The sequence below is a fragment of the Moschus berezovskii genome, chromosome 21 (assembly GCF_049115385.1).
Source record: "Moschus berezovskii isolate FMDL1 chromosome 21, NW_MosBer_1.0, whole genome shotgun sequence".
In the NCBI taxonomy this organism is placed as follows: domain Eukaryota; kingdom Metazoa; phylum Chordata; class Mammalia; order Artiodactyla; family Moschidae; genus Moschus; species Moschus berezovskii.
In genome coordinates, this window is record NC_142480.1 from 32,125,260 (window position 1) to 32,197,348 (window position 72,089).

Genomic DNA, 72,089 nt, shown 5'->3' on the forward strand with positions numbered 1-72,089 from the left:
CCATTTCATCCTCTGCTGCCTCCTTCTCCTTCTGGCTTCAGTCTTTCTGAGCATCAGGGTCTTTTCTATTGAACTGACTCTTCACATCAAGTGGCCAAAGTATTAGAGTTTCAGCTTCAGCATCAGTCTTTCCAATGAATCTTCAGGGTTGATTTCCTTTAGGATTGACTGGTTTGATCTCCTTGCAGTCCAAGAGACTCTCAAGAAGGTTCTCCAACACTACATTTGAAAAGCATCAATTCTTTGGTGCTCAGCCTTCTTATTGGTTCAATTCTCAAATCCACACAAGACTAATGGAAAAACCATAGCTTTGGCTATATGGACTTCTGTTGGCAAGGTGATGTCTCTGCTTTTTAACACTGTCAAGGTTTGTCACAATTTTCCTTCTAAGGAGCAGCATCTTTTAATATCATGGCTGCAGTCACTATCAGCAGTGATTTTGGAGCTCAAGAAAATGAAGTCTGTTATTGCTTCAATGCTTCCCCTTCTATTTGCCATGAAGTGATTGGTCTGGATGTCATGATTTTACTTTTTTGAATGATGAGTTTCCTGCCAGGTTTTTTATTCTCCTGTTTCACCCTCATCAAGAAACTTTAATTCCTCTTCACTTTCTACCATTAGAGTGTTACCATCTGCATATCTGAGGTTGTTGAGATTTCTCCCAGCAATCTTGATCCCAGCTAGTGATTCATCCAGTTCATCAATTCACATGATGTACTCTGCATAACAGTTAAATAAGCAGGGTGACAACATATAGCATTGTCGTTTTCCTTTCCGAATTTAGAACCAGTCCATTGTTCCATGCCCAGTTCTAACTGTTGCTTCTTCACCTTCATACAGGTTTCTTAGGAGACAGGTAAGGTTATCTGGTATTTCCATCTCTTTAAGAAATTTCCCGTTTGTTTTGATCCACACAGTCAAAGGCTCTAGCATAGTCAATGAAGCAGAAATAGATGTTTTTCTAGAACTCCTTTGCTTTCTCCATCATTCAACAAATGATCTCTGCTTCCTCTGCCTCTTTGAAATCCAGTTTGTACATCTGGAAGTTCTTAGTTCACATACTGCTGAAGCCTAACTTAATGGTTTTTTAGTATAATCTTACTAGCACATGAAATAAGCACACTTACATGGTAGTTTGAATATTCTTAGGCATTGCCTTCTTGGGATTGAAATGGAAAATTTTCCAATCCTGTGGTCACTGCTGAGTTTTCCAAATTTGCTGGCATATTAAGTGTAGCACTTTAACAAGATCATCTTTTAGAATTTGCAATAGCTCAGCTGGAATTCCATCACCTCCACTAGCTTTATTCGTAGTATGCTTCCTAAAGCCCCCTTGACTTCACAATCCAGGATGTCTGGCTCTAGTTGAGCAACTATGTCATCATGGTTATTTGGGTCATTAAAACCTTTTTAGTATAGTTCTTCTGTGTAACTTGCTACCTCTTCTTAATCTCCTCTGCTTCTGTTAGGTCCTAGCCATTTCTGTTTTTTATGGAACCCATCATTGCATGAAATGTTCCCTTGAATCTACAATTTTCTTCAAGAGACCTTTCTCAGTCTATTATTTCCCCATACTTCTTTGCATTGTTCATTTAAGAAGGTTTTCTGATATCTCCTTGCTATGTTCTGGAACTCTGATTTCAGTTGGTTGTATTTTTCCCTTTCTCCTTGTCTTTTGCTTCTCTGCTTTTCTCAGCTATTCGTAAAGCCTCCTAAGACACCCACTTTGTCTTCATGCATTTCTTTTTCTTTGGGATGGTTTTGTTCACTGCCTCCTGCGTAGTGTTGTGAATCTCCATCCATAATTCTTCAAGCATTCTATCTGCCAGATCTAATCTCTTGAATCTATTTGTCACCTCCACTGTATAATCGTAAGGGATTTGATTTAGGTCATACCTGAATGGCCTAGTGGTTTTCTCTGTGTTCTTCAATTTAAGCCTGAATTTTGCAACAAGGAGCTCATGATCTGAGCCACAGTCAGCTCTAGGTTTTGTTTGTGCTGACTCTATAGAGCTTCTCCATCTTTGGCTCCATAGACTATAACCAATCTGATTTCAGTACTGGCCATCTCTTGGATTGCTGGAAAAGGGTGTTTGCTATGACCAGCATGTTCTCCTGACAAAACTACTTGCCTTTGCTCTATTTCATTTTATACTCCAAAGTCAAACCTGCCTGTTATTCTGGGTATCTCTTGACTTCCTACTTTTGCATTTCAATCCCCTGTGATGAAAATGACATCTATTTTTGGTGTTAGTTCTAGAAGGTCTAGTAGGTCTTCAGAGAACCAGTAAAATTCAGCTTCTTTAGCAGCAGTGGTTGGGCTTAGACTTGGATTTACTGTGATGTTGAATGGCTTGGAAATGAACTGAGATCATTCTGTTGTTTTTGAGACTGTGCTAAATACTGCATTTCGGACTCTTTTGTTGACTATGAGGGCTCCTCTATTCTAAGGGATTCTTGCCCACAGTGGTAGATATAATGGTCATCTGAATTAAATTTGCCCTATTCCATCTGTTTTAGTTTACTGTTTCCTAAGATGTTGAAGTTCAATCTTGTCAGCTCCCGCTTGATTACATCCAATTTACCTTGATTCATGGACCTAACTTTCAAGGTTCCTATGTGATATTATTCTTCTTTATAGCATCAGACTTTACTTTCACCATTGTACACATCCACAACTCAGCATCCTTTCTGCTTTGTCACAGCCACATCATTCTTTCTGGAGCTATTAGTAATTGCCCTCCACTCTTCTCTAGTAGGGCTTCCCTAGTGGTTCAGACAGTGAAGAATCTGCCTGCAATGCAGGAGATCCAAGTTTGATCCCTGGGTTGGAAAGATCCCTTGGAGAAGGGAATACATACCTACTCTTGCCCGGAGAATTCCATAGACAGAGGAGCCTGGCTTACCACAGTCCATGTGGTCACAGAATCAGACATGACTGAGTGACTAAAACTTTCACTCGCTTCCCTAGTAGCATATTGATCACCTTCCAACCTGGGGCTTCGTCTTGCAGTGTCATATTTTTTTTGCCTTTTCATACAGTCTGTGGATTCTCTAGGCAAGAATACTGGACTGGGTTGGCATTTTATCCTCCAGTGTATATTTTGCCAGAACTGTTTGCTATAATCCATCTGTCTTGGGTGGCCCTGCACAGCACAGTTCATAGCTTCATTGTGTTACACAAGCCCCTTTGCACATCAAGACTCTGTTTCATGAAGGGGTCTTTGGTGATGTCAGTCTATTTGTTAATGTACTTAAAGACTCTAAATAAACAGATAAACACTTAGGTCTATTCAATTTCAAGCAAAGACTGACTCACTATCATATTAATTTTTAGTTATTTTCAAGGGAAAAAATGGTCAGTTGCATTATGACCAGCAATCTTTTAAGTGAACCAAGATTAGAATTCGGCTTGTGAGTTATAATCTGTGTCTTCTATCTACCTATCCATCCCGATTCACAGCAATGGCTAAATGAAGTTTATCTGACTCTAACCATAAATTAAGTTTTCTCCTGATTTCAGTTCAGTTCAGTTCAGTTCAGTCCCTCAGTCATGTCCGACTCTCTGCGACCCCATGAATCACAGCACGCCAGGCCTCCCTGTCCATCACCAACTCCCAGAGTTCACTCAAACTCATGTCCACAGAGTCGGTGATGCCATCCAGCCATCTCATTCTCTGTCGTCCCCTTCTCCTCCCGCCCCCAACCTTTCCCAGCATCAGAGTCTTTTCCAGTGAGTCAACTCATCGCATGAGGTGGCCCAAGTATTGCAGTTTCAGCTTTAGCATCAGACCTTCCAATGAACACCCAGGATTGATCTCCTTTAGAATGGATTGGTTGGATCTCCTCGCAGTACAAGGGACTCCCAAGAGTCTTCTCCAACATCACAGTTCAAAAGCATCAATTCTTCGGCGATCAACGTTCTTCACAGTCCAACTCTCACATCCATACATGACCACGGGAAAAACCATTGCCTTGACTAGACGGACCTTTGTTGGCAAAGTAATGTCTCTGCTTTTTAATATACTATCTAGGTTGGTCATAACTTTCCTTCCAAGGAGTAAGCGTCTTTTAATTGCAGATGGCTGCAATCAGCATCTGCAGTGATTTTGGAGCCTCAAAAAATAAAGTCTGACATTGCTTCCACTGATTTAGTCAAGCAAAAATTTATGTACAAGTTAATATGGCTATATTTTCTAACATAAATTACAAATAAACTAGCCAAGATAGGGACGCCTAAAGAAACTATTTCTAAGTTTTGATTTTTTATTTCACTAAAAGAAGCATTTTAAAAATAATATTGATCAGGAACAACATTAATAAAGCTTCAAATTATTTATGAAAAGTAATATTTTGATCATTTTACTCAAAACATGTGTAGAACAATCAATGAGAAATATGAGAAAGAAGGAAATTAAATGCAAGTCTTTCATTCAGTGCAATCAATCTGAAGACAATCAAATCAACCCTTCAGAAGTTTGCTCTTGATGACTTTCTGTATTATTTTACATTGACTTTACCTCCTCCTTCACATATAAGCAATTCAACTTTACAGAAAGGTGGGCACAACCAGCCATCAGCTCAGAAATGGAAAATTGTAATAACTATATTTTCAGACATAATTCACAGGTTAAACCTGGTAGGAATTGCTTTCCCCTGTGTGGACTTTTAAGGAAGATGCATTCCACAAAATATTTGTGCATTCATTTTTTTTCCCCTGAAAATTATTGGATGTTCTGAGATGCAGATGATGATGATACACGTAATGCTATAGCTCACTATCAAATTAACAACTCTGGATTTCAACAGCAATCTGTTGATATAGATTGACTCCCATGTCATTTTTTTTTTTTTCTCTTTTGGTTGGGAAATACAATCTTTAATGGCTGAATGAAGTTCTCTCCACACATTGACTAATAGTAAATCTTTTCAGATCTCATTCAGCTTTATCGTTCCCTCTGGCAGTTTAGTTGTTGGCCTAGATTTATTGAGGTCCAACAGAATGCAATTGAAACCTCCCTTTGAAATAAAGTTCCTGGCACGAAGAAAAAAAAAAAATCCATAAAAAACCTCATCCTTGGGATAGCAACTTTTATAACGCAGAACTGATCTGAATAGTTCTTAGATGTTGGCCTCAGATAATAGTTTACATTGCATTATTGGATATGAACTTTGAACTCTGAGTCTCTTCTCTTCCTTTGTCTTTCTCTTTTACCAGGACATGTACACATATTCTTGCTTACCACACAAAAGTGAATTCAATCTTAAGTTAAATATAAAAAACCTCTCTAGCACTTCTCTCTTCCCTATAAAACTCAACAAAGCAATAACAGGAAACCAATAATATCAGTAATCTGCTTTTAAGCAGTTAAAGTACTTTGTTCATGTTCCATTTATTCTCACATATATATTGGAATGTTTCTTTAAGATTAAGTATAAATGGGAGAGACCAAAATTAAGTAATAACTTTATAAAAACTCTCACTAGTCTCTTGAAATAATTATTCTCATTTTATGAGTTTTGTACAATAAGAACTTCCTAAAGGTGAGGACTTCACTGTGGCCGAGCCCTTCTCTTGAATGAGATTAAAATCCAAACAATGAGCAATATGCAAACAACATAATTCTAAAACAATACCTGGATATAAGCCACAGCTCTGATTGTGTCAATTTCCTTTGCTAATGAAGTTTTCTAGTTTTACTTTCTGTTTATATTTTTTAATTTCCCAAAGGAAATCTCACCTATGACTTTGATATGTACCGCTCTATGGAAACTACTCTTGTGTTTGGAGCTGAACTGGTGGAGAAAGGGTACAGAGTGTCTGCATTTCTGATTTCTTGACACATTCTTTATTCTTATTACCATATGTAACACATTTCTTATTACAATAAGAGAATTTACCCTTCTTAGCATAAGGAGAAAGGATTTCTAAGGGAGGCAGATAGACCATAACTGTGGGAAAAAAAATAAAAGACTGAGATTTCAGAATCAACTCTCATCATCATACCTCAGAACTATAACACGAAAGAACTTGCCTCTGTCTTACAAAGACATTCTGAATCTTGGTTCTTAAATTCTGTTTCATGAAATTCCAAAAGATTTTCAATTACAATTCAGAATACCTGAGCAGTTTGTTTGGAAAAACAATTACATACCATATTTATTTTTGTCAACTTCTACAATCATAAAAATAGGCAATTATTAGCATTAATTAATGATTAATTATAATTGGTGAGTTTATTGTTAAATATAATTAATAAATAATTATTATTAGTATTAATAGCACCAGTGACTTAGACAACAAGTAAAATGTAGAGATATTTCATATCACTGTGGTAGTTGTAAATTTGTGAATACTGTTAATATTTACCTTTATTATTACTTGAAGCTTTTGGTAAATAAACTATTGTCTGATTGTGTCATTTACTCCTTTATATTACCATATCGCAAACTTTTAAGAGTATTTTGATGATGTATTTCTGAGCTTTCTTTGCAATCATTTGCTTTCCTTTATACACATATTTTGTATAGGTTTTTAGAGCAGCTTTAGGTTTAAAGCAAAATTCAACAGAAAGTATACAGAGTGCCCAGATACTCCTTGCAGTGATACACACACACTGCCTCTCCCACTTACCAACATTCTGCATCAGAGTGGTACTTTTGTTACTTATATTAAAAATCATTATTGCTCAAAGACTATAATTCATATTAGGGCTCACTCCCAGTATTGCATGTTCTATAGGTTTTGACAAATATAATGAAATGCATTCATAGTTTCAGTATCATACAGCATTGTTTCACTGCTCTAAAAAATCCTCTGTGTTCTACTGATTTGTTCCTCCCTTCCTTCCTAACCTCTGGCAGCCACTGGTCTCCGTATTTTGCCTTTTCCAGAATGTCATATAGTTGGAATCATACAGTATGTAGCCTTTCTATATTAGCTACTTTCACTTAGTAATAAGCATTTCACTTTTCTCCATGTCTTATCATGACTGAATAGCTCATTTCTTTTTAGTACTAAATAATGTTCCATCACCTGGATATACCAGAGTTTATTTGTAAACTCACTTGTTGAAAGACTGTTGGTCACTTCCAAGTTTTGGTAATTATGATTACGCTATTATAAACATGTATGTACAGGATTTTGTTTGGACATAAGTTTTAACCTTCTTTGAATAAGTATCATGCAGCATGATCATATGAAAAGAGTATGTTTAGCTCTAAGAAACTGCCACATTGTCTTCCAATGTGGTTGCTTCACTTTACATTCCCATTAAGAGTAAGTAAAAGTTCTTATTGCTTCACATCCTTGTCAGATCTTAAGTGTATTCAATATTTTTGGCTCTTTGTCATTCTAATAGTTGCAAAATAGTATATTATTGTTGTTTTAATTTGTAGTTCCCATCTATTTCTGCTTCATTGACTATGCCAAAGCCTTTGACTGTGTGGATCACAATAAACTGTGGAAAATTCTGAAAGAGATGGGAATCCCAGACCACCTGACCTGCCTCTTGAGAAACCTGTATGCAGGTCAGGAAGCAACAGTCAGAACTGTACATGGAACAGACTGGTTTCAAATAGGAAAAGGAGTATGTCAAGGCTGTATATTGTCACCCTGCTTATTTAACTTATATGCAGAGTACATCATGAGGAACGCTGGGCTGGAAGAAGCAGAAGCAGGAATCAAGATTGCTGGGAGAAATATCAATCACCTCAGATATGCAGATGACACTACCCTTATGGCAGAAAGTGAAGAGGAACTCAAAAGCCTCTTGATGAAAGTGAAAGAGGAGAGTGAAAAGGTTGGCTTGAAGCTCAACATTCAGAAGACGAAGATCATGGCATCTGGTCCCATCACTTCATGGGAAATAGATGGAAAAAGAGTGGAGACAGTGTCAGATTTTATTTTTGGGGCTCCAAAATCACTGCAGATGCTGACTACAGACATGAAATTAAAAGACACTTACTCCTTGGAAGGAAAGTTATGACCAACCTGGATAGTATATTGAAAAACAGAGACATTACTTTGCCAACCAAGGTCCATCTAGTCAAGGCTATGGTTTTTCCTGTGGTCATGTACGGATGTGAGAGTTGGACTATGAAGAAGGCTGATCGCCGAAGAATTGGTGCTTTTGAACTGTGGTGCTGGAGAAGACTCTTGAGAGTCCCTTGGAGTGCAAGGAGATCCAATCAGCCCATTCTAGAGGAGATCAATCCTGGGTGTTCATTGGAGGGACTGATGCTAAAGCTGAAACTGCAATACTTTGGCCACCTCATGTGACAAGTTGATTCACTGGAAAAGACTCTGATGCTGGGAAAGGTTGGGGGCGGGAGGAGAAGGGGATGACAGAGAATGAGATGGCTGGATGGCATCACCGACTCTGTGGACATGAGTTTGAGTGAAGTCCGGGAGTTGGTGATGGACAGGGAGTCCTGGCGTGCTGTGATTCATGGGGTCGCCAAGAGTTGGACACAACTGAGCGACTGAACTGAACTGAACTGAATGACATGTGGGCTTCCCATGTGGTGCTAGTGGTAAAGATCCTGCCTGCCAATACAGGAGGTGCTGGAGATGTGGGTTTGATTCCTGGGTCAGGAAGATCCCTTGGAGGAAAGCATGGCAACCGACTCCAGTGTTCTTGCCTGGAGAATACCATGGCCAGAGGAGACTGGCAGGCTACAGTCCATAGGGTTCAAAAGAGTCAGACACGACCGAGCGACTCAGCATAGCACAGCATAATGACATTTGACATTGAGTCTCTTCTCATATGCTTATTGATTATCTTTGTATCTTCCTTGCTGAGGTGTCTGTTCACGTATTTTGCCCACTTTTTAATCAAGTTGTTCATTTTATTTTATTGTTGAGGTTTACAGTTCTTTATATATTTTAGATAACAGTCCTTAATCAGATATGTCTTTTGCAGATTTTTCTCCCAAATTTTTGCATGTCTTCTTATTCTTTTCACAGTGACATTGTTACATAGCAGTTTTTAAACCTAATTGAGTTTAGCAATTATATCTTTCATAGAACATGCCTCTGGGATTGATTGATAGATAGTAATAAAATATCATTGTCATAGTCAAGATTAACTAAGATTTGTCCTGTGTTATCTTCTAGAATTTTTACAGTTTTCTGTTTTGCATTTAGGCTTATGATCATTTTAACTTAACATTTTTGTGTATAAGATTTGTGTCTGCATTCACTTTTTTTTTTTTTTCCATGGATGTTAGTTGTTCTAGCATAATTTGTTGAAGACGATTCTCCATTATATTTTGTTCCAGTGTCAAGGTCAGTTGACTGTATTTCTTGGGGTCTATTTCTTGGCTCTCTATTTTGTCCCATTCATTTGTTTGTCTATTCTTTCCAATAGACAAGTAAAAACCGATACCACACTGTCCTGATTACTCTAACTTTACAGTAAGTCTTTAAGTTGGGTAATTAGCATAAGTCACCTTTGTTCTCCTTCAATACTATGTTGGTTAATCAGGTCTGCTGCTGTTCCATATAAATTTTATAATCATGTTTCTGATATCCATAAAGTAACTTACAGGGGTTTTTATTGGGATAGAATGGAATTAAGAGATCAATTTAGGAAAAACTAAAATATTATGATATTGAGTTTTCCTGACAATGAACATGGAATATCTATTTATTTAGTTCTTGTTTGAATTATTTAATTAGTTGTATCGTTTTCCTCATATAGATCTTTTACATATTTTGTTAGATTTATACCATTTTGTTTCACTTTCGTCAATATTTTCACCTGTTTCACTTTTTTCGATGCTATATAAATGGTAATGTGTTTTTAAATTCTATTGTTTGTTACTGGTATACAGGAAAACAATTGGCTTTGGTTCAGTTCAGTTCAGTTCAGTTGCTCAGGCATGTCCGACTCTCTGCAACCCCATGAATCACAGCACGCCAGGCCTCCCTGTCCATCACCAACTCCCGGAGCTCACTCAAACTCATGTCCACAGAGTCGGTGATGCCATCCAGCCATCTCATTCTCTGTCGTCCCCTTCTCCTCCCGCCCCCAACCTTTCCCAGCATCAGAGTCTTTTCCAGTGAGTCAACTCGTCGCATGAGGTGGCCAAAGTATTGCAGTTTCAGCTTTAGCATCAGTCCTTCCAATGAACACCCAGGATTGATCTCCCTTAGAATGGACTGGTTGGATCTCCTTGCAGTCCAAGGGACTCTCAAGAGTCTTCTCCAACACCACAGTTCAAAAGCATCAATTATTTGGCGATCAGCTTTCTTCACAGTCCAACTCTCACATCCATGCATGACCACGGGAAAAAACCATATCCTAAGACCTTGATATTATCACTTATTAGTTCTGATAGTTTTGTTTCGTTGCTGATTTCTGATTTTATACGGATAATCTAAAAGAAGTTTTGTTTTTTCCTTTCCTCATATATGTACACATTGTTTTCTTATCTTATTGCATTACCTAGAACTTTCACTATGCCTATACATTTTGCATTTGAGAAACATTCTGAGAAGACATCTGTAGGCTTTATCAGATTCTCATTGGTCCTCAGCAAACACATACACAGACACATTGCTAAGAACTACATTCTAAAGCAAATCCTACTAGAGACTGAATCACTTGCCTTTGCCATGACCCCAGGCAGCAAGATGGAATATGCAATTTCTCTTTAAAATTAGGTGTTTTGGTTAGGGCAACTGACTAAATTTATAACATGTAAGCACTACGTTGTAAAGAAGAAAAAATGAGAGTTGGAGGGCTCTTTTGCTTGTTTGTTTTCATCTTGTTTGAGATGTGTGATTCGTAAACTGTGTGTCAAAGATACTGTAGTAAAGTTAGAAAGCTATCTCTTAATATTTCATAGATTCTAGGGAAACTCAGTGATGCTCAAGATCCATCTGTCATTGTATGAACACTAACTTCAGATAGTTCACATTTTGAACATTAGATCACATTGCTTTCCTTTTGAAGACATCATATCTTTAAAAAGTTGGATTTCCGGAGTTAGTTGTAATAAAAAGCAAGTACTAAGCAAAAGACAACCCTAAACAGAAAACAAGAGTGGTATTAAGTAGTCTAAGCTTTAAGAAGGGCTTCCCAGGTGGCTCAGTGGTAAAGACTCTGCCTGCCAATGTAGGAGATGGAGGAGAGGCAGGTTTGATCCTTGGGTTGAAAAGATTACCTGGAGAAGGAAATAGTAACTCCCTTCAGTATCTTTGCCTGAAATATCCTATGGACAGAAGACTCTGGCAGGCTACAGTCCATGGGCTCACAAAGAGTCAGACATGACTGAGCAAGAGCAAGCTTTAAAAACCATGACGTACCAACAGATACACACATCCTCTTAGCAACTGTGGTTATTTAAATTAAAAATTTTTAATAAAAATTTTATTTTAATTTTAAAATAAATTTTAAACTTTAAAATTAAAAGATTAAAATATTATTAATCTTTAAATTTTATGTGCATTATTTATCAAGCAGATACTACATTATTAGGATAAAAATACTTAATATGTTCTCTATACCTGTTCTCCTTAATAAAAGAAAATTTAAATATTATGATTATCTATATATTTAACTATATTTCTATTATCTTTTTACCTATTTATTACATACAAGCACTATGAAAAATTTTTAAGACTCTAATGTCACTGCAAACTGAGAAATTTCATGTATCTCTGCATTAAGTTTTGTACTGCTGCTGCTGCTGCTAAGTCGCTTTAGTTGTGTCCGACTCTGTGCGACTCCATAGATGGCAGCCCACCAGGCTCCCCCATCCCTGGGATTCTCCAGGCAAGAACACTGGAGTGGGTTGCCATTTCCTTCTCCAACGCATGAAAGTGGAAAGTGAAGTCGCTCAGTCGTGTCCAACTCTTAGTGACCCCATGGACTGCAGCCCACCAGGCTCCTCCACCCATGGAATTTTCCTGGCAAGAGTTCGGGAGTGGGTTGCCATTGCCTTCTCCGAGGTTTTATACTAGAAAATCATAATTGGCACTATGGAAAAAGATTACAAATTAGAAAAGTAATATAACAATTGCATGCATATTTTCTTTATAAGTGATATAACTGTTCTTAAGTGATTTCCATACAATACTGGGGTATGCACAATATAATTTTAAAACTGTGGGTTTTCTAATTACGTGAAAAACAAAATTTTGCTAAGGTGGTATTATATTGCAGAGAAAATATTTTGGAGAAAGCAAAGCTTGAAGGGTGCAAATTTAACAGTAAGAAAAATAGCTAGTTGCCTATTGACATTATTGGTTTGAAAAATTAATAGACGATAAACTAAGGAAGTTTGATAGGTGCATAAAGGAAGGACAGATGAGATATTTTAAATTGAGTGTCAAAAATTAACTTGATGTAGGGAATGAAAGAAAAATGAATAGCCCAATAGCTTTAATAACTGGGTCACTAATGACACCATAAGCTAACTGCCAAAACAACTTCAGTTCAGTTAAGTTCAGTCACTCAGTCGTGTCCGACTCTTTGCGACCCCATGAATCACAGCACACCAGGCCTCCCTGTCCATCACCAACTCCCGGAGTCCCCTCAAACTCATGTCCATCGAGTCGGTGATGCCATCTAGCCATCTCATTCTCTGTCGTCCCCTTCTCCTCCTGCCCCGAATCCCTCCCAGCATCAGAGTCTTTTCCAGTGAGTCAACTCGTCGCATGAGGTGAAGCTTCAGCTTTAGCATCAGTCCTTCCAATGAACACCCAGGATTGATCTCCTTTAGAATGGACTGGTTGGATCTCCTTGCAGTCCAAGGGACTCTCAAGAGTCTTCTCCAGCACCACAGTTCAAAAGCATCAATTCTTCAGCGATCAGCTTTCTTCACAGTCCAACTCTCACATCCATACATGACCACTGGAAAAACCATAGCCTTGACTAGACGGACCTTGGTTGGCAAAGTAATGTCTCTGCTTTTTAATATGTTATCTAGGTTGGTCATAACTTTCCTTCCTATGAGTAAGTGTCTTTTAATTTCATGGCTGCAATCAGCATCCTCAGTGATTTTGGAGCCAAAACAGAATGGGAGAATTTCTTACTTGAAACTTTAAAATTATAAATTTAAAATTTCGTGAGGACACATCAGCAGATATCCTGTTGGGAGTAACTAAAATTAATAGTTGGTAAAATCCTGAATGTAAACAAGTAAGTAGAAGCGGATACTGGACAAATGTGGTATTCCAACACTAAGAGATAAAAAGTAACAGCTAAAGACTTGTTTACTTTGGCCACCTCATGGGACAAGTTGACTTACTGGAAAAGACTCTGATGCTGGGAGCGATTGGGGGTAGGAGGAGACGGGGACGACAGAGAATGAGGTGGCTTGATGGCATCACCGACTCGAAAGACATGAGTTTGAGTGAACTCCGGGAGTTGGTGATGGACAGGGAGGCCTGGCGTGCTGTGGTTCATGGGGTCGCTAAGAGTCGGACACGACTGAGCGACTGAACTGAACTGAACTGAACTGAAAGACTTGAAAGAAGGATGTGGAATAATTGTAAATATCATCACGGAAGCCAAGAGGGAAGAAATTTATAGACGGAATATGTCTTCCTTATTAATCTGTTATATAGGTTTTTATTTCATTCCAGAAAATGGCCATATGATTCACTGAATCTCTTTATTTCTAACTTAATCTGATATAGTAGAAGGTCATCTAAGTAGAATTGAACAAGCTTTTAAATGAGTTTGAGTTCTAGCTCCACAATTCATCAGGTATGAGACATGGGCAAAGAACTTACATTTCTGAAGAAAGGTAAAATTAAAATAATAGTGTTTACTTCCTATGGTTGTAAGAGTATTAGAAATGTTATATACACGAAGTTATAAAAATGCTTGGTACATATCATTGTAAAGATTTACCAGTATGTAAATTATTCTATTTTGCATTCAGTATGCAAGGAAATTCCAGTTAATATGTAATTTTTTTCACACAATTAAAAAAAATTATTATTACTTTCTCTATTTGCTAAGATTTTGTTTTGAGTCCTTCATCCAGGGGTTCCAGTTAACACCTATAATCACTGAGCATCAGCTATTGTTTTCTTACTGTTGTAAACACTAAATCTCCTTAATTTATCTCCTAAGAATAATCTCTATAATTATGCGTTTAAATAATTTTATGATTTTCTTTTAGTCAGTTTCTTAGAGCTTTTATTTTACTAGCTAATTTTTTTCCCTCTTCCAAGTTCTTTCTTTTCAATTTTCTTTACTTTGAATTCAAGTTACTGACGATGCACTGTATGCAGAATTATTATGCTAAGCACTCATTTTCTTAATATTGCTTTTAATAGCCATTCCACATATGAAACCGCATATGTTAAAATTTCAAATGTCACTTCTTTCTGTAAGCTTGCTGGTTTTCCCTGTGGCAGATCTCCATTTTCTCAGGCACCTGAATTTCCAGTCTCAGTGACCCTGCTACTTTTGCTCTTTGTTCCCTTGTACCTAATTTATCACCATGTCTTACTGTTTTCTCTGCCACATCTCTAACTCAAGTCTATTAGCATGAAAAACCACCACCAGAAATGAAGGTGCTAAATTATCTCAAATAGTACTATAAATTTAACTATCAGTTCAGTTCAGTTCAGTTCAGTTGCTCAGTTGTGTCCGACTCTCTGCGACCCCATGAATCACAGCATGCCAGGCCTCCCTGTCCATCACCAACTCCCAGAGTTCACTCAAACTCATGTCCACAGAGTTGGTGATGCCATCCACCCATCTCATTCTCTGTCGTCCCCTTTTCCTCCCGCCCCCAGTCCTTCCCAGCATCAGCTCTATTTATTTTATAAGACAAAAAAGGCATCCTTTATAGAGTAATGGAGTGGTGAAACATTGGGCACCATTGAAGTAAAAAATGACAGTGGTGTGTGTGTTTCTTAACATATGTTTATTTACTTTTCTTTTTTTTGAGGATCATTTTCCTCAAACATAAAAATGGAGATAAGAATACTCACATGAAGTAAAACTCTCACTGTTTGCAGATGACATAATACTGTACATAGAAAACTCTAAAGATAGTATCAGAAAATTACCAGAGCTAATCAGCGAATTTAGCAAAGTTGCAGGATACAAAATCAATACAAAGAAATCACTTGTATTTCTATATACTAACAATGAAAAATCAGAATCAACAATTGAGAAATCAGTCCCATTCACCATTGCAACAAAAAGAATTAAATATTTAGGAATAACTTACCTAAGGAGACAAAAGAACTGTACACAGAAAATTATAAGATACTAATAAAAGAAATCAAAGACAACATAAACAGATGGAGAGATAGTTCACGTTCCTGGGTAGGAAGAATAAATATTGTGAAAGTGACTATACTATCAAATGTAATCTACAGATTCAATGCAATCCTTATCAAATTACCAATGGCATTTTTCATAGAACTAGAACAAAAATTTCATAATTCATGTGGAAATACAAAAGACCCAGAATAGCCAAAGCAGTCTTGAGAAAGAATGGAGCTAGAGGAATCAACCTTCTTGACTTCAGATTATACTACAAAGCTATCTACAGTCATCAAGACAGTTTGGTACTGGCACAAAAACAGAAATATAGACCTATGGAACAAGATAGAAAGCCCAGAAATAAACCCATGGACCAATGGGTACGTTATTTTTGACAAAGAAGGCAAGAATATGCAATGGGGCAAAGACAGCCTCTTCAATAAATGGTGCTGGGAAAACTGGATGGCTACATGTAAAAGAATGAAATTAGAACACTTTCTAACACCATACACAAAGATAAACTCAAAATGGATTAAAGAGCCAAATATAAGACCAGAAACTGTAAAACTCTTACAGGAAAACATAGGCAGGACACGCGATGACATTAATCAAAGCAAGATCCTCTATGACCCACCTCCTAGAGTAATGGAAGTAAAAATAAAAGTAAACAAGTGGGGCCTGATTAAACTTAAAAGCTTTTGCACAGCAAAGGAAACTATAAGCAAGGTGAAAAGACAACCCTCAGAATGTTAGAAAATAATAGCAAATGAAACAACTGACAAAGGATTAATTTCCAAAATATACAAGCAGCTCATACAACTTAGTACCAGAAAAACAAACAATCCAATCAAAAAGTGGGAAAAAGATCTAAACAGGAATTTCTCCAAAGAAGACATACAGATGGCTAACAAACACATGAAAAGATGTTCAACATCGCTCATTATTCAGTTCAGTTCAGTTCAGTTGCTCAGTTGTGTCCGACTCTTTGCGACCCCATGAATCACAACACGCCAGGCCTCCCTGTCCATCACCAAATCCCGGAGTTCACGCAAACTCATGTCCATCAAGTCGGTGATGCCATCCAGCCATCTCATTCTCTGTCGTCCCCGTCTCCTCCTACCCCCAATCCTTCCCAGCATCAGACTCTTTTCCAGTGAGTCAGCTCATCGCATGAGGTGGCCAAAGTAATGGAGTTTCAGCTTTAGCATCAGTCCTTCCAATGAACACCCAGGACTGATTTCCTTTAGAATGGACTGGTTGGATCTCCTTGCAGTCCAAGGGACTCTCAAGAGTTTTCTCCAGCACCACAATTCAAAAGCATCAATTCTTCGGTGCTCAGCTTTCTTCACAGTCATTATTAGAGAAATTCAAATCAAAACTACAATGAGATTTCACCTCATGCTGGTCAGAATGGCCATCATCAAAATGTCTACAAACAATAAATGCTGGAGAGGGTGTGAATAAAAGGGAATGCTCTTGCACTGTTGGTGGGAATGTAAATTGATACAGCCACTACAGAAAATAGTATGGAGATTCCTTAAAAAACAAGGACTAAAACCACCATATGACCCAGCAATCCCACTCCTAGGCATATACCCTGAGGAAACCAAAATTGAAAGAGGCACATGTATCCCAATGTTCACTGCAGCACTATTTACAATAGCTAGAACATAGAAGCAACCTAGATGTCAATTGACAAATGACTGCATAAAGAAGTTGTGGTACATATACACAATGGAATGTTACTCAGCCATAAAAGGGACACATTTGAGTCAGTTCTAATGAGGTGAATGAATCTAGAACCTTTCATACAGAGTGAAGCAAGTCAGAAAGAGAAAGATAAATATTGTATTCTAACGCGTATATACAGAATCTAAAAAAATGGTACTGAAGAATTTATTTACAGGGAAACAATGGAGAAACACACATAGAAAATAGATTTATGCACATGGGGAGAGCGGAGGAGAGGGTGATATGTATGGAAAAACTAACATGGAAACTTACATTACCATACATAAAATAGAGAGCCAAAGGGAATTTGCTGTATGGCTCAGGAAACTCAAATAGGGGCTCTGTATCAACCTAGAGGGGTGGGATGGGGAGGGAGATGCTTGAGGGAGGTTCAAGAGGAAGGGGATATATGTATACTTATGGCTGATTCATGTTGAGGTTTGACAGAAAACAGCAAAATTCTGTAAAGCAATTATTCTTCAATGAAAATAAATTAATTAAAAAAAGAATACACACATGGTTATTGTGAAAATGAGATAATAAAACAGGGGAAAAGTAAAGAATGAATTTTTCATGACAGACCTTCTCATTTGTTTCCAAAGGAAAGGTACAATCTATTTTGAAATTAAAATCCTAAAATCTTCTTGAGGTTTTTTCTTGTTGCTGTTGTTAAATTCTATCTCAACCAAGATGGGTGTATTCCAAATATGGATTTCAGAGATGTGGGACTGAGGTGAGAAACGACAGTGGGAAGCCTCCAAATCAGTCCTATGTATACAGATCATCAAACTACCACTTCCGAGAGCCTGTGATTCCTTCCAGTTATTGCTGCCATAAAGGTTGCGTGGCATGGGAATCACATGGCGTGTGGATGACTGAGATGGTGTGTAACACAGCAGCCATCTATATTATTTCAAACTATTTATTCAAGACATGTCTCCTTGATAATGGACCAGAATTATGCTTCTCCCTTTTCTCTGGAATGTCAAAATAGATAAGCCAATATTTTCAAGTTCTCTGAAATTATGAAACATTTTTCTAGTCATATCCTTCACTTTAAAGAGAACACATGTATTTGAAAACAGTATTAATATTTTACTTATTTAAAACTTTTTTCCCAATCCAAATTGATTATGGAAATTTACAATTAACAGACAAGAAATGAAAAAGATTTAGGCAATTTCCGACTTTCTGACAGCTCATTCTAAATTGACCCCAAATTGTTGTTTTTTTAACATATATTTATCACTTTTAAATGTGTTAATTGTGTTGCAAGCACTGCAGCTGGGATTAATTTAGGGCGTTTGAATTGCCTTCTCTGCAGCTGGTGAACACTGAAGCAAAACTGTGAAATAAGCTTTGCTAAAGAATTAGTTTTCAGTGTTAATTATTCAATCCTTTCTTTCAGAATTCTTTCTAAGAAGTCTAGTTCTAAATTATAAAATGAATTGTACTTTTCTCATACTATGATCAGGAATATGACATTTGGTTGCTGATGATGCTAATGTGTATCCTTCTCCTAGTTTAATGTCTAAAACTTGCAAGTATGTTGAGACAGTGCACTCCAGTAACAATAGTGTGCACAAAGTGACACAATAGAAAATCATCTATTATTTAAACACGACCCAAAAAAGAGGGGTTAGAGCATCTTTAGTATTTATTTGCTTGTTTATTTATTAAAGACTCTTTTTTATGTTCGTCTCTTCCCATAAGAGATACTATTCTGGAAATAATTATTTTAAAGCCTCCATCTTGTTCCTTTCACTCTGTTCCTATATATGTCTATGGATATATAAAAAGTATGACATTCTTGCTCCCTGAGCATAGATAAATGCCATGAACTAGTTCAATTAATATTTTCTCTCTGTTTATATGTATACACATACATATATACATATGAATATGTACATACATACATATATATATAATACACATGTTTGTGTATACACTTCTTTGAGTATAAATATAAATAAAGGAAAAGTAGAAGGTAATTCTTACCTTAAAGAGCTTTTAAAGGATGGTCTTCTTTAAGTTAGAAATTGACCTCACAAGTAGTCTCTGTTGAAATTAAGTATTAATGAACCAGAGGAAAAATAGTCTACAAATACATCATTCAGTTCAGTTCAGTTCAGTTCAGTCACTCAGTCGTGTCCGACTCTTTGCGACCCCATGAATCACAGCACGCCAGGCCTCCCTGTCCATCACCGACTCCTAGAGTTCATTCAAACTCAGGTCCATCGAGTCGGTGATGCCATCCAGCCATCTCATTCTCTGTTGTCCCCTTCTCCTCCTGCCCCCAATCCCTCCCAGCATGAGTCTTCTCCAGTGAGTCAACTCTTTGCATGAGGTGGCCAAAGTATTAGAGTTTCAGCTTCAGGATCAGTCCTTCCAATGAACACCCAGGACTGATCTTTAGGATGGACTGGGAGTCTGGTTTAATCTCTTATTAGCTCTTTTAGTGGTTAGTAGTATAGTTGCTCAATAGTGTCCAACTCTTTGCGACTCCATGGACTGTAGCCCTCCAGGCTCCTATGTCCATGGGATTCTCCAGGCAAGAATACTGGAGTGTATTGCCATTCCCTTCTCCAGAGGATCTTCCCAACCTAGGAATCTAAACTGGGTCTCGTGCATTACATTGTATTAGCTGTGACCATAGGTAATAACTTAATTATTTGAAATTGAAGAAAAATACCTAAATTACAAGATAGTTTAATGATACAATATACAAAGCCTGCTTTGCCAATAGCTTCACCACAGATTCTTAATACATGCCTACTGTTTTATATGTACATTTAAAAACTTTTTGCTGAGAAAAATTTAAAACACCCAAGAAGAGGCATTAGCATTATAAACCATTATCCATCTTCAAAATCTACCAACTAAGCCAATTACTTTAAAACCACATAAATTCTTTCCATCTCTTTTTTCTCTTTACAAATTTTTTGTTGAAGATAATAAGTCCTACAAGTGGTTCTCTATAATCTTAATTTTGCTGGTGGCATAAATAAGATGATATTTAATATGTTCCTCTGTCCCACAGATTTTCTGTATATTGAAAGCTATAACTGGAGACTTGATACAAATACATATTTTAAAATATCTGACTCCCTACAGCTTTGTGGTTTATGTGTTCTTATTCTACCAATCCTGTTTTTCCCTTTGCTTCAGTGACTTATTTCTGAAGTCTTTTCAAAATTACAGATTCAAATGACACATAAATCAAAGGGAGATGTACAGTTTTCATCAGAAATATTTGAAAATTTTTTCAATTTAAAGTTCTATTTAGGAGTCATTATTTGGCTGGACTAGAATCTCAAAGGCTAGCTGATTAATTAGTGGGTTTTTTATGACCATTTGTCATAATTCAGTGATTCAACAAATAAGTATTAAGATTTTGTACATGGTGGCCATTGTTTAAATTGGTGGAGTTTTTAAAATGATGCATAATGAAAGTTCAAGGAGCTTACATTCTAGTGATACTCATGAGCTATCTTTAATTATCTGTCACTACTCACCAGGAGGAAAATGTGGTATATGGACTAGCCTAAGTGAGAAGTGAAAACCAGGATTTCCCTGGTTGCTCAGTGGTAATTCAATGTAGGTTCAATCCCTGGGTTAGTAATAGCCCCTGGAGGAGGAAACAGCACCCACTCCAGTATTCTTGCCTGGAAAATCCCATGGACAGAGGAGCTTGGCAGGCTACAGTCCATGGGGTTGCAAAAAAGAATTGGACACAACTTAGTCACTGAACAACAATTCACCAGGAAGAAAATTTGCTACATGGGCCTGCCTAAGTGAGAAGCAGTTAATAGGAAATCATACATGTAAATTCTAGATTCTAGCCTTAGGAATATTCAACTTGGTGTTTGTACTGTAAATGCCTGACCTAGATATATTTGTTTCTTCTGATGAGTCAATTTGCCTATATTTAGGCAAGGGCTTCCCTCATAGCTCAGTTGGTAAAGAATTTGCCTGCAGTGCAGGATACCCGGTTTGATTCCTGGGTCAGGAAGATCCCCTGGAGAAGGGAGAGGCTACCTACTCCAGTATTCTGGCCTGGATAATTCCATGGACTGTACAGTTCATGGGGTCACAGAGAGTCAGACACAACTGAGTCACTTTCACTTCACAGGCAAGAAATAACTTCTGAGAACCAGCTCTTGGCTTTGTTGATGAACTCAACTGAATCTCTGTGCTCAGTATTTTGGGGCTTCCCTGGTAGCTCAGAAGGCAAAGAATCTGCCTGCAACGCAGAATACCCAGGTTTGATTCCTAAGTTTGGAAGATCCCCTGGAGAATGGGATAGCTACCCACTCTAGTATTCTTTGCTAGAGAATCCCATGGACAGAGAAGCCTGGTGGGCTACACAGTCCATGGTGTTGCTAAGAGTCAAATACAACTGAGTGACTATCATTTTCACTTTCACTCATTATTTTATACCCATCTTTCTGCTTTTATCAGTTTGACTTTCTATTATAATAAAATCAGTTCAGTTCAGTTCAGTTCAGTTCAGTCGCTCAGTCGTGTCCGACTCTCTGCGACCCCATGAATCACAGCACGCCAGGCCTCCCTGTCCATCACCAACTCCCGGAGTACACTCAAACTCATGTCCACAGAGTCGGTGATGCCATCCAGCCATCTCATTCTCCGTCGTCCCCTTCTCCTCCCGCCCCCAACCTTTCCCAGCATCACATAATATAAAATTACAAATGTAAATTTTTACTTATTTCATTTTAATTTTTCTAGCCTATTGAGGTATAATTGACAAATAACATTGTAATAGCTTTAAAGTGTATGATGTGAATGTTTGATGTAGGTATACATTGTGAAAGGAGATCTGCCATCAAGTTAATACATTAGTTGGTAAAGAATCTGCCTGCAATGCAGGAGACTGACTGCAGGTGACCCGGGTTTGATCCTTGGGTGAGGAAGACCTCTTGAAGAAGGAAATGACAATCAACTTACCCATCTTGCTTGGGAAATCCCATAGACAAAGTAACTTGGCAGGCTAAGTCCATGGGGTCACAAGAGTCAGTCATGACTTAGTGACTAAACCACCACAACCTTATATAGTTTTCATTTATCTATCTATGTTGAGAATGCTTAAAATTTATTTTCTTAGCAAATTTCTGCTATATAATACAGTATGACAAAAGAAATGTTCACATGTTGACTAACTCATTCTGGCTTAAATATTTTTTAATCTAAATTTCATGCTAGCTAGAACCACATGTTTTGTGGCCTATTAAACTTACATTGTACTTATACTTTCACCACTAAAGAAGAAAATACATTTAAAAATCAAGATGGAGTACCTGGGATTCAGGCATCTACTATGGAGCCAGGTGGCCACTGTGCTTGTGTTTCCAGACACATTCCTGCATCACTGAGAACTTAAATTTTCTGGACTGTATCACACTCAAGGATAGCACTGCTGCTGCTGCTGCTAAATCACTTCAGTCGTGTCCAACTCTGTGAGACCCCATAGACAGAAGCCCACCAGGCTCCCCTGTCCCTGGGATTCTCCAGGCAAGAACACTGGAGTGGGTTGCCAATTCCTTCTCCAATGCATGAAGGTGAAAAGTGAAAGTGAAGTCGCTCAGTCTTGTCCGACTCTTGGTGACCCCATGGACTACAGCCCACCAGGCTCGTCCGTCCATGGGATTTTCCAGCACTAATAGTGCCAACCAAGGTCCGTCTAGTCAAGGCTATGTTTTTTCCCGTGGTCATGTATGGATGTGAGAATTGGACTGTGAAGAAAAGCTGATCACCGAAGAATTGATGCTTTTGAACTGTGGTGCTGGAGAAGACTCTTGAGAGTCCCTTGGACTGCAAGGAGATCCAACCAGTCCATTCTAAAGGAGATCAATCCTGGGTGTTCATTGAAAGGACTGATGCTAAAGCTGAAACTCCAATACTTTGGCCACCTCATGTGACGAGCTGACTCCCTGGAAAAGAGTCTGATGTTAGAAGGGATTGGGGGTAGAAGGAGATGGGGACGACAGAGAATGAGATGGCTGGATGGCATCACCGACTCGATGGACATGAGTTTGCATGAACTCCGGGAGTTGGTGATGGACAGGGAGGCCTGGCGTGCTGCGTTTCATGGGGTCGCAAAGAGTCGGACACGACTGAGCGACTGAACTGAACTGAAGTGAAATAGTTCTCAAAACAGTATCTACTAGCTGCTTCACTGCAACCTTATGGTCTCAAAGTTTCTTGTAACTATATAACCATTTTAGATCTCAATCAATTCTTGCTGAAAAATCACCCTTACTTCTAGCCAGCCCCAATCCTAATTCTTAACAATTTATATAATTATGTGGATATATATATATATAATTTTCTTTATCAATTCAGATATATATATACATACATACTCCAGTATTCTTGCCTGGAGAATTTCATGGACAGAAGAAGCCTGGCGGGCTATAGTCCATACGGTCGCAAAGAGTTGGACGTGACTGAACAACTAAACAGCAGCAGCTTTTTAATACTCTATCTAGATTTGTCATAGATTTTCTTCCAATGAGAAAGTGTCTTTTAATTTCAGGCCTGCAGTCACCATCTGCAGTGATTTTGGAACCCAAGAAAATAAAATCTGTCATTTTCCATTTTGTCACTATCTATTTGCCATGAAGTGATGGGACCAGATGCCATGAATTTTGTTTTTTCAAAACTGAGTTTTAAGTCAGTTTTTCACTCTCTTCTGTCCCCTTCATCAAGAGGTTCTTTAGTTCCTCTATGCTTTCTGCCATTAAGCTAGTATCATCTGCATATCTGAGGTTGTCAATATTTCTCCCAGTAATCTTGATTCCAGTTTCTGATTCACCCAGCCCAGCATTTCTCATGATGTACTCTGCATATAAGTTAAATAATCAAGGTGACAATAAACAGCCTTGATGTACTCCTTTCCCAATTTGAAACCAGTCCCTTATTCCATGTCCGGTTCTAATTGATGCTTCTTGACCTGCATACAGGTTTCTCAGGAGGCAGGTAGGACGGTCTGGTAATCCCATCTCTTCAAGAATTTTCCACAGTTTGCTGTGATCTACCTTGACAAACACAGATAAAGGAAGCACAGTTCAGACTCCTGGAGCACTGTAGCTAAGATCATGCTTTATTTGACTAAGAACAACCCTTTGTACAAAGGGGAGCTCCTCATGTGTTACTGTGCCCCAGTAGAAACTACATGCATGGTGATAGGACATCAAGCAGATATATTAGTGGAGCATCCTAGCATATATAACTTATTATCTGATGTGCCAAGTCAAAAGGTCTAATATGCATAATGACAATTTATCACATGACTGAAATGGTGCAGTCAGGAGAGAGGTCAAATAGATTTAGAGGATATGAATGAGTTACAAGAACAGATTGCCTTGATTTCTCTGCTACCTATGCCTATTATACCAAATTACTTCCCTCAGTCCATAATAATGGCCTTGAATAGGGAGGGGTGTTTCTACTTAACCAAATGATATATAAGGAAAAATTCTAGGCCTGGTTTAATTAAGGTGCTAAACTAGGATGTTCAACTACAATATAAACAAAAGAAATGAATAATTGTATCATGCATTCTAAGTCACTTCAGTCGTGTCTGACTCTTTGCAACCCCAGGGACTATAGCCCGTCAGGTTCCTCTGCCCCATGGGATTCTCCAGCCAAGAATACTGGAGGGGGTTGCCATTATAAATAACAATAAAAGCACTGAGATGGAAATGAAAATAATTCACCTCAGTAAAGTTGAAAATGTGATTTGGCCACTTTATCTAAGATAAAAGCCAAAACAAAAGACTATACACAAACACTGTGCCCTACTTAGCAAGTTTGTTTTTCATGAAGTATCAGCTAGCAATTATGAAATTAATTTATGTGTATCCTAGGACAGAATTTTGCAATAAATAGTTTATTATCTGAGGCACAGTCAGTTCCCGGTCTGGTTTTTGTTGACCATATAGAGCTTCTCCATCTTCGGCTGCAAAGAATATAATCAATCTGATTTCGGTATGGATCATATGGTGATGTCTATGTGTAGAGTCATCTCTTGTGTTGTTGGAAGAGTGTGTTTCCTATGACCCATGTGTTCTCTTAGCAAAACTCTGTTAGCCTTTGCCCTGCTTCATTTTGCACTCCAAGGCCAAATTTGCTTGATACTCAAGGTATCTCTTGACTTCCTACTTTGGCATTCCAGTCCCCTGTGATGAAAAGGACATCTTTTGGGGATGTTAGTTCTAGAAGGTCTTGTAGGTCTTTATACAACCATTCAGCTTCAGCTTCTTCGGCATTAGCGACTGGGGCATAGACTTGGATTACTGTGGTGTTGAATACTTTGCCTTAGAAACAAACAGAGATCATTCTCTTATTTTTGAGACTGCACCCAAGTACTGCATTTAGGACTCTTTTGTTGACTATGAATTCTACTCCATTTATTCTAAGGGATTCTTGCCCACAGTAGTAGATATAATGGTCTTCTGAATTAAATTCACCCATTCAAATCCATTTTAGATCACTGATTCCTAAAAATGTCAATATTCACTCTTGCCATCTCCTATTTGACCACTTCCAAATTACCTTGATCCATGGACTTTACATTCCAGGTTCCTGTGCAAGATGGTTCTCTGCAGCATCAGACTTTATTTCCATCATCAGTCACATCCACAACTGGGCGCTGCTTTCGCTTTGGCTCCATCTCTTTATTCTTTCTGGAGTTATTTCTCCACTCTTCTCCAGTAGCACACTGGGCACCTATTGACCAAGGGAGTTCATCTTTCAGTGGCGTATCTTTTCACCTTTTCATACTGTTCATGGTTCTCAAGGCAAGAATACAAAGTGGTTTGCCTTTCCCTACTCTATTGGACCACGTTTTGTCAGAACTCTCTGTCTTGGGTGGCACCACATGGTATGGCTCATAGTTTCATTGAGTTAGTCAGGCTGTGGTCCACGTGATCAGCTGGGTTAGTTTTCTCTGATTGTGGTTTTAAAAAGCTAACTTATCCACCATACATTTACCATATCAGTGATTTGGCCTAATATAAACTTATTAACAGGTATACTCTTTACCAGGTATAAGATAAACTTATTATAAATATATAACATATAAATATGAATATATATTTAATATACACAAAATATAAACTGATTAACAGGTATACTTTCTTAAATTGAAGAAACTAGGGAAAACACTAGATGATTTAGGTATGATCTAAATCAAATCCCTTATGATTATATAGTGGAAATGACAAATAGATTCAAGGGATTAGATTTGATAGAGTGCCTGAAGAACTATGGACAGAGGTTCGTGACATTGTATAGGAGGCAGGTATTAAGACCATCCCCAAACAAAAGGAAATGCAAAACAGCAAAATGCTTGTCTGAGTAGGTCTTACAAATAGCTGAGAAAAGAGAGAAGCCAAAGGCAAAGGAGAAAAGGAAAGACATACCCATTTGAATGCAGATTTCCAAAGAATAGCAAGGAGAGATAAGAAAGCCTTCCTCAGTAATCAATGCAAAGAAATAGAGGGAAAAAATAGAATGGGAAAGACTAGAGACCTCTTCAAGAAAATCAGAGATACCAAGGGAACATATAACGAAAAGATGGGCATAATAAAGGACAGAAACAGCATGAACCTAAGAGAAGCAGAATATATTAAGAGGTGGCAAGAATATACAGAAAAACTATACAAAAAAGATCTTAATAACCCACATAACCACGATAGTGTGATCACTCACTTAGAGCCAGACATCCTGGAACGTGAAGCCAAGTGGACCTTAGGAAGCATCACTACGAACAAAGCTACTGGAGGTGATGGAATTACAGTTGAGCTATTTCAAATCCTAAAAGATAATGCTGTGAAAGTGCTGTTCTCAATATGCCAGCAAGTTTGGAAAATGCAACAGTGGCCACAGGACTGGAAAAGATCAGTTTTCATCCCAATCACAAAGAAAGGCAATGCCAAAGAATGTTCAAAGTACTGCACAACTACACTCATCTCACACGCTAGCAAGTGAAAGTGAAAGTTGCTCAGTTGTCTCTGACTCTTTGCAACCCCATGGACTCTTCAGTCCATGGAATTCTCCAGGCCAGAATACTGGAGTTGGGTAACCTTTCCCTTCTCCAGAGGATCTTCCCAACCTAGGGATTTAACCCAGGTCTCCCACACTGTGGGCAGATTCTTACCAGGTGAGCTAGCAAAGTAATGCTCAAACGTCTCTAAGCAAGGCTTCAAGAGTACGTGACCTGAGAATGCCCAGATGTTCAAGCTGGAATTAGAAAAGTCAAAGGAACCAGAGATCAAATTGTCAACATCTGTTGGATCACTGAAAAAGCAAGAGAATTCCAGAAAACATCTACCTGTGCTTTATTAACTATGTGAAAGCCTTTGACTGTGTGGATCACAAAAAACTGGAAAGTTCTTCAAGCGATGGGAATACCAGACCACCTTTCCTGCCTCCTGAGAAACCTGCACACAGGTCAAGAAACAACAGTTAGAACTGGACATGGAACAACAGACTAGTTTCAAGTAGGAAAAGGAGTACATCAAGGCTGTATATTTTCACCCTGCTTATATAATCTGTATGCAGAGTACATCATGAGAAACACTGGGCTGGATGAAGCACAAGCTGGAATCAAGATTGCCAGGAGAAATATCAATAACCTCAGATATGCAGATGACACCACCCTTATGGCAGAAAGTGAAGAAGAACTAAAGAGCCTCTTGATGAAAGTGAAAGAGGAGAGTGAAAAAGCTGGTTTAAAACTCAACATTCAAAAAACAAAAATCATGGCATCCAGTGCCATCACTTCATGACAAATAGATGGGGAAATATTGGAAACAGTGACAGACTTTATTTTCTTGAGCTCAAAATCACTGCAGATGGTGACTCCAGCCATGAAATTAAAAGACACTTGCTCCTTTCAAGAAAATCAGTAATGAATATTTATTGAAAGGACTGATGCTGAATCTGAAGCTCCAATACTTTGGCTACTTGATGAGAATAATTGACTATTTGGAAAACACCCTGATGCTGGTAAAGATCGAAGGCCGGAGGATAAGCGCACGACCGATGATGAGATGGTTGGATGGCATCACCAACTCAATGGACATGAGTCTGAGTAAGCTCTGGGAGTTGATGATTTCAGGGAGGCCTGGCATGCTGCAGTCCATGGGGTTGCAAAAAGTCAGACACAACTGAGTGACTGATCTGAACTGATTCTAGGACTGAGTATGTAAGTAAATAAAATAAGCAAAAGAAGATGTGATTTTTTACTCTCAAAGAAAAGCTACAAATAGAAAAATAAGACAACCTAGAATGAACCTTATAGTGTTGATTTAGAATTGGAGATCAGTATGATTTAGAAGGCAATGGCAAGCCACTCCAGTACTCTTGCCTAGAAAATCCCATGGATGGAGGAGCCTGGGGGGCTGCAGTCCATGGGGTCGCTAAGGGTCGGACACGACTGAGCAACTTCACTTTCACTTTTCACTTTCACACATTGGAGAAGGAAATGGCAACCCACTCCAGTGTTCTTGCCTGGAGAATCCCAGGGACGGGGGAGCCTGGTGGGCTTCTGTCTATGGGGTCACACAGAATCGGACACGACTGAAGTGACTTAGCAGCAGCATGATTTAATGGTTTCATGCACAAATACACACAAACATACAAACTTAAAAGTAGGTGTAGAAACCTCTTTCTCTCCATATGTATGTTGTGTATGTATGTGACAATAAATATGTTAAGTATTGGAAGGTTTCAAACAGAATTTCAATTATTAGATGCAGAAAACTTACAGAAAGAGAAAACTGAAGCAATTCCTAGAGCCAGCGTACTAATGGAAGAAGGGGTTGGGTCCTAGGTCAAATGGGATAAAAGCGTGCGTAAGTGGAGAGTCGGACACGACTGAGCGACTGAACTGAACTGAATTGAAGATGAACCCACTCTCCACTGTTTCTATTCTCTCCTACATAGATAGCTCTTTTGAGGCTCAGACAACTTTGTAACAAAAGAGGGGGAAAGATTAAATGACACAGAAGATACAAGTAAATCTACTTGCTCTGAAGCTACTTAAATCGATAAATTTAGGGAAAGTAGGTCCATCCAGTACAGTTAATTGTCCCACAGGTCACTAGAGTAGGATTTCATGACAAAGGATAAAGTGTTTCCCCTTTGCATCAATGTTTGGAATTTTACCATCTCTTAATAGTTCATGAGGAGAAGTGATTGCTTTGTGGGCAGTTTGTTATCCCAATATATGCCAACTGATAATATCTGGTAATCTTAGATGGTTGTTTTCAAGTTTGAAAACTACCTAGGGTACATCAACAAATGAGTATATGTTTCCAGGCTGCATTGTTAGCACTAACATTGTTGACTCATGATTAGAAATAGGATAACATTAAAAAAAAACTCAGAATTACATAGCTAATTGTCAAAATTTTTATTTTTCTATTTGCTTCCCATAGTCTACTCATTATATTTTATTCTGATATATTTTTTATGGTTGTTAAAGATGACTAGTTCTGGGGTCAAGTAGATGTGGGTTTGAATCCAAGATTTTCCACTTATTTTTGATGCCCTAAGTTATTCTGAAGGAAAGAATTATTTCTCCTATTGTAATGATCAATGTGGAAAAGGGAGAATGATTTAGATTACTTCTATAATTGCTTTCAAATTAGGGATAATATTTACTGAAATGCATTGTATGAAAGATATTTTGCTAATAATTTTAAGAGAATTTCCCAAACAACCCTAAAAATAACTCTAAACTAAGTACTATTTTCAATCCCATTTAGCAAAAGAAGCTGATTATTAGAAACTGATTTGACTTACACAATGTCACATGCCTTGAAGTTGTAATGGAGTGTAGTTATGATTATTTATCAGGGCCAGCAATGTATGTCCATACTTATTAATTTATTCATGCATTTCTTTATTCACTTTGAAAGAATATTATGTGGTAGAGCTGCAATGGATACCTTCCACAGACACATAGGACTTGGTTTTGTAAGAGTATTCACCCTAATAATAAACAAGTTGTAACAATGTAAACTTAACATTATTAATTTGTATAAAGGTGAACATAGAAAGAACAATCTATAAGTGAATACCCTCTTCCTCATTCTTCAAATTTCAAATGACCCAGTGTTTAAAGTCAAAGACTTTTTTGCTTTCCAGCGTCGATGAAAGCATTACACGATTTCTTAAAAAATCAAATCAAAGAGTAAGTTGAGGAAATGACAAAATACACACACACACACACATTTATGTTATAATCTTTCTTTAATGCTTCAAGCTTTGCAAATTCAATTTTAGATATTAGGTGATTAAAAAGAAAGCTAACTGCTGTCACTGTCACAAATGCAGAGAGGTCAAGATGAAATTCTTTATAATTGTTGAAACAAATTTGATATTCCCATGATCACCAAAAAGTTGTTATTTCACTCACGTTTGTATATCTGAGATAATATATTCCTGTGATATGTCTTCTGTAATTCTGCTATTGACAAAATCATGGATTTTATGGTATAGTAAAATGTGGATATTACTTGCACAATAACTAAGTCAGCACATTGTTCTATTGAGGGATAATGACTCACAAATAAAAATAAGAACACCCACAAAGAACACATAAAAAGAAACTTTTAAACACTTTACAGTAAGCTCAACAAATAAATGAGGGCAATACTGAATAGAGAGAGTTACTGCTTGTCTGAATAAAGAATATTTTAAAGTAGATTTCTAACATTTATTTATGAGAAAGGATGAATGAATTTTTAAAAAAATATCTAGATGTGAGGTGTGAAAATAAATGTAAATATATGTTGTATATAACATATACAATATGTATAAAATGATAATATATATGATCAGCTACCCGGGCTGACGTCCACCTGTTCTGCGTCAGTTCAGCTGCTCAGTTGTGTCCTACTCTGCAACCCCATGGACTGCAGCACGGCAGGCTTCCCAATCCATCACCAGCTCCCAGAGCTTACCAAAATTCATGCGCATTGAATCGGTGATGCCATCCGACCATCTCATCCTCTGTCATCCCCTTCTCCTCCTTTCTTCAATCTTTCCCAGCATCAGTGTCTTTTCAAATGAGTCACTTCTTCACATCAGGTGGTCAGGGTATTGGAGTTTCAGCTTTGGCATCAGTCCTTCCAATGAATATTCAGCACTGATTTCCTTTAGATTGGACTGGTTGGATCTCCCTGGAGTCCAAGGGACTCTCAAGAGTCTTCTCCAACACCACAGTTCAAAAACATCAATTCTTCAGTGCTCAGCTTTCTTAATGGTCAAACACTCACATCCAGACATAAATACTGGAAAAACCACAGCTTTGACTAGACAGACCTTTGTTGGCAAATCATGTCTCTGCTTTTCAATATGCTGTCTAGGTTGGTCATAGCTTTTCTTCCAAGGACCAAGAGTTTTAATTTCATGGCTGCAGTCACCATCTGCAGTGATTTTGGAGCCCAGAAAAATAAAGTCTGCCACTGTTTAACAGTCCCCATCTATTTGCCATGAAGTGATGGCCCTGGTGGCTCAGAGGTTAAAGCATCTGCCTCCAATGCGGGAGACCCGGGTTCGATCCCTGGGTCGGGAAGATCCCCTGGAGAAGGAAACTTCGGTAACCCACTCTGGTATTCTTGCCTGGAGAATCCCATGGACGGAGAAGCCTCGTAGGCTACAGTCCATGGGGTGGCAAAGAGTCGGACGCGATGGAACGGATGGGACTGGATGCTATGATCTTAGTTTTCTGAATGTTGAGTTTTAAGCCAACTTTTTCACTCTCCTCTTTCACTTTCTTTAAGAGGCTCTTTAGTTCTTCTTCACTTTCTGACATAAGAGGTGGTGTCAACTGCATATCTGAAGTTATTGATATTTCTCCCAGAAATCCTGATTCTAGCTTGTGCCTCATCCAGGCTGGCATTTCGCATGATGTACTCTGCATACAGATTATATAAGAAGGGTGAGGATATACAGTCTTGATATACTTTTTTCCTGATTTGGAACTAGTCTGTTTTTCCATATCCAGTTCTAACTTTTGCTTCTTGACTTTCATACAGGTTTCTCAGGAGGCAGGTAAGGTGTTCTGGTATTCCCATCTCTTTCAGAATTTTCCACAGTTTATTGTGATCAACACAGTCAAATGCTTCTAAATAGTCAATAAAGCAGAAGCAGATACTTTTCTGGAGCTCTCTTGCTTTTTTGATGACTGAACGGATTTTGGCAATTTGATCTCTGGTTCCTTCGCCTTTTCAAAATCCAGCTTGAACATCTGGAAGTTCACAGTTCATGTACTGTCGAAGCCTAGCTTGGAAAATTTTGAACATTACTTTGCTAGCATGTAAGATGAGTGCAATTGTGCAGTAGTTTGAACATTCTTTAGCATTGCCTTTCTTTGGGATTGGAATGAAAACAGACCTTTTCTAGTCCTGTGGCCACTGCTGAGTTTTTCAAATTTGCTGGCATATTAGTATAGCACTTTCACAGAATCATTTTTTAGGATTTGAAATAGCTCAATTGGAATTTCATCATCTCCACCAGCTTTGTTCAGTAGTGAAGCTCCTTAAGGCCCACTTGACGTCACACTCCAGGATTTCTCACTCTAGGTGGGTGATCATACTATCATGGTTATCTGGGTCATGAAGATCTTTTTTGCATAGTTCTTCTGTGTATTCTTGCCACCTCTTCTTAATATCTCTGCTTTTTTTAGGTCCATACCATTTCTGTTCTTTATTATGCCAGTCTTTGCACGAAATGTCCCCTTGGTATCTCTAATTTTCTTGAAGAGACCACTAGTCTTTCCCATTCTATTATTTTCCTCTATTTCTTTGCACTGATCACTGAGGAAGGCTTTCTTATCTCTCCTTGCTATTCTTTGGAACTCTGCATTAAAATGGGTATATCTTTCCTTTTTTCCTTTGCCTTTAGCTTCTCTTCTTTTTTCAGCTGTTTATATTAATATGATTATATATTTTTTCAGCTATTATATATGATATATAATCATACATAATATGATGTATAATCATATATATTACTGTGTGTGTATATATATATAAATGAAAATGAAAAGTCTATAACTTTTCTCAATTGAAAATTCAAAATTTACTGAAAGAATTTATATAAGCAAAAATAAAAGGGTGTTAATGAGATGGCTGGATGGCATCACCAACTCAATGGACATGAGTTTGAGTGAACTCCGGGAGTTGGTGATGGACAGGGAGGCCTGGCATGCTGTGATTCAGGGGATCGCAAAGAGTCGGACATGACTGAGCAACTCAACTGAACTGAACTGAATGCTGATTGACTTTTGTCTCTGCAACATAGGTTCTAAATTAACTTTGACATCTTCTAAAATGCACCAACTGATGAATCTTCATGGACTTTTAATAAATACTGAGTCTCAAATTACAGTTATATCTGTGTATCCCATTAAGTTTAAACACGGTATTCCTTGTCATCTTAGGAAAGAAGCTCAATATACACTAGAGAAAAAATAGGGATGATCATTTCAACTATAGCTTTGCCTAAATTCCCATAGTCATGCTACACATTGCCCTAAAATATCCTATGGTGGGCATAAACACTTGAGCACAGTGATTGTAAATCCAAAGTAGTTTAAGTCTTCAAAGACTTCAGAAATTGGCTTGATAAAATAGAACCCCATAAACCTCCACTTAAGATAGTTAACACATCCCAACTTAAGTTAAATAAGCTAAAATATGGCTGCAAGTACTTGAATCTATTATGTGAGATCTAACTAATAAGTAAGTGATTATCCCCACTGCTTCCCCATTTGATAACCCAATTTTGTCTATTCTTAAACATGGAAAGAATGCATGGTACCTGTATGGAAAGAATACATGGCACCTGTATGGAAAGAATCATGGCACCTGATGGTGAATTACTAAATGATGAATAATGAATAATTACTTATTCATTGAATCCATTCCCTTCTCCAGGGGTCTTCCTGACCCAGGGATTGAACCCGGGTCTCCTGCATTGCAGGTATATTTTTTACCATCTGAGCTACCAGGAAAGCCCCAAATCCTCTACATCTAATACCAAATATTATTAAAATTATCTACTCTATCCAAATGATGACCGGCAAATGTTTCACTATTACAGATTTGGCTAATATGTTCTTTCCAGTGCTTGTTTCAAAAGCCTCCCAGTTGCAGGTTTATCTTCACCTCCAAAGGACACAGTACATCTTTTCCAGGCTACCTATAGGGAACCTCAACAGTTTTGTCATTACAAACTATCTTTGAAGACAAGAAATTATTTGTATCCACCTTTCTCCAAAAGTACAGGTTTTGCATTAAAATGATGACCTCTCTCTTCTTCAAAGAGACTTGCTTGACACACTCAATAAAGATATAAAAATCCAATATGGTGGTGTCCTTTTTGAGTTCTGGTGGCAACATATTCCTCATTTATAAATTTTACTTAATTTCACTAATGCTGTGACTTACAAATCAGTGTATCTTAAATGAAGGCCCCTCCAACCAAAGGCTGTTGAATGTGTAAAACTTAAAATCAAGAGACACTCCTATTATTGCCCTCAGAGACTTAACTCTAGAGATTTTGACAACCTCCTCTCAGGCATCCTGGAGACACTGCACACATCTATATAGCTGTAAATTATCCAAGGGCTTAACATGCAAGATTTTTGCCTCTTTCTTTTCTTATGCACAACAAAAAAAAATAACAAAAAACAACACAGAAAACAACAAAAAATCTGGCTGACTGCATCCTAGGCTTTCTTGGAAACAGTCTTTCATAGACCTTGAGCCTGTGACTTTTTATAACCAGCTGTTCATGCCTTAGATCATGCAAACAACATCCTACAAGCTCATCATGGCTCATAAAGCCTCCTAGACGCGACGCGAGAGACGCCGGCCCCGGCGGCGCAGACGCGACGCGAGAGACGCCGGCCCCGGCGGCGCAGACGCGACGCGAGAGACGCCGGCCCCGGCGGCGCAGACGCGACGCGAGAGACGCCGGCCCCGGCGGCGCAGACGCGACGCGAGAGACGCCGGCCCCGGCGGCGCAGACGCGACGCGAGAGACGCCGGCCCCGGCGGCGCAGACGCGACGCGAGAGACGCCGGCCCCGGCGGCGCAGACGCGACGCGAGAGACGCCGGGCCCGGGCGCAACGAACCACGCAAAGAGGTGCGGCCGTGAGGAGCTACCCCACGCCTGAGGCCAGGGCTGGCGGCCGAGAGAAGCTACCCCACGTCCAACAGGCGGTGGCTGCACTGGCGCAGGAGGGCCGAGAGGAGCTACTCCGCGTTCAAGGTCAGGAGGGGCGGCCTTGAGGAGATACCCCTCGTCCAAGGTAAGGTACAGCGGCTGCACTTTGCTGGAGCGGCTGTGAAGAGATTTTCCACGACCAAGGTAAGAGAAACCCAAATAAGACGGTAGGTATTGTGAGGGGGCACCAGAGGGCAGACACACTGAAATCATAATCACAGGAAACTAGCTGATCTAATCACATGGACCACAGCCGAATGTGGTCCCCTGGAGAAGGGAATGGCAAACCACTTCAGTATACTTGCCTTGAGAACCCCATGAACAGTAACAAAGGGCAAAATGATAGGATACTGAATGAGGAATTCCCCAGGTCGGTAGGTGCCCAGTATGCTACTGGAGCTCAGTGGAGAAATAACTATAGAAGGAATAAGGGGATGGAGCAAAAGCAAAACCAATACCCAGTTGTGGATGTGACCAATGATAGAAACAAGGTCCGGTGCTGTAAAGAGCAATATTGCATAGGAACCTGGAATGTTAGGTCCATGAATCAAGGCAAATTGGAAGTGGTCAAACAGGAGATGGCAAGAGTGAACGTCGACATTCTAGGAATCAGTGAATTAAAATGGACTGGAATGGGTGAATTTAACTCGGATGACCATTATATCTACTACTGTGGGCAGGAATCCCTTAGAAGAAATGGAGTAGCCATCATGGTCAACAAAAGAGTCCGAAATGCAGTACTTGGATGCAATCTTAAAAATGACAGAATGATTTCTGTTCGTTTCCAAGGCAAACCATTCAATATTTCAGTAATCCAGGCCTATGCCCCAACCAGTAATGCTGAAGAAGCCGAAGTTAATCGGTTCTATGAAGACCTACAAGACCTTTTAGAACTAACACCCAAAAAAGATGTCCTTTTCATTCTAGGGGACTGGAATGCAAAAGTAGGAAGTCAAGAAACACCTGGAGTAACTGGCAAATTTGGCCTTGGAGCACGGAATGAAGCAGGGCAAAGGCTAATAGAGTTTTGTCAAGAGAATGCACTGGTCATAGCAAACACCCTCTTCCAACAACACAAGAGAAGACTCTACACATGGACATCACCAGATGGTCAACACCAAAATCAGATTGATTATATTCTTTGCAACCAAAGATGGAGAAGCTGTATACAGTTAGCGAAAACAAGACCAGGAGCTGACTGTGGCTCAGATCATGAACTCCTTATTGCGAAGTTCAGACTTAAATTGAAGAAAGTAGGGAAAACCACTAGACCATTCAAATATGACCTCAATCAAATCCCTTATGATTATGCAGTGGAAGTGAGAAATAGATTTAAGGGACTAGATCTGATTGATAGAGTGCCTGATGAACTCTGGACCGAGGTTCGTGACATTGTACAGGAGACAGGGACCAAGACCATCCCCATGGAAAAGAAATGCAAAAGAGCGAAATGGCTGTCTGAGGAGGCCTTACAAATAGCTGTAAAAAGAAGAGAGGCGAAAAGCAAAGGAGAAAAGGAAAGATATAAGCATCTGAATGCAGAGTTCCAAAGAATAGCAAGGAGAGATAAGAAAGCCTTCCTCAGTGATCAATGCAAAGAAATAGAGGAAAACAACAGAATAGGAAAAACAAGAGACCTCTTCAAGAAAATTAGAGATTCCAAGGGAACATTTCATGCAAAGATGGGCTCGATAAAGGACAGAAATGGTATGGACCTAACAGAAGCAGAAGATATTAAGAAGAGGTGGCAGGAATACACAGAAGAACTGTACAAAAAAGATCTTCACGACCAAGATAGTCACGATAATGTGATCATTGACCTAGAGCCAGAGATCTTGGAATGTGAAGTCAAGTGGGCCTTAGAAAGCATCACTACGAACAAAGCTAGTGGAGGTGATGGAATTCCAGTTGAGCTATTTCAAGTCTTGAAAGATGATGCTGTGAAAGTGCTGCACTCAATATGCCAGCAGATTTGGAAAACTCAGCAGTGGCCACAGGACTGGAAGAGGTCAGTCTTCATTCCAATCCCAAAGAAAGGCAATGCCAAAGAATGCTCAAACTACCGCACAATTGCACTCATCTCACACGCTAGTAAAGTCATGCTCAAAATTCTCCAAGCCAGGCTTTAGCAGTATGTAAACCGTGAACTTCCAGATGTTCAAGCAGGTTTTAGAAAAGGCAGAGGCACCAGAGATCAAATTGCCAACATCCGCTGGATCATGGAGAAAGCAAGAGAGTTTCAGAAAAACATCTATTTCTGCTTCATTGACTATGCCAAAGCCTTTGACTGTGTGGATCACAATAAACTGTGGAACATTCTGAAAGAGATGGGAATCCCAGACCACCTGACCTGCCTCTTGAGAAACCTGTATGCAGGTCAGGAAGCAACAGTTAGAACTGGACATGGAACAACAGACTGGTTCCAAATAGGAAAAGGTGTACGTCAAGGTTGTATATTGTCACCTTGCTTATTTAACTTATATGCAGAGTACATCATGAGGAACACTGGGCTGGAAGAAGCAAAAGCTGGAATCAAGATTGCTGGGAGAAATATCAATAACCTCAGATATGCAGATGACACTACCCTTATGGCCGAAAGTGAAGAGGAACTCAAAAGCCTCTTGATGAAAGTGAAAGAGGAGAGTGAAAAGGTTGGCTTGAAGCTCAACATTCAGAAAACAAAGATCATGGCATCTGGTCCCATCACTTCATGGGAAATAGATGGAAAAACAGTGGAAACAGTGTCAGACTTTGTTTTTTTGGGCTCCAAAATCACTGCAGATGCTGATTGCAGCCATGAAATTAAAAGACGCTTGCTCCTTGGAAGGAAAGTTATGACCAACCTTGATAGTATATTAAAAAGCAGAGACATTACTTTGCCGACCAAGGTCCGTCTAGTCAAGGCTACAGTTTTTCCCGTGGTCATGTATGGATGTGAGAGTTGGACTGTGAAGAAAGCTGATCGCCGAAGAATCGATGCTTTTGAACTGTGGTGCTGGAGAAGACTGTTGAGAGTCCCTTATACTGCAAGGAGATCCAACCAGTCCATTCTAAGGGAGATCAATCCTGGATGTTCATTGGAGGGACTGATGCTAAAGCTGAAACTCCAATACTTTGGCCACCTCATGAGACGAGTTGACTCACTGGAAAAGACTCTGATGCTGGGAAAGGTTGGGGGCGGGAGGAGAAGGGGACGACGGAGAATGAGATGGCTGGATGGCATCACCAACTCTGTGGACATGAGTTTGAGTTTACTCCGGGAGTTGGTGATGGACAGGGAGGCCTGGCGTGCTGTGATTCATGGGGTCGCGGAGAGTCGGACACGACTGAGCGACTGAACTGAACTGAACTGAACTGAATATAGAATAGCGAAAAAACCTAGGCCCTCTGGCACATTCCACCTACAGGAGATTGCCTCCCTGTCCTCAGTCTTTTGACAGATGAAATAGTGCTAGAGGAGATTACCCCCTCCAGAGCCTTTGTCCACCTAAGAGCCCCTTTGTGATGAGTAAACAAAGGGAATTTATAGTTTGTATTGATGGCATTAGCACCATTATTTATGTTGGAGCTCAGTGGAATGGTGCTGCTTTCTACCACTCAGTCAGGATGTCCCTAGTAAAGGATGAGACACAAAGCTCAACACAATTGCCCAGACTTCAGGTTGTCACCTTAGCTCTCAATGCTCTGATTAACAGACAGATGATCTTCACGTTATTCTAAAATGTTGCTCCATTATCTAAGAGTATATTTTGCTTTAGGATAAAGAACTCACCAGTCTCATGGGTCAGAGACAATGGTGTACTTAAATGTCTTCTTTTATTTTATAAATTTATTTATTTTTAATTGGAGGGTAACTCCAACTTACTGTAAACTGATTCATTTATCAACATGAATCAGCATAGGTATATATATTTCTCCTCCCTCTTGAACCTCCCGCCCACTTCCCACTCCATCCCACCCCTCGAGGTTGTCACAGAGCACTGGGTTTGAGTTCCCTGCATCATACATATACAGCAAATTTTCACTGGCTATCTATTTAACATATGGTACTGTATATGTTTCAACGCTACTCTCTCAATTTGTCCTTACTTCTCCTTCCCCCACCATGTCCATAAGTCTGTTCTCTATGTCTGCGTCTCCATTGCTGCCCTGCAAATAGGTTCATCAGTACCATTTTCTAGATTCCATGTATATGCATTAATATATGATATTTGTTTTTTCTTTCTGACTTACTTAACCCTGTATAATAGGCTCTAGGCTCAGCTACATCAGAACTGACTCAAATGTGTTCCTTTTTATGGCCAAGTAATATTCCATTGTATATATGTAACACTTCTTTATGCATTCATATGTCAATGGACATTTAGGTTGCTTCCATGTCCTAGCTATTATAAAATATCTCCTTTTTAATCTGTCAAATGAACCCCTTAATGGATCTCTACCCTGCTCCATGCCTTAATCTCTTTTAATTTAAGGCCCTTTGTGGACTCACACCTCATACCAACTTTAAAAAACTTTCCCACAGCCCTTTCCTACCTGTATTTAAAAAGAACACGCCTCCCCTACATGTATGTGAAGGATAATTATATATGAGACCCTTTAATAATGTTTCCCCCCATTTTTATAAAATTTCCCTCTTGCCCTTAACCTATAAGGGTTAGAGGCCAGATCATGTGCAAAAACTCCTGGTACCTCTTAACCATAGACTGTCACACAGCTTTGCAGCTGCCTATCTGATGTTGGGCCCTAAAGTTTCACCATCCAAAAAACCTTCTTAATATTCTCATTATGAGAGGTGAATAATTAATATAGGTTCTCCCTCTAATTCCTTCCAGAAAATTAAAATGGTACTATAGAGTCATTCCCATTGACTGGGTGGGCTAAAACAAAGAGAGAGAACTCTATTCAGTAAATAAAAATCATATTCAAAGATAATAAAAATCAATATTGTATCCCATAATGATGAAAGCAGACAATGTCTCCTTGGTAATAATACATGCAGGAGGAAAATAAAAAGTAAACAGCAAAAGCTTACCAAGTACAGCTGCACACCATTGTACTGTGGGCTACTCTTATCACTCAGTTGGTAAAGAAACTGCCTGCAGTGCAGGAGACCAGGCTTTGATCCCTGGGTCGGGCAGATCCCCTGGAGAAGGAAATGGCAACCCATTCCAGTATTCTTGCCTGAAGAATCCCATGGACAGAGGAGCCTGGTGGGCTACAATCCATGGGGTTTCAAGAGTAGGACACGACTTAGTGGCTAAACCCCCACCATTCTACTGTCTCTTCTTGTTACTATCAGTCTGAGTGGCTTTACCGGCTTCCAATGAAGAGGTCCTAACCCTTTGAGTAAGCTACTCTTTCAACCAAAAATGGCAACTATTGACAGCCTTGTGCCACCAGGTTTGGCTAATATAAGCCCTATAATCCAAAGAACTCTCTGGCTTGTAATCATCAAATAAACCAACAAATGAGGAAAAGGGCCCTTAGTATTTGGCTAAATTAGTGGGCCTGCCTACAACCTAATACAGGAGCTCTGACCTCAGCCTCACGGTACCACAGAGCCATAAAAAGAAGACCCACCTCAGTTTGAGTGGGTACTCACTTAGAAAGGATTCCTCAGTCCCATATGCCAGAAGATCCTGCTCAGCCCATGACTTTGAGATCTACCATTGGAAATGACCATCTTATGTGTCGAAGACAACTTCACCCCAGACACTAAATCTTTCTCCCCAGTCACAGCCATAGTCTGACTCCCCTGAGATGGGTCAAATTGGACACATCACAGTTACTGCTACTCTTCCTTTGATGTTAGGAAGATTTTTCTTGAGGCTGTGGTCTGCTTATCTACTGACCATGTTATACTTCTTGTTCTTGCCAAAAGGAACAACCCTATTCCTCCATGGCGTTGTTGCTGTTCAGCCACTCAGTCATGTCCAACTCTCTGCAGCACGCCAGGCTTTCCTGTCCTTCACCATCTCCCAAGAGCTTGATCAAATTCATATCCATTGAATCGGTGATGCCATCCAACCACCTCATCCTATCGTCCCCTTCTCCTCCTGTACTCAATCTTTTCCGACAATAGGGTCTTTTCTAATGAGTCAGCTCTTCACATCAGGTAGCCATAGTATTGGAGCTTCAACTTCAGCATCAGTCCTTCCAATGAACATCCAGGACTGATTTCCTTTAGGAATGAGTGGTTGGATCCCCTTGCATTCCAAGGGACTCTCAAGAGTCTTCTCCAATAGCACAGTTCAAAAGCATCAATTCTTCGGGGATCAGCTATCTTTATTGTCTGACTCTCACATACACACATGACTACTGGAATCTGGTAGAGGTTACTACTATTAGTCCCATTCTATAAAACAATGGAGATATACTGCTTTCCTGAGGAGGCATCCACCCCATAGTCACCCTAGGAAGAGAATCATTCCCCAGGGCTTCCTCCTACTCACCCCACCTTCAGCTTTTCACCTGTCTCATGCCTGGGTCTCATCCACAGACATAATAATGAACCCCCCTTCAGTCATACACAAATACCACTAAGCTTTACACATACCTTACTAAACCATTAGTTTATATCTTCCAACAACATGACTATAGGACCTACCAACTTGACACAAGAAACATATCAAGATTTTGCTGTTAGCAAGGTGGACAGGAAGATAGGTAGGTAGGTAAATAGACAGACAGAAAGACATAGGTATTATACCCAACACATTTTCTAACTCTGTATTATTAAAGATCCTGGAAATTTCAGATCTGTTTTCATGGCTAATATCATATAAATGAGAAATCACTTATGGGCCAGCCTATAAGGATTCCTTAAAATTCTACACGTTTCTCTTTATTACTCTAATAATGAAATGTTTATTCTGTTTAGGCAACTAATGGCCTACTAAATAAAGCTCTTTTACTATTCAGGCCACTCAACTATTCCAAATAACAAAGCCTAAAAGTGATGTCAATGCATCAAGGGGTCAACTATAACTTTTTAAAACATGATAGTTTTCATCCCTGGATAAAGTTATTTGCCTTTCTTGAGAAAAATTAAGTCCACAGGCTTGGTCATCTCCCTCCTCGGACTTTCATGCTCTGGGTCTCTATATGCCTATCCTAACTGTCCCAGGGTCAGTTATGGACAACCAGGAACACTCTTTAAGCCTCAGAGTACACTGAAATGATTCAAATTAGCCAATTTTAATTCTGCTTACCCTGCTTTGTCCTTTTTTCTGAAGAAACCACAATAAAGGTGCTTGCCCACATTTGTCCCTTCTCTCTCTGGCTCATCATGGCCTAGATGCTCTCCTTGAATGGTCCTGCACAGCTTCAGAGATTCCTGAGCCCAGCAGCCAGAAAACCTGAGACCCACCTCAACCCACCAGTATGCCAGCACTAGCCCCAGGGTTCTGAAGCTGGTTGCCTTGTGATACAGCCTACCAACCAGCAACTGAAAGCCTCCACTCAAGGCAGGACCTGACAACCGATTGCACTAAGAGTCAGTCACACACCAGACCACCCACATTAGCCAGCCTGCCACAACAGAAGGAGCCACACAGCTCACAGAAGGGGCACCTGTAAAGTATACAGCTCTGTTAACCAAGGAGGAGTGTACTGCTAAAAGATATAGGACATCTATATAAAGACCATCGATACATAGAACATCTATACACAGGACATCTCCTACAAAGGTCATTACTCCCAGACCAGAAAACATAGAAAGATAGATAGAAACTTCAGATAGACAGAAATAAAAGCAGAAAATTAAGCAAATGGAGGCAACAGAGAAACATGTTTTGAACATGGATACATAAAACCCCAGAAGAACTATGAGCTGGAAAGAGGCAATCTGCCCAATAAAGAGTTCAAAGTAATGATCTTAAAGATGACCAAAGAACTCAGGACAAGAATGGATGAACATAGTGGGAAGTTTAACAATCTTCTGGACTACTACTCAGTAATGAAAAATCATGAAAATTTGCCATTGCCAACAACACAAATGAACTTAGAAAGTATTATGCCAGGTGAAATAAGTCAGAAAGAGAAAGGAGAACACTGTATATTATCGCTTATATGTGGATGCTTAAAAACAAAATAAACTAGTAAATATAACAAAAAAGAAACAGGCTCACGACTATGGAGAACAAACTAGTGGCTACTAGTGGGAAAGAAAAGAGGAAGAATGGCAAAATAGGGGCTGGAGATTAAGAGGAACAAACTCCTATGCGTAAAATAAATAAGCTACAAAAATATATTTTACAACACAGAGACCATAGCCATTATTTTGTAACTTTAAATGGAGAATAATCTATCAAAATTTTGAATCACTATGTTGTATACCTATAACAAATGTAACACTGTAAATCAACTATATTTCAATTAAAATTTAAAAAGAACATGTGGCAGTGGGGACGATATTGCTTATAAAACAAAACACACTGTAAATCTAATTAAAATTACATATTGGTATGAAAACTGGGAAATCAATCACTGAAGAGAAATAGACAATAATACAGACTCACAAAAGTTATGAAATGTAGCCTGTAATAAAATTGAAGATTTAAAGTAATTGGGAAAAGGAAACATTTTAAATAAATGGCATTGTGGCATCTGAATAGACATAATGAGTAAAGATTTAAATGGCTATATTCCCTCACCATCACATTGCAGGATTAATCCAGTTAGAACAGAATTCTAAAATTTAAATAGTGACATCTTTCAGGGTCTTAAATAAAGTATGAATAAATCCCTAGATTTCTTTAACAATTTTAAAATAGGTAAAACTTTCCTAATTATGATCTAGAATTTATAACCAGTAAAAGAAATAATGGATCAATTTGATTACATAATCTTAAGAGACAGAAGAAAATACTTCTGTATATGGTGAATACATGAATGTACACAAAAACATTCAATATATAAATTCAAAAGAAAAAGGCCCACCTGGGGAAAATAGGCATCATATTTTAGACAATGTCTACCATTCTTATTCTATGAAGATAGTACAAAAAAGTAAAAAATAGCACACACTATATAAACATTTCACTGAGAAAATGCTATTATACCTTATGGGCATTTTCTAGTTCATTAATAATAATAAAAACACAAATTTAAATATCAAGATATCATTTTTTTACCTATCCAAATGGCAAACAATTCAGAAGTTTAACATCAAATTCTGTGGTTAAAACTGTAGTGAAGTACACACACTTGTACACTATTGGTAAGAATAAAAAATGGTGAAATCCTTGTGAAGAAGACTATGGAATTTTCTTGGAAACCTGCATATAGGTTTATCTTCTCACCAAAACAATCTCACTAAAATTATCCCAAACATAACCTGCATAAAATTCAAAATGACATATGAAAAATACTATTCACTCTGATATCACTTGTAAACATTAGATTTCAGAAACAACCCAAAGGTCCATCATCAATGAATTGGTTAAACATAATCTCACAAGCATTTCCTTTGCCCATTTACTGTTTGTTCATCCCTGTTTTCCTTATACTTTAATCATAAAGATGAGCTCATTTGGCAAGATTTAACTTAACTCCTGATTTCTGCTTTTCTAAATAAACACAACACTTTACCTAACCTTTTGATTTCTCTCCTGGGTTGAAAGGAATAAAAATGAATTAAGTAGTTAAAGAATGACTCTATCCCTAGCTTTCCCTTAGTAAATCTGCAAGTGGACCCCACAGGCCTAGGCAAACTATGTGAGGAAGAGAATTTCCAATTGCAGGTAGATCAGTGCAGCAAGACAGTGTCCCAAGAAGATTGAGAGAAGTCAGCAGGTCTGTACACAAAGGAAAAATGACAAAGAATTTGACCTCATGCTTTAATGATTAACTGAAATTATTTCCTCTTTTTCCATTTAAAAATTAATGGCTTGAGCAGAATATTTGGATATGGTCTCTGGACATAAATCCACCTTGTCACTAGATCGCTGGCTTTTCTGAATAAATTACCTTTCTTTTCTACTGAAGCTTGCTCCTATATTTATTGGCTTTGGGGGGCAAGGCTGTGAAACCTACATTCACGTACAATCTGGAATATACACAGTATAAAACTGAATGAGACAGGATTGCTAGATAAAACTATGCAGTGACCTCCAACATACATATTTTAGATAGGAAGAAAAAGGGTGAAAAATCTGAGAGATGGGAATTTGTGGATCTTTGACTGAGCAATCTGACATCATATCTTTTAAGTAGCTACTTTTCAAATAGGTACCTTCTCTGTTTCTAGGTGCTTCCAGCAGAATTGAGCTCCTATATCCTATAGCTGCTGCTGCTGCTACGTCGCTTCAGTCGTGTCCGACTCTGTGCGACCCCACAGACGGCAGCCGACCAGGCTCCACCGTCCCTGGGATTCTCCAGGCAAGAACACTGGAGTGGGTTGCCATTTCCTTCTCCAATGTGTGAAAGTGAAAAGTGAAAGTGAAGTCGCTCAGTCGTGTCCGACTAGTAGCGACCCCATGGACTGCAGCCGACCAGGCTACTCCGTCCATGCGATTTTCTAGGCAAGAGTACAGCTATGATCATCATAATACAGCATCATATTGGCTTTCTTCTTTCCTGTCACAGTCTTTCTACTTCCTCTAACTTTCTCGGTTCATCTCATAAATAATCAGTCCACACCCAAGTCTTTGCCTCTGGCTCTGCTGTTGAGGATACTCAAATAAACTGCAACAGCAAGCAACTGCAAAGTCTCAGAAGTCTTTGGACATTTCTCCATAGTGGCTAATTCATATTAGTTCTCCATAAACAGTCTGCCGATGAAGAATGTTCCTAAATCATGTCATGCATGATGGTCCTCCTTAGGACACATGACCTCCCTAAGATATAAAATGTTCATACTATAGACCTGATTTTTGTGGCAAATCAAACCTTAATATTCTTACTTTACATTCATGTTGTATTACACCTCAAAGAGGATTATTATATGTTTCATAATTATAAAATCTCCAAACTACTAGCAGATATTATTAGCATTTTAAAGATATAAATAATCTTTAGCTGAAAATTTTAAATGACAGATGAAGAGACATATTTGGATGAAATTTAAACCAGTTATTTTCTAGACTACTATTTGATTTTATTGTACTTTGTTTTCAAAGTAGTTTTAGGACTTCTTTTTTACACTCTATGATTTTACAGCAAACTTGAGACATCAGAAACTAGACAGTGTATACAAAATGTATATAATATGCAATTATGGACTGGAGCATAATTTTTTTAAAAATTAGCTACCCCAATTTACAGATGAAAAACCATGACTAGGATCTATGTCATGATCACTATCATGTACATAATTGATAGCTGAATGAATACTTGAATTATATTTCACAAATTGAAGTCCAAAGCACTGTGTATTACACAGGCCATAGATAACTATGTAAGAATTTGTATATTTCTTGTTTAATGCAAAAATGTTAGCAGAGTTACATAAGTACAGTCTTAACCTACTTTAGCATAAGATGACTGCATATGAAGAGCTGTTTTTCTAACTAACAATTATTCCTCTCTTGAGTCATATATTTAGCTCTCATTTACCTCATTTCTTCTTAATCATCTTATCTGTAGAAATACTTCTTTTATTAGAAAAAGATTTTTGAAAATATTTATTCATATTTTCTGTGCCAGCAGGAATTAATTCTATATTCTTTATTTTGAAAAATAATCCAAATTTCAGGCTGGACTATTGATAAATGTTGTTTCCCATAATGAGATGCACCCAGAGTTCCAATATTGTGCACCATCAAATAGGGTTTTTATTTATTTATCATTTTCATTATGTGTAATCTTCATGCTCAATATTTTAGTCATTAAATAAACAGCAAAATTATACTGTACAATGTCATGAAAATGAGGTTAGTCTATGTACAAGTCAAGTAAAAAGACCATCTCTCATCTCAAATGAATTTGTGAACTAATAAATAATGTAAGAGGGAAAAGACTGGCTGATGAAAATCAATTTCACTATCTAAAGTATATCAATAATTTGAAAATATATAGAAACTGTAATAACACAAATCACTGCAGAAGTGGGAGGAAAAAGACTGTAGCAAGTTGCAAAGTAGAATTTCATTACATAAAATATTACCTACATCAAATTCGGTCAAAACATCAAGATCCAAGTAAAACTTCCAAAAACAAGACATGAATCTCTAGGAAGCATTGTTATAAATAAACCTATCAAGTAAGATTTGAGGAGTATTTAAAGATTGAATACAAACCTTCTTTAATTTTGTGTTTGAGTAATCTAACTCTAATTTTATGGCATATTCTTATTAGAGTGACTCTCAAATGAAAAAAAATATGTTGTAATATTCTCAATGAAAAATGAATTCAGTTATCTAATATTACCAAAATTGCTTGAGGAACAAAAACATCAGTATTTTGTCATAAAGCAAAATTGAAGTTTTTTAACATCTAATTGGTATCTGTGACAACAGCTTTCCTCCTTCTTTGTTTTTTTCTCCCCTCTTAGGGTTTCTTTGGTTATTCAGGGTCTTTAGTGGTTCCATATAAATTTTAGGTTTGTTTTACCTATTTCTTAAAAAAAAATGCCTTTGAAAAGATAGTCTTTTCAATAAATGGTGCTGGAATAATTAGATATTCACATGTAAAAGAATAAAACTGAACCCATATCTTATGCCACTCACAAAATTTAACCTAAATGCATTAAAGATTTAAACTTAAGACTTAAAACTATGAAACTCCTAGAGAAAACATAGGAACAAAGTTCCTTGATGTGGGTCTTGGTAATGAATTTTTAGATATGACACTTAAGAGTATGAGCAACAAAATAAAAAATAAACAAGAAGTACATCAAACTTAAAAGCACTTACACAGCAAAAGAAACCAACAAAGTGAAAAAACAATTTAAAAATTGGAAAAATACTTGAAAATCACATTTCTGAGAAGGGGTTAATTTCAAAATATAGAAAGAACTCATACAACTCAATAGCTAGAAACCAAATAACTCAATTTAAAAATGGGCAAAGGGCCTGGATAGCCAGTTTTCCAAAGAATGTACATGAAAGGTGAAAAGCTATCTGAAAAGATGCTCAACATCACTAGTCTTTAGGAAAATGCAATTTAGAATGACAATGAGCTGTCACTACACTCCTGTTAGACTGGCCAAGAGACAACAAATACTGGAGTGGATGCACAGAAAAGGGACCCTTTGTGTCTTGTTTGAAGGACTGTAAACTGGTACAACCACTATGGAAAACAGTATGGAGGATTTTCAAAAAATTAAAAGTGAAACTATTCTATTATTCAGCAATTTTACTTCTGGAAATAAACACAAATCAAACGAAAACACTAATGGGAAAAAATATCTTTACGCCAATGTTCATAAAAACTTACTTCCAGTAGCAAAGACATGGAAACAACCTAAGTGTCCATTGATAAAGAATGGATAAAAAAGTTGTGAAATAATATTCTACACACTGAGATATTATTCAGCCATATAAAGATGATGCTACCATTTGTGACAACATGAATGAACCCTGAAGGCATCAAATGAAATAAATTAGACAGAGAAAGGTAAATACGTATGAGCTCACTTATATGTGGGGGGAAAAGAACACCCAAATTCATAGAAAAAGAAATCAGATTTGCAGTTACCAGAGATGGAGGATCAGTGCAGTTCAGTTCAGTTGCTCAGTTGAGTCTGACTCTTTGCCACCCCATGGACTGCAGCACACCAGGCCTCCCTGTCCATCACCAACTCCTGGAGTTTGCTCAAACTCATGTCTATCGAGTAGGTGATGCCATCCAACCATCTCATCCTCTGTCAACCCCTTCTCCTGCTGCCTTTAATCTTTCCCAGCATCAGTGATTTTTCCGATGAGTCAGTTCTTCGCATCAGGTGGCCAAAGTATTGGAGCTTCAGCTTCAGTATCAGTCCTTTCAATGAATATTCAGGGTTGAGTTCCTTCAGGATTGACTGGTTTGATCTCTTACTGTTCAAGGGACTCTCAAGAGTCTTCTCCAGCACCACCATTCAAAAGCATCAATTCTTCAGGACTTAGCCTTCTTAAAGGTTCAATTCACACATCCATACACAACTACTAGAAAAACCATAGCTTTGACTAGATGGACCTTTGTTGGCAAAGTGATGTCTAATTAAGCAGTTTGTATATATTCTGCATTTGAATTATTTCTTAGGTTGAGGCTTACCTTCTCATACTATTAATGGTATCCTTTTATAAACAAACATCTTAATTATAATGTTACCCAATTTATCAATTTTTCCTTTGTAGTTAAATATTTTGTGTCTTTTTAAAAGATCTTTACTCCAGAGCTGTAAAGATACTATCTTCCCTTATTTTTTATATTAGGTCTACAATATATATTGAAATTGATTTCTGTGCATGGCATGAGGCAGAGGTAAAGATATATTTTTCCAAATAAATATCCAATTAATCCAGCTTTTTTCATTTATGAAAAAATATTTTACCACTATACTGCAGTGTTGTATTTATAATTCTAATTATACATATGTGTGGACTTTATACTCTTCCATTGGTGAATTTCTGTATCCTTACACAAATATAATCATTGGACTTGTGTGATGGGTATTTGGAGGTAGGGCCTTTTAGAGTTAATTAGCTTTAGATGACATTATCTGGGTGGAGCCCCAGTGATGCTGAACACTGAGCAAAAATCTGCTTATGCCTTTTCCTGTGGGAGAGGGGAATGAAGGATAGTAGCAAGAAATGAAAATCTCAGTGAGTCCTTTTGTTTGCCTGATATAATGTAAATACTTAGAATGCTAGTCACATTAATTTCTAATATGGTACCATGCTACTTTTTCATTAATATTTCTCACTCTATACCACTCAAGACTTAAAATTTTTGAGCAGCATTATGCTATTTATTTTCCTACATTATGCATGAATTTTCATACCTCTATGCTTCTGCTGACACAATTACTATTGTCTCACATATTATTTTTAAAACTTCTGAATCTGAAAAATTGTTTCCCTGCAACATCAAAGGCATGATTCATGAATGGACTTCACTAAAATTAAAACTTACTGCTCTGAAAGAGACACTGTCAAAAGATGAAAATATAAGCCACAAACTGGAAGAAAATATTTTCAAAGGACGTATCTGGTAAAGGACCATATCCAAAATATATAAAAACACTTTAAGTTTACAATAATAAAAAAAAACCTGATTAAAAAATAGGCAAATTATCTGAATAGTCTCTTTATCCAAAAAGATATATAAACAGAAAATAGATGTGTAAAAATATGCTGTACATCATCTCATCAGGGAAACTGCCAAAACTTGGAAGCAACCAAGATGTCATTCAGAAGGTGAATGGATAAATAAACTGTGGTACTCTCAGACAATGGAATATTATTCAGTGCTTAAAAAAAGAGAGCTATAAAACCATGAAAAAACATAGACGAGACTTAAATGCATATTTAAATTGAAATAAGCCAATCTGAAAAGGTTACATTCTGTATTATTCCAATTATATGATATTCTGGTAAAGGCAAGATATGGGGACAGTTAAAAGATCAGAGGTTAGAATGAAAGTGGGCTTCCCTGGTGACTCAGATGATAAAAATTCTCCTGCAACACAGGAGACCCAGGTTCGATACCTGGGTTGGGAAGATCCTCTGGAAAAGGGAATGGCAACCCACTCCAGTATTCTTGCATGGAGAATCCCATGGACAGACGAGCAGAGTGGGTTACAGTCCATACAAAGAGTTGGACACAACTGAGCAACTAACATACACCCATATAGATGGAAGGCAGAGATGAATTGATAGAGAACATATTTTTAGAACAGTGAAAATATTATTTATGATAATATAATTTTGGATACTTATCACTGTACATTTTTTAAAACCCACAGAATGTATAACGCTAAGAGTGGACCCTAATACAAACTATGGTCTTTGGGTAATAATGATTTGTCAATGTAGTTTCATCACTTGTAACAAATGCACCACTCTGGTGGGAGATGTTGATAGAGTTTGTCCTTGGATGGGGGCAGAGAATTAAATGTATCAACTTTACTTCTTTCTTGTATATCTGAGGACATGCAATAACTTTCTTTTGTTTTACTTCAAGTAATTACAAAGTCCAGTTTCAGAAAAAAAGTAGAAATTGTTTTCTCAGAGGAACTAGTTTTATTGTTGTGTTACTAATTTCCTTTAAAATTTCATAATTATGTATGAAAGTAATTTTATATTCAGTAGAATGTGAAGAAAGTCGAGGTTTGGATCCTTTTTTCTATGTCCAGCTGTGAAGATTTTTTACCTATTATGCCTTCCTGTATGATTTTTAAAAATTATGGCTGTGACTTAAAGGTTTTGCTTTGGGAAATTAAAAAAGTGCTTGAACTGTGAGTAGTAGTTTTATCACAGAATTTTTAGGAGAGCACAGCATAGCACAGCAGCTGAGAGAATACTGAATCTTGCTCTCTCCAGAAAGCACTTTCTAAGAAATTAATGTAAGAGACAAAAATTTAAATCATGTAAATTCTACTGTAATACCTTGGCCTATGGATGACCAGGATATTTCAAATAGCAATAGCAGAAATAATGTCTGATTGAATATCAGTGACATGTAACTACAATAGCTGTGACCTTATAGACACCTCAATTGTTTTAAACATAAACAGTGATAATAATTTTGCTGTAGTTTATGATCCATTCATATGACTTTGCCTAAGAACAAAAAGCCAATAAAAAAGGTATCCAAGGGACATCACAGAAGCCAATCTATGAAAGAAAATATAAATAGCATCTTGTGCCATGTATGAAATTGCTAGCCAGGTAGTGTATACTGCCATTGAAAACTATAGGTCATAAGAAATTTTAAGTTAAAAATTCAAATATTTTACCTAAACCAAAAACAACATTATACTATTTTATTTCAGCATAGATTTATATGCTGAATATGTAACCTTGAATGGAGAGGTACTGTCTTAATTTGTCTGTAGTCACTGATCATGTTGGATTAAATATTATTGTAAGGTTAAAAATCTGTAATAATTTTCTCAAGTATTAAACTGTCAATTGTTTATAGATATGATATTATTCTTATCAAAACACTGAATTTCAAAGTTAGTAGCTAAAAGCACTTTCATACTTGATTAATTATGGCTTATATTTAGTGCAGATAAATTTAACAAAAACATTTACAATACAGAAAAAAGAAAATATGTTTGTAACACAACCAAAACTAGGTAGATTTTTTTAATAACAATATTTCAGGATCTAAATTTTGCCAGACATTTAATAAATGTTCTGGGTAATTATAGTTAACTAATTGTTTTGGTGCTATTAAATTGTTTGATTATGGAAAGCATCCCAGTTGTAAGATAACTATGTTGATATTATCAACAATATCAATAGACCATCCAAGATTTAACAGATAAATTTTAAAAATTCAAACACATCTCTGGTACAAACAGCTGAAAAAATTTGGAAATATATTCAAAGGAAACCTAGTTTAGTTCAACAAATTAAAGTATACATTACTGGAAATACTGTGGAGAAGTATTTACTATTTTATGAAAAAAATATTTTTAATTCATAAGTTAAACTTGCTCTAAAATCTAGAACTTATGTATATTTTGAGTCAAAACTTGATTATATCTTCAGTTCAGTCCAGTTCAGTCGCTCAGTCGTGTCTGACTCTTTGTGATCCCATGAATCACAGCACGCCACACCTCCCTGTCCATCACCAACTCCCAGAGTTCACTCAAACTCATGTCCATCGAGTCGGTGATGCCATCCAACCATCTCATTCCCTGTTGTCCCCTTCTCCTCCTGCCCCCAATCCCTCCCAGCATTAGAGTCTTTTCCAGTGAGTCAACTCTTCGCATGAGGTGGCCAAAGTATTGGAGTTTCAGCTTTAGCATCAGTCCTTCCAATATACCTTAGCATTGATATATATCTATATGTTTTTATATCTGATCTGCATCAGTATCTATATAGTTCAGTTCAGTTCAGTCGCTCAGTCATGTCCGACTCTCCGCGACCCCATGAATCACAGCACGCCAGGCCTCCCTGTCCATCACCAACTCCCGGAGTACACTCAAACTCATGTCCACAGAGTTGGTGATGCCATCCAGCCATCTCATTCTCTGTCGTCCCCTTCTCCCTGGATGTTCATCAGAGGGACTGATGCTAAAGCTGAAACTGCTATACTTTGGCCACCTCATGCGACGAGTTGACTCACTGGAAAAGTATCTATATAAGGAACTCCCAAAACTCAATAGTTAAAAAAATTAAAAATGAGCAAATAATTTGAAGAGGCATTTCTCCAAAAAGACATACAACTGCCAATAGGTGTATGAAAAAATACTTAAAATCACTAATCATCAGTAAAATGTAAGTCAAAACAAAAAATGGTTTTGCTAGGATGGTTATTATCAAAAAGACACAAGATAACAAGAGTATGTGGATAAATAAAAGCCCTTGTACAATGTTGGTAGAAATGACAATTCATACAGCCACTATAGAAATCGGTATGGACTTTACTCAAAAAATTCAAAATAGAATAATCATATGATCAATCAATTCTGTTTCTGGGTATGTATGTAAGAGAACTGATATCTGGATCCTGCAGAGATATCAGGATTGATGAAGTTGGAGTACATTATCTTAAGTGAAATGAGCCAGTCATAAAGGAACAAATGGTACATGATCCCACTACATGAGGTATATTAAACTCACAGACACATAGTGTGGAATGTTGGTTGCTAAAGAGTGAAGAGAGGTGATTGCTTTTGAAAAGGTATAAAATTTCAGTTACATAAGATGCATATAGCAATCTGCTATACAACATTAGGCCTAAAGTTAACGACGCTGTGTTGAGGACTTAGGGAGAGCTCAAGTTCAGTGGTCTTATCACAGTAATTTTAAAATACTCTTAAGTTATGGTAAGTATACTGTCAAACAAAATAGTATTATGTGGGAAAATAAATAAGAAAAAAATGTTACTGAAGATAAAAACACATGGGTGATATACTTGTGACTTTTAATGTGTTTAATCATCACTTTGAAGTACATAAGCAAAGTTTAAATGATCAAACACATAAACCATATTTGAAAAATTTAACACACTCCTCTCAGAAATCAGTAAAACAAATGAGAAAAAATTAAGTATATAGAGGAACTGAATAAATCACATACAAATAGGCTTAATCTAATAGACAAACAATGAATACTGTACTCCACTTACATGGATTGCTCATTTTTAAGTGAAAACCTGTGCAGTATTAGTAATAGTGATCACATATGATTTCATAAAGATATTAACAAATTTCAAAGAGCAGCTTGTGTAACATTATATTGTCTAAATGCAATAAAACAATTAGAAAATAATACTGAAGTAGTAATCAAAATATAAGCCTTTCAGTTAAATTTGAAGACAGACTCTACTAAATAACTTATTTGCAAATGAGAGAATCTTACACTGTTTGTAAATACGATTTACAAAAATTGCAGATCTAAACATGTATAATAGTGATATATGGAACTGAAGTTTTTCAGGTAACTACTGTTATGAGTAGTATGAACAAAGGAAGGCAACTTTCAAATAATCATTCAAGAATATGGACTCATGGGGGTTATGCTATTTTTTGCTTGTGCTGAAGGTTTTTACTGATTAGCCCTGGATGTGGTACAAAAGCCTCTGCTCACACTCTACTGGCTAGAAATAGTCACAGGGCCACCCTTGGAAGAAAAAAGACTATGAAAGCAGTTCCTGGCTGGCTGCCCACTCCAGTGTGAACTCTTTACCAATGGAAAAAATGGGACCTGTATTTCACTTGGTAAACCAGCCGTCTCTTTTCAGAATACACTGGAAAACCTAGAACATAAACATTCCTGAGATATAACACTATTTGTTTTCTGTGAAAAATAAGATCTTGCAGTGACAACTCCATTAGAAAACAAAGATTTAACTGAATATATTAAACATTAAACTCAATAATCTAAAAGAAGAGCAATGGAATAAACCACAGAATGTGGAGGAGGGGATCTAATATAACTAAAAGCAAAAATAATGACAGAAAACAAACTTAAAAATATATGCTTTGAGTTTCCAGTTCTAGGATAAAAAATATATCATTAATTTCCTCTGTTCCATGTTTCTAAATTCACAAAATACCCTAGAAAAAATTCCAAAGGCAATCATAAAAAGACTCTGCAAAGTAGACAAAAAGAAAGTAGCTGACTCTATAGGACTAAAAGGACACCTGTGAGTTTCCTGGGTTTTATTTTTATATTCCATACTTGCTAAATAGGGTGTCAGGGAGCCCTCCAACAGATTGAAAAAAAACAAAAATGAACAACAGCGATGATGTCAATAACAGCAAAAACAAAATATAAAATGTAAGAAAAGCCTGATCTCTCTGACCAAGGTTACCTCGAAAGAGGATGAATAGCAGAAATGTGGCATTCAAACCCGTATCTAATGATATCCTAGGCCAGCTTTTCTGTGGCATCATCGCCAGTGAGGCTTGACAGGCTGAACCAGCTCCCCCAGCTCCCCACAGCTACACCTTATTTACTCACTGACAGCACTTCAGGGCATCTCGTGAGCACCACCAGAACCTACAGACTAGACCTAAACAGGGCACGTGCTTGCCAAAACAAGATTTAAGGAGTATCAGGAGCCTCGGAAAATATCCGACATGCCCAGGATACAGTTGAAAATTGCTCATCAAACCAAGAATCAGGAAAAACAACTTACATAAGAAGTGAAAATTGACACATCATCACTGAGATAAATCAGATTTTGGAATTCTCTATCCAATATTTTAGAGCAGTCATCAGAAACTTGCTTCAAAATAGGTACTTTGACCTTTGAAAGAGCAATAAATCTATAAGAGAGTATATTTATAGGCACAAATATCCTTCATAAACACATTATGCTAAGTGAAATTAATCAGGCAGAGAAAGACAAATGTTATATAATCTCTGATATATATATATATATATATATGGAGTGTTTTAAAAAATAGAGATAGAACAGACTGGTGGCTGCAAGAGGTGAGGGTGAATACAGAGAAATATTTGAAGTTCTTTTAAATAAATAAAAATTTGAAATGAGTATATAGCATCATCTAATATTTGTGTAATGATCAAATTATTTAATGAAAGTAAGGTATTTATACATGACCTGTGTGTGTAAAATCAAGAGTTTATAAAGGAAAACAACTGTACAGAAATATACTAAATCATGACCATATTTGGATTGTAACTGAGAGGAAAGGATAATGGATTTTATTTTGCTGCTGCTGCTGTTAAGTCGCTTCAGTCGTGTCCGACTCTGTGCGACCCCACAGACAGCAGTCCACCAGGCTCTCCCGTCCCTGGGATTCTCCAGGCAAGAACATTGGAGTGGGTTGCCATTTCCTTCTCCAGTGCATGAAAGTGAAGTTGCTCAGTTATGTCTGACTCTTAGCGACCCCATGGACTGCAGCCTACCAGGCTCCTCCATCCATGGGATTTTCCAGGCAAGAGTACTGGAGTGGGGTGCCATTGCCTTCTCCAGGATTTTATTTTACTCTTTATTAATTCTGCATTTTGACATTTCAACTATATATATAAAGCTTGAGGAGGTTACTTAAAAGCAAGGTAAAAAGGGAATACCACAACCTCCCTAGCTAACTAAGTTGAGCCAACAGCTCATGAAAAATAGGAAGATAGATATTTCTGGAACTCCATGTAATAAGCTCTCTACTAAGTGGTAGATCTCATGGTGGGACTGTGGGATCAGTATTGTTCAGTGACTAAGATTATACAAACTCACCATTACTTGATTCAAAGTACATTATTTATTCCCTTAGTTTTCAAATGTCTCATTTTAAATTGAATACTGATATAATAAACTGATAGGGTTACGAGGGGATTTATAAGTTAATACATCAAAAACTTTCAGACATTTGCCTGCCATGTTTCACATGCTCAGTAATACTATTAGTCTCTCCATTTTATAGATAAGGAAACTGAGGTTAGAGAAGTTATCTTTTGCCAAAATAAGTTGCAAATAATGATCTTTAAAAATGAAAGACAGGCTGTAAACTCAAAGAGGAGATGATTGGTAATATTCCATTACACAAAGAACAGTGTATCAACACAGTCATTTGTAAAAAGGAAAAGTTATATAAAATTGCATGTGCTTGAATGAGGATCTGTGTCTTAATTGGCATTTGATGCAAATTATGCAAGTAGGTTACTCATGATGAGATATATTTTAACTAAAGAACAAATATAAACTAAGGGAGCTTTATATATCAGAAATTATTTTATAGTAAGCATATTAAATATTGTAAGTACTTAATAATTAAATGCAGTATTGACTCCTTATAATAGTTGTGGAAGTATTTGTAATAAACTTAGAATTATAAATATATCAAGAAATTGATGAGACATTTGTCAAATGGAGCAAAATTTTCTGATACAAGAAGACAGCCCACATGGTTGCCCTTTTCCATTAGCCATTGCTCTAGCTCTAGGATTAATAAATACTTCCTACTATTTTATTTATGGATAATACCTGCCACCTCAATAGGCTTGATTTTAATATAATACTGTAATAAACTTTTAATTTCTTAAGTATAACTGCACATTTCAAAATAACTTTTTAAAATTTCCTGTGTTAATCACCCATTGTCATAAAACATAATAAATGTATCTGTTTTACAAATAAATGATGTACTTAAATATTCTGGTGTTCATATTATGTTTTCTGGTTGATTTTGAAGTATTCTAACCCTGAGAGAGCTGTTATACTTCTCTAGGAGAATATACTTGTCTCAATCTTGATTTCAATTTCAACTTCCTACAAAATATTTTTTCTTGGTGAAAAAGAAATAGTTTATTTTGGTAATTCTCCTGTAAATTAACTTAAACAATGAAAAAGAGCAGGAGAGTATATTAAGAAAAGTTGGGGCATGACATGCATATGTATGTGTGTGTGTTTAGCCAGCTTTTGTATGAAATGGTAACTACAAATAGAGCCTTTATATATAGATGGAACATAAAAGTTGAGTGCATTGTATTGTGGAAGGAGCAACCATGTTGTTCCTATCAGAAGGCATCTTAATAAACCTTTACTATTTTTGCTTTCTTAAGACTCTGATGCTGGGAAAGGTTGGGGGCGGGAGGAGAAGGGGACGACGGAGAATGAGATGGCTGGATGGCATCACCGACTCTGTGGACATGAGTTTGAGTGTACTCCGGGAGTTGGTGATGGACAGGGAGGCCTGGCGTGCTGTGATTCATGGGGTCGCGGAGAGTCGGACACGACTGAGCGACTGAACTGAACTGAACTGAAAGAATAATCTTATTTATCATAACATAGACTTTCCTTTTGGAGAAGGAAATGGCAACCCACTCCAGTATTCTTGCCTGGAAAATCCCACTGACAGAGGAACCTGGCTGGGTACGGTCCATGGGGTCGCAAAGAGTTGGACACGACTGAGCGACTTCACTTTGACTTTTAACTTTCATGCATTGGGTAAGGAAATGGCAACCCACTCCAGTGTTCTTGCCTGGAGAATCCCAGGGACTGGGAAGCCTGGTAGGCTGCCATCTATGGGGTCACACAGAGTTGGACACGACTGAAGTGACTTAGCAGCAGCAGCAGCAGACTTTCTTATTTTCATATCCCTTCTTATCCATCTCAGATTCCTTTGACCATCAATATCATGCTTCCAATCTGTTACCTTTTGCTATCATTTAGCATATACCTGATAAAACCCAATAGTATAGCAACATAAGTATATTAATCTATTGATTATATACCAATAGTGAATGAACTATTGGAAAAGTTACACAATTACAGTCAAACTGGTGCCATTCTAAATCTGTGGTCATAAGTGCAGGACTCTCTTTTCATTATGGATTATTTAGCCATAGTGCTTACAATGACAATATCCGGTAAATAAAAGGTATATGAAATTATTTGCCAAATCAATGATGAAACCAACACATGAACAAATCCATCCCTTATCTGCATCCTCTTAACAAAATCAATAAAAGGAGAAAATTTTCAAAGTCCATTCTCTTCTCAGTCTTTCAAGCAGCTTGTTCTATATTCACTTTAATTAATCCCACATGCCAATGACAGACAGATCTCTCCAGCACATTCCTTTGAGTTGCAATCCTATAAATCTAGTACATGATATTTTCACTTGTCTATATTAAAAATACTTCTACTAATTTAAAGTTCAAACTATAGCCCTCTCCCTACAACCTCTCAGTTTTTTCCAATCTAGTTCTTTTCTGGGGTTTCTTATTTCAGTGAATGTATGCCTATTCAATCCAAGAAACTCAAAGTCACTCTTGAAAACTTCCTATCTCTCCTTTTTCACTTTTATTTTTTATCACTAATTCCTGCCTGTTTTAACCACCTAAAGTTTTCTAAATTCAAATTCTTCATTCCACCTCTATAGCCTTCACACTGATCTAAGCTACCTTTTATTAAAAAATGTATTTAATTTACAGAGTGTGGGGTTACCAATTCAAAAAGATAAAATTCTCCATAATTCTAAAAAGGTCTTTCATGGACCTTAGTGTTCAATTTCCCCACCCCATCCCCTAGGCAACAACCAATCTAATTTCTATAACTATGGGGTTTCTTTTTGTTTGTTCATTTTTTGTTTGTTTGTTTTAGAATTTCACATTACTGGAATGATAGAGCTTCTACTTTTTTGTTTGACTTTTTTTTTTTTAACAGCAAAATATTTTTGAAATTCTTCCATGTAACATGTATCAGTGGTGTGTTCTTATATTGACAGTTATCATCCTTTATATAAATATATGAAAGTTTATTAATCCAATCAAGATTTTAAATAATCCAAAAGCCTAACAAACTTATTTGTTATAAATAAAGATGCTATGAATATCTGTGTATAGATTGCTTTATAGATGTGATCTAATTTCTTTTTGGTAAATATGCAGGTGTAGAACTGCTATTTTATATGTCAAGTGTGAAACTGTTAGTCGCTCAGTCATGTCTGACTCTGTGACCCCATGGACCTATAGCCCACCAGGCTCCTCCGTCCAAGGGATTCTCCAGGCAGGAAAACTGGAGAGGGTGGCCATTCCATTCTCTACGGGATCTTCTCAACTCAGGGATCAAACCCAGGTGTCCTGCATTGTAGGCAGACTCTTTACCATCTGAACTACCAGGGAAGCCATTTTATATGTTAAGCTTATGTTTAATTTCATAAGAAACTAGCAACCTGATTTCAGTTTTGGCCCATGAAGAAATGCCTACCAAGAGAGTGATTGTCCTGCTCTAAGCAACTAAAAAACAAGAGGAGAAGAAAAAGTGAAATGATGGTTTCAGACACTGGACAATAGGCAGTACAGGACTATGATTCCTGAAAGAAAAGAAAACAAATGAGATGAGCCCGACAGTTATGCCATCTTCCTGCTACTGGAATGGTCTCCAGGTCTCGGCATTGGAAATGAACTCCAATCCTTTGACTTTTACTGAGTTCAGGAGGCAAAGTTCAGAATTTAGGGAAACCGAGGTGACCATAATTTGTAGCATAGAGCAGCACTTGGGTGGGGAGAGGTTACTAAGAGATGAAGAAGAGTCTCCTCGAGACTTTAGTTGCATTCAATTTGTACATAGGTGGAGTAAAACTCCACAAGGCTAAGGATAGAACTAAAGAAAAATAAGTCAAACAATTCCCAGAGCCCATAGCAACGACCTTGGAAAGACCAGGATAATGAGTAGTGCCCTCAAAAGAGTCTTGACAGAGAATGAAGGCTTCTCTGTAACAACCCTAGAAATGCTAGAAAACAAACTCTAAATGGACCAATCTATTTGGTGAAAATTTAATTGAGTGTCAGAACAAAATCTTTTGCTTTTCAAAATAATACAGTTAATTATGAATGAAGGAAGAATACTGAAACAATTCTGTATTTTTCTCATCCATAAGAAATAAGATACAATATATAAATTAAGCCAATGAGAAATTATACAAATCAAATGGAATCCCTAGAAGTCAGAATGAGTAACTACCCTTGGGATATCACAGGACATTAAACACACACACACACACACATACATGTGAGATTGTAATTATTTAGCAAAGAAGACACTAAGAATCTCAAATGGAGGAGTTATACACCACTCTCCTACATCAAACAAGCTCTTGTGTTTGTGTGTGTGTTTTTGTGTATGTATGTATGTACATGTGCTCAGTCGCTCAGTCGTATCCAACCCTTTGGGACCCATGGGCAGTGGCCTGCCAGATTCCTTGGAGTGCATGGAATTTTCAAGGCAAGAATACTGGAGTGGGTTGCATTTCCTACTCAAGACAGTCTTCCTGACTCAGGAATCAAACCCTTGTCTCTTATGTCTCTTGCATTGGCAGGCAGATTCTTTACCACTGAGCCACCTGGAAAGCTCCAAAGAAACTCACTCTTCCTGCCCAATTAACTGGCATTGAGGAAAATTAGTTATTTGAAGAATTTCAGCAGCTCCAATCATAAGTTGTTATACTAACTGAAATCTATCAGTGCTAGTCATATTTTCAAGGATAGTTTATCCACAATGTATAGCTTGTATAAATTCTACTGATGGACTTATTGTGACTTGGAAAGACGGGTCAAGAACTTTCCAAATATGTGTGACAAAGGAAGTATGAAGTCAAACCAACTCAAGAATCTTAAACATAAATTATAAAAAGATACATTAATTGATAGCATAACAGTAAGAAAATTTTGTGAAATTTAGATTTTTTTCCTTAAAGTTTGCCTCTTAATTTATTTTTATGAAGATAATGTACTAAAATTCACATTAGAAATGTGGAGAAATCGAATTCGCAAATAGAATTAAAAGAAAAAGTTTTGAAGATTGATAAAACAAATTCAAAGGCTTGCAACTTTTTTTCTCCACAGGTATTAAAAAATTATTCTATTTCTAATTAAATATTTCACTTATGCCACAAAGTATATAATATGAAAATGACAATGTATATATTTTGCTCACATTTAATTTTAATCAAAATTTAATTTGATTTGAAAATTACATTTCTTCCAGTTCAGATTACAGACATCCTATTTTCTAAACCTAATATGCCAGTCAGATAACTTGTTCTAAAGGACAAGTACTTGTATTCTTGTACTTTTTTAGTTAGAAACTTTTAATTCACTTTCTGTATACTACTCCACAACTCTGAAGTAGCAGAAAATTTAAAGTTAGTTCTCCTTAGAGAGAACATTAAGCACAGCTTTCTAACTTCACAGATAGCAAGTTCCTAACTAAACCAATATTTTAATTCACCATTAAGAGAGTGAACTGCTCTACAGGAAGGTATGCTGAATCAATTCTCTAGACTATAATATTTAGTTGTTTCTGCTGTGCATTTGCAACCCATTCTTGGCAGCAATTCTAAGATAAAAGTTCTAAATAAGTCCTTGACAAGTCATTTGATGAAGTTTATGGAAAAATTGTCCCCCAACTACCAAATAAGAAGCAGGTTGCACAGTCAGAGTTTCACTGGTCAAAAGCTAAGTGTGGATGATAAATGTATGCATGTGCCCCTATGCAAATGTGCTTGTGCCCCTATGCAAATGTGCTTCTCTGTGTGTGCATAGCTCGATGAAACAGAAAAGGAAAGAGAATCTTCAGGAACCAAAAGATTTAGTATTATTCAGTGTCTATTGTATGTTAGGCACTGTGAAATGCTCCATGTTTATTATATAATTTGATTTTTCTACAACACTTAGGAATTATTATTATTAATTTACAGATAAGAGAACTGAGTTAAAGTTAATTAAATAATGCCCAATGTCACCAACACCATGGAGTAAGAGAATTGAATGCAGGTAACCTAACTTTGGAGTCCATTTGCTTAGCTCTTTATTTTTTACTGCATTTCAAAACTAAAGATGAATATTTTTAATTAATAGTTTCTCAGCACTATTTTCTCTCATTTCTCCTACTTAGTGGAAAGAAAAATAAAAACACCTCTGTACACAATTTTGAATAATTTTGAATCTTAAAAATACTACTATTTATGAGACTAACAAATACTGTATTATTAATATTATGGAAATAATAAATATTCAGAAAACAAATGTAGAGGCAGAAAAGTTCTATATCTGTGTCTTTATCTATATCATCAATACCTATATCTGTATCTATATCATGCCAAGGGATATCTGGCTAGAATACAACTTGAGACTATGTAATAGCTCATTTTAATAAAATAGCAAGAATGATACTTACAACACTAAAAGTACATCTGCACTTAGCCCAGAGAAGCTCTGCATCCAAATTAGTAGCTTTACTCCAAAGAAAACATTCCTCTTTTATGCAAATTGAAACAACTTGAGGAGTCAGGAAAGTCAATAGTTATTTAACTCAGGGGTTTACGTTTGTTGGGGAAATGAAAGGACAGAAACACAAATACTTTTGAGACATGTTTCCTTGTATACCAATTTCTACAAGATTTTAGATTTGAAATACACAGCTTCATTTATTAAGAAAAGGAAGCCAAAATATCACCTATACCCCCAAACAATGGAATGCAGGATGGCATCTCCAACTCGATGGACATGAGTTGGAGTGAACTCCAGGAGTTGGTGAGGGACAGGGAGGCCTGGCGTCCTGTGATTCATGGGGTTGCAAAGAGTTGGACACTGAACCGAAATGAACTGAAGCAATGCTTCATAATGAGATCACAAAAAAGCCAGTCATCTCCAATTGTTCTTCAGCCGCTGAGTCATGTCCGACTCTTTGCAATCCCATGGACTGCAGCACACCAGGCCTCCCTGTCCTTCACCATCTCCTGGAGCTTGTCATGAAGATCTTTTTTGTACAGTTCTTCTGTGTATTCTTGCCACCTCTTCTTAATATCTTCTGCTTCTGTTAGGTCCATACCATTTCAGTCCTTTATTGAACCCATCTTTGCATGAAATTTTCCCTTGGTATATAATCATGATGGTGTGATCACTCACCTAGAGCCAGATACCCTGGACTGTGAAGTCAAGTGGGCCTGAGGAAGCATCATGATGAACAAAGCTAGTGGAGGTGATGGAATTCCAGCTGAGCTACTTCAAATCCTAAAAGGTGATGATGTGAAAGTGCTGCACTCAATATGCCAGCAAATATGGAAAACTCAGCAGTGGCCACAGGACTGGAAAGGATCAGTTTTCATTCCAATCCCAAAGAAAGGAAATGCCAAAGAATGCTCAAACTACCTCACAATTGCACCTATGATGAAAAGGACATCTTTTCTTGATGATAGTTCTTGAAGGTCTTGTAGGTCATGACAGAACTATTCAACTTCAGCTTCTTTGGCACTGGTGGTTGGGGCATCGACTTGGATTACTGTGATATTGAATTGTTTGCCTTAGAAATGAACAGAGATCATTCTGTCATTTCTGAGATTGCATCCAAGTACTGCATAGCTCCATCTTTGGTTGCAAAGAATATAATCAATCTGAGTTCGGTGTCGACCATCTGGTGATGTCCATGTGTAGAGTCTTCTCTTGTGTTGTTGGAAGAAGGTGTTTGCTGATTACCAGTGCGTTCTCTTGGCAGAACTCTATTAGCCTTTGCCCTGCTTCATTCTGTACTCCAAGGCCAGATTTTCTTGTTTCTTGACTTCCTACTTTTGCATTCCAGTCCCCTGTAATGAAAAGAACATCTTTTTTGGGTGTTAGTTCTAGAAGAACTTGTAGGTCTTCACAGAACTGTTCAACTTCTTCAGCATTATTGGTTGGAGCATAGACTTGGATTACCGTGATATTGAATGACTTGCCTTGGAAACGAACAGAGATCATTCTATCATTTTTGAGACTGCATCCAAGTACTGCATTTCGGACTCTTTTGTTGACTATGATGACTATTCGATTTCTTCTAAGGGATTCCTACCGACGGTAGTATATTATAATGGTCACCTGAATTAAATTCACCCATTCCAGTCCATCTTAGTTCACTGATTCCTAGAATGTTGATGGTCACACTTGTCATCTCCTGTTTGACCACTTCCAATTTGCCTTGATTCATGGACCTAACATTCCAGGTTGCTATGCAATATTTGTCTTTATAGCATTGAACCTTGATTCTATCACCAGTCCCATCCACAACTGGGTGTTGTTTTTGCTTTGGCTCCATCCCTTCATTCTTTCTGGAGTTATTTCTCCACTGATCTCCAATAGCATATTGGGCACCTACCGACCTGGGGAGGTCATCTTTCAGTGTCCTATCTTTTTGACTTTTCATACTGTTCATGGGGTTCTCAAGGCATGAATACTGACGTGGTTTCCCATTCCCTTCTCCAGTGGAACCACATTCTGTCAGACCTCTCCACCATGACCCATCCGTCTTAGCCACGGATGGGCTTAGTATCACTGAGTTAGACAAGGCTGAGGTCCATGTGATCAGATTGGCCTGTTGTCTGTGATTGTGGTTTCAGTCTTTCTGCCCTCTGTTGCCCTCTCTCAGTGCCTACCATCTTACTATGGTCTCTGTTACCTTGGATGAGGGGTATCTCTTCACAGCTGCTCCAGCAAAGCACAGCCACCACTCCTTACCTCGGACATGGAGTAGCTCCTCTCATCGAACAAGCAAGAGAGTTCCAGAAAGACATCTATTTCTGCTTTATTGACTATGCCAAAGCCTTTGACTGCATGGATCACAATAAACTGGAAAATTCTGAAAGAGATGGGCATACCAGACCACCTGACCTGTCTCTTGAGAAACCTGTATGCAGGTCAGGAAACAACAGTTAGAACTGGACATGGAACAACAGACTGGTTCCAAATAGGAAAAGGGGTACGTCAAGTCTGTATATTGTCACCCTGCTTATTTAACTTATATGCAGAGTACATCATGAGAAATGCTGGCTGGAGGAAGCACAAGCAGGAATTGAGATTTCTGGGAGAAATATCAATAACCTCAGATATGCAGATAACACCACCCTTATGGCAGAAAGTGAGGAAGAAATAAGAAACTTCTTGATGAAAATGAAAGAGGAGAGTGAAAAAGTTAGCTTAAAGCTCAGTATTCAGAAAACTAAGATCATGGTATCCGGTCCCATCACTCCATGGCAAATAGATGGGGAAACAGTGGAAACAGTGACAAACTTTATTTTCTGGGCTCCAAAATCACTGCAGCTGGTGATTGCCGCCATGAAATTAAAAGATGCTTGCTGCTTGGAAGGGAAATTAAGACCAACCTAGACAGCATATTAAAAAGCAGAGACATTACTTTGTCAACAAAGTTCTGTCTAGTCAAGGCTATGGTTTTTCCAGTGGTTATGTATGGATATGAGAGTTGGACTGGAAAGAAAGCTGAGTGCCAAAGTATTGATGCTTTTGAACTGCGGTGTTGGAGAAGACTCTTGAGAGTCCCTTGGACTGCAAGGAGATCCAACCAGTCCATCCTAAAGGAGATCAGCCCTGGGTATTCAATGGAAGGACTGATGTTGAAGCTGCAACTCCAATAATTTGGCCACCTGATTTAAAGAACTGACTCATTTGAAAAGACCCTGATGCTGGGAAAGATTGAGGGCAGGAGGAGAAGGGGATGACAGAGGATGAGATGGTTGGATGGATGACTCACTGGACAAACCCATGTCACTGACTCAATGGACATGGGTTTGCATGGACTCTGGGAGTAGGTGATGGACAGGGAGGCCTGGCATGCTGTGGTTCATGGGGTCACAAAGAGTCGGACATGACTGAGTGACTGAACTGAACTGCATAACTAATTTCATGGATGTTTTACATTTATTACACTTCTTCAATGTTTGAATTTTTCTTTAGAACATCAAGAAATAGAACTGGGACCATTACTTTAGGGCCACTGTTACAAAACCAATACACTTTCCATCCTTTTGCTAAACAATTCTGAGACAAAACAGATTTACTCTTCCCTAAGCTAAGAAAGAGGAGAGTGAAAAGTTTGGCTTGAAGCTCAACATTCAGAAAACAAAGATCATGGCATCTGGTCCCATCACTTCATGGGAAATAGATGGGGAAACAGTGGAAACAGTGTCAAACTTTATTTTGGGGGGCTCCAAAATCACTGCAGATGCTGATTGCAGCCATGAAATTAAAAGACGCTTACTCATTGGAAGGAAGGTTATGACCAACCTAGATAGTATATTAAAAAGCAGAGACATTACTTTGCCAACCAAGGTTCATCTAGTCAAGGCTATGGTTTTTCCAGTGGTCATGTATGGATGTGAGAGTTGGACTGTGAAGAAAGCTGATCACCAAAGAATTGATGCTTTTGAACTGTGGTGCTGGAGAAGACTCTTGAGAGTCCCTTGGACTGCAAGGAGACCCAACCAGTCCATTCTAGAGGAGATCAATCCTGGGTGTTCATTGGAAGACTGATGCTAAAGCTGAAACTGCAATACTTTGGCCACCTCATGCGACGAGTTGACTCACTGGAAAAGACTCTGATGCTGGGAATGATTGGGGGCAGGAGGAGAAGGGGACGACAGAGAATGAGATGGCTGGATGGCATCACCGACTCGATGGACATGAGTTTGAATGAACTCCGGGAGTTGGTGATGGACAGGGTAGCCTGGAATGCTATGATTCATGGGGTCACAAAGAGTCGGACATGGTGAGTGACTGAACTGAACTGAAGCTAAGCAAGGCAGGTAAAGAATCCACCTACAATGCAGGAGACCCCAGTGTGATTCCTGCATCAGGAAGATCCCCTGGAGAAGGGATCGGCTACCCACTCCAGTATTCATGGGCTTCCCTGGTGGCTCAGATGAAGAATCTGCCTGTAATACAGGAGACCTGGGTTCAATCCCTGGGTTGGGAAGATCCTCTGAAGGAGGTATGGCAACCCACTCCAGTATTCATGCCTGGAGAATTCCTATGGACAGAGGAACCTGGTGGGCTACAGTTCATGGTGTTGCAAAGATTTGGACATGACTGAGTGACTAAGCACCCACTCACATGCTATGCAAGGCCATGAACCAAAGTAAATATCTTACTTATTAGTACAATACTTTGCTGATTAAGGGTCTCTTCAAGATTATCACTATATCTGGCCTACCAAGACAAAGAAATCTTGTCATAAACCCTGCCCATTCTACCTGTTCACCATCCTAAAATCACTGAATCCATGCCCTAGAACACTATAGACATCCCCTCACTACTCTTCCTATTTTGAGACAATGTTAAAATGTTCTCAAGGTTGGTTCACCCCAGCTTTGCCACATCCACAAGTTTTTTTTTTTTTTCTGGTGATCTTTAAGAGAACTGACTATCAGCAATATAGCTTTCTATCTACTAATTAAACAGGTTGCTCTCTTTTTATACATTTCAATTTGTTAGTTTCCCTTGTAAAGAACACAGTGAGAAAAAAATACACAAAATATTGCAGGTGCAGCACAAATTCAAAAGAAGCAAATTAATCACAGAACAGAATCAACAACCTTCCTAGATAGTCTCAAATTATGTTTTGAAAGTAAATTTTCTAATACAGAAATATATTCTCTATATTTATAATTTTGAAATAGAAGTAAAAATTGACTACTAAATTTATTTCTAATATAATTTGATTTATTAACACCTATAATCATAGGAATGAAGTAATTTTCTATTGATATAAAAGTTTCTTCACACATTGTAGATAGGTAATAATTGTCTCTAGAGCCAAACAACAAAATGAAAATAAAATAGTAGCAAATAAAATACAAAGATGTATTTAATAAGAAGAACTGAATTCACTAGCCCTCAGGAATGCTGTCAATAAATTACATGTTGGTTTTTAACTCTATTCCATTTTCTACGAAAAGAAACTATCTTAACCACTATATGTTGCACATATGTTTTGACTTAAGTGAATGTTCTGTTTTATGGATCTAAGAGTTTCTGTTCATCTAGAAGATATGCCAATGTTTTAAACATTTCTATTGTATTAAGATTCATCACTGCTGACCCCTGTGTATCAGTTTGTAGCATACTGAAAGAACAAATGATACTTGGCAATATTTTCTTCCATTATTATCCTAAAATATTATATGCTTGAAATACTACCCAGTAAATCATTTTTTTTCTGTGATGCTTTGAAGGTTATCTCTATATGTTCAATATACAGTAAACTATGAGTCATGATTCAATTCCTAGCCTTAATTTTAAAATGTATACATTTACTGGGTGTCTACTTTGTTCCAGGAATGGTACTAGATTCTAGAATATAAAGAAAACATATAATAAAAAAAAATAGGTTCATTTACTAGATTCAAAAAAATAGGTTCATTCACTTAATTCAAAATTCAAAAGGTGAGGACTTCCCTGGCAATCCAGTAGGTAAGATTCCCCTTTCTACTGCAGGGGGCATTGGTTAGATCCCTGATTAGGGAACTAAGATCCCGCATGCCACACCACACTACCAAAAAAAATAAATAAATAAAAATGCATACAATATAAAATGACCCTCTTAAAACATTGCCCTCTACAGGAAGAGACAGTGTTTGCAATTTCTCAGGAATAAACACAAACAATAGCTGCATATGCAAATAAAATACATTCAGTTCAGTTCAACTGCTCAGTTGTGTCCGACTCTTTGTGACCCCATGAACCACAGCACACCAAACCACCCTGTTCATCACCAACTCCCAGAGTCCACCCAAACCCATGTACATTGAGTCTGTGATGCCATCCAACCACCTCATCCTCTGCTGTCCCCTTCTCCTCCTGCCCTCAATCCTTCTCAGCATCAGAGTCTTTTCAAATGAGTCAGCTCTTCACATCAGGTGGCCAAATTATTGGAGTTTCAGCTTCAACACTAGTCTTTCCAATGAACACCTAGGACTGATCTCCTTTAGGATGGACTGGTTGGATATCCTTGCAGTCCAAGGGACTCTCAAGAGTCTTCTCCAGCACCACAGTTCAAAAGCATCAATTCTTTGGGGCTCAGATTTCTTTATAGTCCAACTCATATCCATACACGACTACTGGAAAAACCATAGCCTTGACTAGATGGACCTTGGTTGACAAAGTAATGTCTCTGCTTTTTAATTTGCTGCCTAGGTTGGTCATAACTTTCCTTCCAAGGAGCAAGCGTCTTTTAATTTCATGGCTGCAGTCACTATCTGCAGTGATTTTGGAGCCCAGAAAAATAAAGTCTGACACTGTTTCCACTGTTACCCCATCTATTTGCCATGAAGTGATGGGACCGGATGCCATGATCTTTTTCTGAATGTTGAGCCTTAAGTCAACTTTTTCACTCTCCTCTTTCACTTTCATCAAGAGTTTCTTCAATTCTTTTTCACTTTCTGCCATAAGGGTGGTATCATCTGCATATCTGAGGTTATTGATATTTCTCCCAGCAATCTTGATTCCAGCTTGTGCTTCACCTAGCCCAGCATTCCTCATGATGTACTCTGCATATAAGTTAAATAAGCAGGGTGACAATATACAGCCTTGACGTACTCCTTTTCCTATTTGGAACCAGTTTGTTTTTTCATGTCCAGTTCTAACTGTTGCTTCCTGACCTGCATACAGGTTTCTCAAGAGGCAGGTCAGGTGGTCTGGTATTTCCATCTCCTGAAGAATTTTCACAGTTTATTGTGATCCACACAGTCAAAGGCTTTGGAATAGTCAATAAAGCAGAAATAGATGTTTTTCTGGAACTCTCTTGCTTTTTTGATGATCCAGCACATGTTGATTTCTGGTTCCTCTGCCTTTTCTAAAACCAGCTTGAACATCGGGAAGTTCACGGTTCACATATTGCTGAAGCCTGGCTTGGAGAATCTTAAGCATCACTTTACTAACGTGTGAGATGAGTGCATTCTCTTTTTAAAATTAAATGTACTGAGGTATCAGTTCAGTTCAGTCACTCAGTTGTGTCCGACTCTCTGCGACCCCATGAATCACAGCACGCCAGGCCTCCCTGTCCATCACCAACTCCTGGAGTTCACTCAAACTCATGTCCATCGAGTCAGTGATGCCATCCAGCATCTGATTCTCTGTCGTCCCCTTCTCCTCCCACCCCCAAACTTTCCCAGCATCAGAGTCTTTTCCAGTGAGTCAACTCATCACATGAGGTGGCCAAAGTATTGCAGTTTCAGCTTTAGCATCAGTCCTTCCAATGAACACCCAGGATTGATCTCCTTTAGAATGGACTGGTTGGATCTCCTTGCAGTCCAAGGGACTCTCAAGAGTCTTCTCCAGCACCACAGTTCAAAAGCATCAATTCTTCAGCGCTCAGCTTTCTTCACAGTCCAACTCTCACATCCATACATGACCACTGGAAAAACCATAGCCTTGACTAGACGTACCTTTGTTGGCAAAGTAATGTCTCTGCTTTTTAATATACTATCAAGGTTGGTCATAACTTTCCTTCTAAGGAGTAAGCGTCTTTTAAATTCATGGCTTCAATCAGCATCTGCAGTGATTTTGGAGCCCAAAAAAATAACTTACAAATAATATACTCACCTGGTTAAGTAGAAACTTCAAATGAACATGACAAATGTACACAGTGTGTCCATACTACCAAAAATCGAGATATAGAATATTTCCATCATCACCAAAAGTTCATTTTGTGCCATTTTACAATCAGCACATGTACCCTCTTGTCATAACAAGAAATCACTGATTTTTTTTCTGCCATATAAGCTTTCCATTTCTAGAATTTGATGTGTATGGAATCATACAGTTTATATACGGTTTATGCTTGATTATTTTCTCCTTTCATAATATTTTTGAGTTTTATCCATATGGTTTTTATGCATTGGTATTAATAGTTCATTGCTTTTTACTGCTAACTTCACCATATTGATATAGTACATTTTATCTGTTCACCTATTGATACAAATTTACATTATTTCTAGTTTTTGGTTCATATGAT